Raw genomic sequence first — 68,201 nt, 5'->3', positions numbered from 1 at the left:
CCAGGATTAGGGTGTGAGCATCTTGGGGGAACACTGTTCAGCCCACACGGAGTGGACTTTGTTTTCATAATCATGTAAGGAAAACGCTGCCCTGAGACCACACTTCTTCTACTTCCTCTTCTCATGGTCTGTGTAGTCAGCTCACCCTGCTCCTAGAGACCCTCTCCTTTGCTCCATCAAATCTGAAGCACTGGCTGCTGCTGGGACAAGTGTGGCCATGCTTCTCCTGGCGTCCTGGTCGCTTGCCGCTGTGAATAACCCTGCTGGGACTTCCATGTGTCTCTTCCTTGAGGGAACGGGTGACTTGTGAGGAACCTTCTTCCTGCCTTTTGCTTCTCATTTTGGGGGAGCGGAGAGAGGAGCCTGACCAGAATCACTAACCAGAGGAGGCACCTCTATCCTCTTACAAGGGACCTAAAAGCTCATCTAGCCTCACCACCCTACCCCTGCCCTGCCAGCATCCACCACCCTGCTCCACTAGCCAACACTGACTTTCCACCCAAACTCAGCCTCTCAAGTAAGTCATTACCTTCCCAGCAATGTCTTTCAAGTGAATTCATTAAAGTCCTTTATTTTCAAGGAATAGAAACGAACTTGAATGAACTTATGCAAAAAAAGAAAAAGTGGCCAGAAAACCTCTCCTTGGGAAGATCTGAGCTCTCATTTCTTGGCAACCTGAGGACTCCTTCCCTGGGAAAAGGAAATTTTCCCGGTCCATTTCTGACTCCCAGCACATATTCAGTGATTGTGATACTTCAGTCCATGGCTCCTCCAACACCCATATGTACCTCTCTCCATTCAAGAGATGAAGAATCACAGACCCCGTGATGGCAAAGGGAGGCAGACCCTGGGTGGGAGGGTAAGTCGATAAGAGAGGAGCCTGGCCAGAGTGCTGATGACTGACCAAGACATTTGCTTTCATGTGTTATATTTAATATTGTGTGTGTGTGTCTGTATGTACACATATAGATATACTTAACATTACACAACGTTTGGGCACCTGCTGTGTGTTAGGTATTGTGCTGGTGTTGAGGATACAGAGATAACTTTATTCCTACCTTAAAGTTTTCCCTAAGATACAAGGAACTGCAGGACAGTTTGATAAATGCCATAAGAGATATTAGTGTTGGGTATAAAAATAGCACAGGGAGAGGCACGATTTCCTTTGCTTGGCTGTGTCCAGGACATTTGAAGTGGGTCTTCATAGGAATTCAAAGATAACTAGGTGGGGTGTGTGTGTCTGTGTGTGTCTGTGTGGTGGTAGTGGTGGTGTGCTGGGAATGGAAAAGAATTTTCCAGGAGAAAGGAATTATATGGCCAAAGGCCTTGATGTGAAATGGCACTGAAGTTTAGAAAAGTGCAGGTAGTTCCATATGGCTGTCAGGAGGGGCATTTGGGGTCGGGGGGTATGAGAATGGAAAGTCGAGCACAGGCTGAATATGGAGAGACTTAAGTCTTTTAATTTCATCTTGTAAGTGACCAGGCATCTTGGAAAGAAAGAAAGCAGGGAGTGTGACAAGAGTTGAATTTGAAAAGAAGGAGGACTCTAGCAGTGTGGAGGATGGATGGAGGGAAAGGAGACCAGGGGCAGTGAGATCCTTTAAGAGAAGTAGAGACCAAGACAAAAGTCGACATGCAAGAGAGTCACTGGGGGAAACACCACACCAGTGATGGATAAAGAGGAGGGAGCAGGATAGGTGAGGAGAGCCATCAGGCATAATGCAGGTGTGACACCTGTGAAAGGGGGTGGGGGGAAGGGGAGAAGGTTGAGTAAGAGGAGCCTCAGACCACAGTGCAGCTGTGAGAAAATCTCAGCCAGGTCAGTGGGGTGTCCAATAGCAATGTCCCACGTCAGGCACAAATGGCCTGTGTCTGGCACCCTGCTGTGCTCATCGCTAGCTGGGAGATGCCTGAGGGTGGGGCAGTGTGAACACCTGATGCACCCAGAGGTGCAGCAGCTGGAGGCTACCAGCCAACCAGGCTCCTAGCAGCAGATCTGAGTGTACTTTCCCCAGCACAGAGATGACTGCGGCAGCCCAGTCTGAATTAAGGCAGTTTTGGGGGAATGGAAAAGAGACGTGAAAGAGCGGTTGACCTCTTTAGCACCCCTGGTCTGGGTAGGCTGTTTTCTGCCAGCCTCCTGGAAGGGCTTAGGCTGTTCTCTTCTGTGTGTGTGCTTGCTGCCCCCTCTCCTTTTCCAGTTGGCATTTGAAATCTTCCTCTTCTTCTTGAGCACACCACAGCCTTGGTAGATGTATTAGTCAACTTGAGCTGCCATAACAAATACCACAGAATGGGGGCTTAAAGAACAGAAATGTATTTTCTCAAGTTCTGAAGGGTAGAAGTCCAAGATCAAGGTGTTGGTGGGTGGGTTTCTTCAGAGGCCTCTCTCTTTGGCTTGTGGATAGCTGCCTTATCACTGTGTCCTCACATGGTCTTTCCTCCTTGTGTGTCTGTGTCCTCATCTCCTCTTATAAGAACACCAGTCTCATTGGATTAGGGCCCAGCCTAATGACCTCATTTCAACTTAATCACCTCCTTTAAACACCGTATGTTCAAATATAGTCACATTCTGAAGTACTGGGGGTTAGGACTTCAACATATGGATTTGGGGGGACATAATTCAGCCCATAACACTGAGCTATCTCACTTTTTATTGTGCTGAGACTAAGCACTAAGCACTAAGACTAAACATTTTACCAGAATGTTTCTAGTTTTCTTTCTTTGTCCTCAGGACTTTTCTGCATGCCCAGTTTCTGTTTTTCTTTTCTTTCTCTTTTGCACTGCTTATCAGTTTCTGCTTTTAATTCCATTCTTTTCCATCTACTCGAGGGTCCTGTCCTATCAATTATTCAGCATTTCCCATTCTCCCTTCTGTTTACCAGTGTCCTCAGGGCTACTCCATTATTTAAAAAATTTCTTTCAAGCTTGTTACCTCCCCTCAACTTTCTCCTTCCATTACAGCCTGACTGAGATGTTCATGCTCTTCTCCTCTATTTCCATATCACCTGGTTTATTCTCTGTGCACTTACATTATTTTATATACATATACAAAATATATAGATTTGTTCTTAAGCGTGAATGTGCTTATGCTGAACAGATTGTTTTCCAACTTGTTTGTTCACTTAAAATTGTCTTTGAGATCTTTTTATATCAGGATACACAGATCTATCATACTTTATTTAGTTTGTGCTTGTGGGTTGGAGGTAGATAGGAACATCAGTATTCCTTTCTGGAAAAGCATTAACATCAGGCCTCAGGGACAGCCTGGATGAGCTGGGCCATCACCCCAGAATGGCTGCTTATTTGGGGGAAAGTCAATGGAGGAAAGCTGACTGGCTGGGAGGAGGCCTGCTGGAAATGCCTTGGTTTTAGATAAAAACCTACTTGTTATTAGCTATAGCCACCATGCTGTACACTAGATCCTCAGAACTTACTACTGAAAGATATTAGTTTACTTTTTTAAAAAAAATTAACTAATAACTGTATTGTATACTTGAAGTTTGCTAGAATTAGATCCTAAACATTCTTACAGAAAAAGTTACGAGGTGATAGATGTGTTAATTAATTTGATTGTGGGAATCATTTCACAATGTATAAATATATCAAATCATCACATTGTACACTTTAATATATTACAGTTTTATTTGTCAATTATATCTCAATAAAGCTGGAAAAAAGTTTTAAAAAATTAAAACATTAAAAACCTACTTGTCGGGCTTCTCTGGTGGCACAGTGGTTAAGAATCCGCCTGCCAATGCAGTGGACACGGGTTCGAGCCCTGGTCCGGGAAGATCCCACATGCCATGGAGCAACTAAGCCTGTGTGCCACAACTACTGAAGCCCACGTGCCACAACTAATGAAGCCCGTGTGCCTAGAGCCTGTGCTCAGCAACAAGAGAAGCCACCACAATGAGAAGCCCGCACACCTCAATGAAGAGTAGCCCCCGCTCGCAACAACCAGAGAAAGCCCACGCACAGCAATGAAGACCCAACGCAGCCAAAAATAAATGAATAAATAAATTAATTAATTAAAAAAAAAAAAACTACTTGTTACCAGCTGAACTGTGCACACTCCCCCCAACCCCCATACGTATGTTGACCTCTTAACCCCCAGTATCTCAGAATGTGACCATATTTGGGGATAGAACCTTTTAAGAGGCAATTACATTAAAATGAGGTCATTAGGGTGGGTCCTAATACAACATGACTGATATCCTTAGAAGAAAAGGAAATTTGGACACAGACGTGTACAAAGGGAAGACACAGGAAGAAGAACGCCATCTACAAGCCAAGGAGAGGGGCCTGGAATAGATCCTTCCCTCATAGCCCTCAGAAGGAACCAACCCTGCCGACACCTTGATCTTGGACTTCCAGCCTCCAGAAGTGTGAGACAAGAAGTTCTGATTATATAAGCCACTCAATTTGTGGCACTTTGTTACAGCAGCCCTAGCAAACAAACACACTATAGTAGTAGGTAGGTCCTTTCAGATTGATGGAAAAAGAGAGGCTCAGGCTTAAAGACCTTGAGTGACAGTGATTTATTTTAAGGCTACAAGGACAAGTAAGGAAACTGTCTCAACAGTCTCACAGTCAGGTCTCACAGAAGAGGGGAAATTACTCGACAGCAGCTCTGATTGTCCCCTCAGAAGCCAATGTCTGCTCTAGATATAGCTGTTCTCCTTACTCAGCTTCTCTCTCTCTTCTGTCTTTTCTTCTCCTACTTCTGTTTCTATTACCTCTGCCTTCCCTGGTCTTTTACTGTTTTGTATTCAAAACTCCCCAGAGAGAATCTAATTGAGAAACTTAGCACTCTATGATAAGGAGCTCTCCCATAAACCCACGTGTCTTGCCAGTCCTTGATCCTTGGTCCAGTCAGTTGTGGCCAGGGTATCAGGATCATAAAACTCAAGGCATGGCGAATTTTGGTGGTATATCAAGACAGAAGTGATTTCTTCTGAAGGATGCCATGGATTTGGTAGACACTGATAATATCAAAAACTTCTCTCCAGTCCATCCATTCCAACATGGCCTTGGGAGGGTCTATGAGTTTGTTAGGGCTGCCATAACAAAATACCACAGACTACATGGCTTAAACAACAGAAATTTATTTTCTCACAATTCTGGAGGCTGGAAGTCCAAGATCAAGGTTCCCAAGGTTCCAGCAGAGTTGGTTTCCTCTGAGCCCTGTCTCCTTGGCTTGCAGATGGCTACTCTTGTGCTGCCTCTTCACAGGGTTGTCCCTCTGTGGACGAGCAGCCTTGGGGTTCTAACCTTTTCTTCTTATGAGGACACCAGTCAGACTGGATTAGAGCCCACCCTAACAGCCTCATTTTACTTTAATCACCTCTTTAAAAAAATCCTATCTCTAAATACAGTCACATTCTGAGGTACTAGGGGTTAAGACTTCAACTTATGAATGGGATGGTGGAGAGAGTGGACACAATTTAGCACATAACAGAAGGTAAGCAATATCCCACCTCTGTTACCCTCTCATGCATTAAGAGGCCCTAGTCCTTTGGTGTATGTGTTGCTCCTCCTTCCTGTGATTCCTGCTTCTGCCATCTGACAAGGAAAAGGAGAATCAGATGGGTCCAGGAGACGTGGACACAGACAGTGTTGGAGAAAGACATGAGAAGAGTTGGAGAGTGAGAAGTACACATATTAAATAGGCCTGAGATCTCCAATTAGCTCTTAATCGTCAGGAGACTCTGTTGCCCATCAAAGGAGGGCCTGGCACTTGGGTAATGTGGTTGGGTACCATTCTATCACTAGTCACTTTCAAGAGAGAACAAAGGCAGCCATGGTTGAAAGACCAAGAGGATGAGCAGTACCAAGGCTGGTGGAGAGGTTAGGGATATGACAAATGGGAAGAGGCTGGGAAGAGTGGCCAAAGGAAGAACACTAAGCCACATGAGAAGGTTAGTCTTTCTAAGAGCAGAACCAAAGACTCAGCTCATTGTGGAGAGATGTCTGTGCCCCAGAAGCCCATCCTGGAAGTGTGCCTAGGAATCATGGTTCTAGTGGGTGGTTAAGGATGAGCTCTCAGAAGCAGAAATGGGAAAGAACAGAAGACTCATTGTAAATCGGCTCTAAACTTCCTTTGCCTTGGTCTTGCTCAGAGGTCCTAATCTTCTCTCCCATCTTCATTTTCCACTAACTTCCCATTCCTACCTTATGATTCATCCAGACCTGACCACCTGATATTTCCTAAAATATATTGTGATTTCCCATCTCCGTGCCTTTGTTTATGTCAGTTCCTTCACATACAATTTATTTTACTTATAGCTGCCTCTAAATCCCTTCTCCATGCCTGCTGAGCCCTGCAACTGGGTGGCCTATCTCCCTTCATTGAACTCACCCAGTACTCTGACACTTTGCTTTGTGTCTCCATATGTATTTTGTCCTGCATGGTAGACTGCCTGGGAAAGGGGACAGTTATATGCAATGTTGCATCCCCAGTTTCACCTAGCACAGTGTCCTACATATAGTAGAATGAAATAGATCTTTGTTGAGTTAAATTGAAGTAGAAAAAAATTGCCTTATGTTATTTTCTCTAAATCATTCATGGTAAAGAGTCCCATGAGAGTCTCTTCCAGTCAATAAAATATTTTTTTGGCTACCATACTTTGACGCTTAACTCCTGGCCTTGGAAGCTTAGGTTGATTTAAACCTCTTAGCTTTAAATGCTTAAACTTGCACATTTACCAAAATGAGCTCATAGCTTCATCTCATCCTGCTTACCCAAGGAGATTTACATTTTTTTCCTAAACATTTACAAACACATTAGAACAGTTTTTAAGCAGAGATATGCTGTAGTTTCCTCTTATCTTCCCAGCAGTACTTGCATATTAAAGAAGAACTTGGGGGAAAGTAGTGACAACCGAAAATAAATCAGTGGCGGGGGTGCGGTGGGGGGGGGGCGGCAGAGGGTGAGTCTAAGAGAGTTGTGCTTGAGAAGGGCTTCTCTAAAACAACTCAAACTTTACCACCTAGGTAGTCTTCTACTCCTTCTGATTTGTAAACGGTATTATAACTTCTGCCTACCCACACCAGTTTTGCAAGGTTTTCTACTCATGGCCACACTAAGTGAGACAGAAACTCGGAAAATTGAACACCATCAAATAGAAGTTAAAAGGAAACAATACCAACAGCATTGATGAGATGCATTTAAGGATGTACAGGGCTCATGTAGTGCCTCATGATAAATAAGCATAAGTGAATCCTCTAGCCTTCAAAACGAAAAGCAATCTGTATTTTCACACAGTCATATGAAGTATTTTCTGGGGTCAGCTTGGGAAACGATGGTTTGGAATGGGAGAAGCTCCCCTTCCCATGACAGGAGAGAGCCAGTTACAGCTCAGTTTACAAGGAAATATTGCCTTCTGCGATAGTAACAAAACTCAGAACCTCTGAAGTTGGGCCTGGAACAAGGATTTCCTGGTGAGAGGACCAACTGGGCCACAGATCTGAGGTTCTTTTGGCTTTTGAGGTTCACCTTCTCTTGGGGGCTCTCCTTGGTGACCACTCCCAGTGTCTATCATGCTGGGTTTTGGAGAGCTCTGCTTCCTCTTCAACACACGGCTGAGCTGGGCTGAAACCTTTAGACAGGTATTTACTAAAGGCTAGGGTAAGCAAAAGGGAAACAAAAAAAAAAGTACCAGGAATCTGTCTTGTAAGATATAGTTTAGGCATCTTTATCTGCCTCCCTTCTTAGGTCCTGGTCTGTTTGGATGCCATCCTAGCATCTGTTATCCAGGTGACTACAGTCGTCCATTTACCTCCTTCAAGTTGGATCCAGGCTCCTAAGAGATGAAGAGTCCTTTCCACGTACTGAGACCTACATCATCAGATCTGGTGTCCTGTATGAAGATCCACATTTACTCTCATAACTGACACCAAAGTCAGTTATCCTTTCTAAAGTCCCCACCCCAAGTCTTGTCCTGCCTGCTGCTTCTTAGAGGATGAGGCAGTTGTCATTTAAGTCCCATTTCGCTTCCTTTCCTCATTCCTCCTGAAGCAGGGAGGATGGGGAGTGGGGAGAGGTATGCCATGGGCTGGCTCCGTGGACACCCTAAAGCCATGATGGCCAGATGCTGGGCAGAAATGTTCCTATGAAGCTTCTCAGGAACTATGACCAGTTGGGGGTGGGGAAGCGGTGGGGACTGGCACTTTCCAAATGTGTGTAGGAAGAGGGAGTAAGGGGGCTCACTCATCCTCCTGTATCCACCATTCCCTTGTTGAATCTCTCTTTCCATCAGGAAGTCCTTATTGTTGAATCTAACCCCCATCACTTTTCTCCATTGCAGAGCCCTGTGATGGAAAGTTTGGTGCGTCCTTAGTTTCATGTCCTTGCTGTTTCTGTGTGTATGGCTGTATTCACGTCCCCTTCTGACCACCCAGACTAGAAATGTCTGTCTGAGGGGACAACCGTCCCGCTGAGGTTGCTACAGCCCCTGACTCTAAATCAGTCAGTAAGGCTGGCTTCATGGTGCTGAGCTGGAGCTTATGTGCCCATCTGTGCTGAGCCGTATGCCAGGTCTGAAGGCATGGGAGGTCTCAAGGTCTCTTCCGTCCTGCGAATGGTCTTGAACCCACCCCCTCCTTCCCAGTGCCCAGTGACGAACATCTGTGCCTGGGGACATTCTGCTTTTCTCTCTCAGCCACTTTCTCCCATTCACACCAGGCCTCTCCACCAACTGAGGTCTTAGCCTTGCCTGCAGGAGCTATAAGATGCGTGACTGGCTTTGCTGTGAGCTCAGCATACAGGGCAGAACAAATCTTTCCCATAACTGGAGAGACAGAGCATGATGCCAGCAAAAATCCCTTCTTTTTGTCTCTGAGTGAAGACTGTATCTGCTCACCTTATGTGTCTTCCAGCATTACCTGGGACCTCAACCTGTTACTCCAAGGACTCTGGCCCAACCCTGCTTTGTGTCTCTCCTGTCTTCTGCCACCAACAAGAATGCAAGCCTATGGTCAGCTGTCAGTCTTCTCACTTACTCATCCTGCTCCGCCTAAGCTGCGGTTGCCCAGATTCTTTTTTTTTTTTTTAATGTTTACCTTTCTTAAAAAATTGTTTTCGTATTTATTTATTTATTTATTTGGCCGCGTCAGGTCTTAGTTGCAGCACACAGGATCTTTGTTAGGGGATCGTTCCTTGCAGGGTGCAGGCTCTCTAGTTGTGGTACGCGGGCTCCAGAGTGCGTGGGCTCAGTTGCCCCGCGGCATGTGGGATCTTAGTTCCCCGACCAGGGATTGTACTTGCATCCCCTGCATCGGAAGGCAGATTCTTAACCCCTGGAGCACCAGGGAAATCCCTCACCCAGATTCTCGATTCCAGAGTCTCTCCTTTCCTCCTCCTGATCATCCTCCTTGTGCAATGAGAGACTCAGCCCCTCAGGATCTTCTGCTGCAGGGAGTGGATCCCTACTCAGGTAATTCAGGTAGGAGGGGTTTATGAAAGGATGGAAAACGGGAAATAAAAGTTAGAATCTTGCCCGTGCGCCACAACTACTGAGTCTGCGCTCTAGAGTCCACAAGCCACAACTACTGAGCCCACGTGCCACAACTAGTGAAGCTCACGTGCCTAGAGCCCGTGCTCTGCAACAAGAGAAGCCACCTCAATGAGAAGCCTGCGCACCACAACGAAGAGTGGCCCCCGCTCGCCACAACCAGAGAAAGCCTGCGTGATGAAGACCCAACGCACCCAAAAATAAAAAATAAAAAAGAAAAAAAAAAAAAAAAAAAAGTTAGAATCTTTTGTTTTATCTAGTTTTTTAATTAAAAAAATATATGAATGCTGTAAAAACATTAGAAAATTTTTTAAAGAACAAAGAAGCACATTGTGAAAACTGTTTTTTCCCAGACCTAGCCCATGAGTTACCCGGTCTACCCACTATATGCTAAAAATCTTATATGCATATGCAAGCTTATAGATGTGTGAATATGTACGTGTATACCTTTTTATACACAGTGGAGGTGCACTGTACACGTGGGTTCACGTGTTGCTTTTAATTTTCTTTCACTAACACTTTATCTTCGGGCTCACTCCATTTGGTATTTATGGACATACCTCTTTCTCATGGCTACATTATATTTCATTATATGGCTGGGCCGTAATTATTATTATTATTATTATTTTTTTTTTAATTTTGTGATCTGTGTTTAGTTTCCTCCCTGCCCCACCTTCTGCCCCGTGGATGCTGGTCTGTTTTTTTGTTTTTTTTTTAAATTTATTTATTTATTTATTTATTTATTTTTTAAATTTTTGGCTGTGTTGGGTCTTCGTTTCTGTGCGAGGGCTTTCTCTAGTTGCGGCAAGTGGGGGCCACTCTTCATCGCGGTGCACGGGCCTCTCACTATCGCGGCCTTTCTTGTTGCGGAGCACAGGCTCCAGACGCGCAGGCTCAGTAGTTGTGGCTCACGGGCCTAGTTGCTCCGCGGCATGTGGGATCTTCCCAGACCAGGGCTCGAACCCGTGTCCCCCTGCATGGGCAGGCAGACTCTCAACCACTGCGCCACCAGGGAAGCCCTGGCCCATAATTATTTAACCAGTCCCTTATTAATACACATTTTAGTTGTTTTCACTCTTTTGCTGTTTTATGTATATATATAAATAGTCTTATATATTTATATATATTATATATGTATATGTATCTATAGTCTTCTAGATACTACCTCCTTAGCATCACTCTGCATCCCAGCAGCCGAGGAGGGAGACTCCGGGCTTTACTGGTGCAAGGCAGCACTTGAGGGTGGCTGGGTCCAGAAACAGAGTCCCCAGCTGGAAGTCAGGGTGTGGGGTAAGGGGAGGACGGGAAGACACTCCCCAGGGGCCTGGGCGGTGGGCAGTGGGGCCCCCTGGGAATGTGGGGAGGGGTCCCTAAGGGAGGAGCCTGGGGGGTCCCGCTGACCCTTCCAGCTGTGTGCTGCCCCGGTTCCTGTGTCCTGTCCTCTGCTCACCTTGAGACCCACCAGCCGAGCTGTGGAGCTCCTCCCCTCCGATCCTCGTTCTACCTCAGTGGGGACACCCTGCGGAACCACGTGACTCCCCATGGTGGAGCCGTCTCCTTCCTCTTCCCGGTGACGTCAGAGCAGGATGCTGGGAACTACGCCTGCGAGGCTGAGAACAGTGTCTCCAAAGAGACAAGCAAGCCTGAGACACTCTCCGTGGAGGGTAGGTCTTGTCCCCCAACTGGGCTGTGAGCCCCAGCAAGCTGGCCAGGGTCAGATCTCACTCCTCTGTGTTCCTCCCACCATGCTGGGTACAGAGCATGGGGACCTTGGAGGAGGGAGATGTGTAGAGGGAGAGGAACCTCAGGTCACATGAAAATAAGCAGTTAGATGGGTCCTCTTTTTACAGTCACAGATGTTGTGGACCCTTTAGAGAACCACTTTCCTGGGATCTCACTAAGTCTGAGCCATTTGGATTTTGGCCTCAGACACAGGCAACTTGTCTCCTGTGGATAAGCCATAAGGTGTGTGTTATAGACTGAATGTTTGTGTAAACCCCAAATTCATAAGTTGAAGGTCTAGCCCCCAATATGGTGGTATTTGGAGATGGGGGTTTCTGGAAGGTAATTAGGGTTAGATGAGATCATGAGAGTGGGGCCCTCATGATGTGATAAGTGCCTTTGTAAGAAGAGACACCAAGAGCCTCCTCTCTCTCCCTCTCCCCCATCTCCCTTCCCTTCCCCTCCCCCACCCCTTCTCCCTCCCCTCCTCTCTCTCTCTCTCTCTCTAGGCGTGCAAAAAGAAAAGGTCGTGTGAAGATACATCGAGATGGCAGCCACCTACAAGTGAAGAGAAGAGGCTTCAGGATGAAACCTACCTTGCTGGCACCCTGATCTTGGACTTCTAGCCCCCAGAACTGTGAGAAATTACATTTCTGTTCTTTAAGCCTCCTAGTCTGTGGCATTTTGTTATGGGAGCCCGAGCTGACTAATACAGTGTGTGTTAGAGAGAGCAGAGAGGGGGAGAGCCTGACCGAGGCACACACAGGGACATGAACAGAGAGGCAGGAGCTGGAGTCCCGGGTGCAGATGGGCTCCAGAGACCCACAAAAAGCCCCACAACCTCAGCTTGGCCCCCATTTCTCCCCGGGTCTGCCGATGCCCTCTCCCCAGAGCTGGCTGCATTGCCTTCTCCCCTTGCTGCTGGGGTGGGCAGTCACACGGTCTGCATACCTCTCTGCCGAGGGGACCCTGCGACCACACAGCCTGGAGGTATTTCAGGAACCTGAACTCCCAGGACTCCCCGGAGCACCAGGGGAGAAATAGTAGCTGCTTTGCCCAGGTGCTGGCTGAAGGCTTGTGAGAGTGGCTCTGAGGCTCTGGACCCTGAGTGCCAACTATGACCTTGACTCAGCATCCTTCCCAAACAGCTCTGCAAAGCTGCCAGGACCCCCGCCCTTCTACTGCACGCATGCCCATCTTAGCCTACTCCGCCTGGAATCCCTTCCCTAGTAACGTGAGAAGATGGCACAAGTCTGAATCCACCTCAGTCTCATCAGTATCTCCTTGCCTTCCCTGGCCTCAGAGGGCACTGTCTCTCCTCCCCTCACTCAGGGCAGAGCAGCACCCCTGGCTCCCTTTTCCAACCCTTGGCACCACAAGAAGCACAACAGAGGGGCTCAGGCTGTGGGCTAGAGTCCCTGCTGAGGTCCCTCACCTATTGTCAATAGGGGACTGTAGTCAGGTGTCTGGTCGTGACTGGATTGATTCGATTTGACTGGTTGGTTTATTCCTTCTTTCCTTCTCCCCTTGCTTGGAAAATGAATTTAACACATTGTGTCGTGAAGAATTAACTTTCCCAAAGAGAGGTCTGGCTTTTGCCATTGGCTACTGGAAGTGATCTTTAGACCTTTGGAATATCAGGTCTGATAAGCGTGTCTTCGTTTGCATGGGGACCTTGGCCACCAGACGGTCTAACAATGTGATGTATGATGAGGGCTTTGGGCCATGCAGTATCATTTCTCCCCGCAACCTTTGGAAGGCTAGAGGCTAAAGATCAGTCATGAGGGCCGTATGTCATCAAGCCCCAACAAAACCAGCACCAAGGCTTGGGCGAGATTCTCTGTGTGTGCACAGAGATGCCAGGAGCGTAACACTGTCCTAGGATTCCATGGAGAGAGGACATGTTTGGTACTTTTCCTGGGCCTCTGCACTTCCTCCCTAGGCTGATTTTTAACCTGTGAGAATAAAAGCTTTCAGTGTGTTCTATGAATCCCTTTAGCAAATCTTTGAAACTGAGGGTGGTTTGGGGGAACCCCTGAAACTTGCAATTGGTGTCAGAAGTGAGGGTGGTCTTCTAGTCTCTCTAACTGTATGCTTGGCTAAACTCACACGTGTTTCACAAAATGCATACAATGTGGCAAGATAAGGCACCAGTCAGGAAAATGAGATTAGAAGAAAGCCGGGTAGGAAGATAAGCCAGTGCAAGGAACACCGTCATATCCGAATTGCATGCTTCAGAGTTCTATCCTGGCCATGGGAGGCCACCCACATGGCTCTCTACTCGACAGCAGCAACTCTGAGGGGGTAGTAACATCAGCTATACGGTCACAAGACTGCTCAGGAAAACAGCCCTGGGCCCTGCAGTTTCCGGCACTGTTGGACTTCCTAAATGTTTGTAGGATGAGTGGCTACTTTTATATATCAGTTGATGACAGCTCTGATAAGATGAGGCAGCCTCCCAGATTCTGATCAACTCTGGGACATTGATGAGCTGGAGTTTTGAGCCAATGGTGGTGTGGAGAGCTGGAACCTGATCAGTGTTGAATTTGCTGAGAAAAGTATCATTCTGTGCAGAGCTGTCTGGGCAGCCAGCTGGCTTCCCTCAGGCCACCCCACTTTATTCCCCTTGGGCTCTCTTTGAGCGCCTCCAGTCTCAAATAGAAATTAACAATAAGGAATGAATACAAATACAAATTAATAATGACACCAGCAATACTAACATTTACTGAGGATTTTCTATGTTGGGACATCACAGATAGAGTGTGTTACATCCCAAATTTGTTTCATCAAGTAAAGTCCTGCCACCGAGGTACCAGAGGACCTGGGTTTTGGCAACTGCGTGGCATCGGAGAAGTCCCTCCACCCCATGGACCTCTGGTTTTTATTTTTGTTTTTTGTGTTTTTTTGTAAAATAAGGGGTTGGACAAGATTAGTAGGTTCTGAACTTTTTTTCTTTCCTATTTTTAAACAAGTTCTGCATCAGCACCCCGCATGTCAAGGAATAAATGCAGGCGCACGTCTCGGGTTGAAGCTCTGGCCCGGACCTGCTTCCCTTGGCAGTCCTGGACACAGTGCTTCCCAATTCCCAGGGGGACTCCCAGGAGGACAGATCCAAAGCTCCCAGAGTCCGTCTCATGTTCTAGGAAGCCCAGCCCAAGAAGGCAGCGTTTCACAGCTCTACTCACTGGGAAAGAAACATTTTGTGATTAGAGACAAAGGCAGCTCAGGCTGGGGAACTTTCTCTCTGCTTCAGCAATACAGAAGAACTGGCAGCGTGGGACATTCTCAAACATTAGCGTACAGCGGAATCCCCTGGGGACCTGGATAAGCAGGTGGATTCACAGCCACCACCAGGTCCCGCCCCCGTCGTGATTCCCTGGGTCTGGAGAGGAGCCCAAGGAATCAGCATTGTAACAAGCCCTCTGTGGGATTCTGATGCAGAAGATACAAAATCTGCACTGTGAGAACGATAAGCAGAGCCTATGGCGGGGAGTCGATTTGAGCAAAGAAGGGCAGACACATCATACTTAAAAGGAAGTTTGAGGGAAGGGTGTGGGTATAGGAACCACTCTGGGATTTGGATGCCCAAGAGATAAGGAATGAGTCGTCAGGCAGTGTGTTTTAAAGGGGCTCAAGGAATTCCCCAGTGGTCCAGTGGTTAGGGCTCTGCGCTTCCACTGCAAGGGGCAAGGGTTCAATCCCTGGTCGGGGAGATGAGATCCCACAAGCTGCCGCATGGCCAAAAAATAAAATAAAATAAAATAAGGCTCAGCCCAGCGTGCTGCGTCTCTGCGTACATAAAGGGCTGATCTGGTGAGCAGGCAGGTGGCGTGGAAAGCACCGAGCTGGGCTGAACCTGCCGGCAGCAAAGCCCTCTGTGTCCTCAGATCAGGGGCTGATTGGTGCTGCCAGAGAACAGTCTCAAATCAGCCTATTCATGTATCATCTGTTAGAGACTTCTTCCCTATTCTCTTCAATAGCCATAGACCCTGGCCAAGTACGAAGGCGTCCCAGGTCTTCACACTCCCCAAGCCCACCATCTTGACACTTAACCAACCTTCAGTAACAACCACAACTCACACTCTTTGAGCCCTGGCTCTGTGCCGCTCTATGCTAAGTACTTTACGGGCATCATCTCACTTCATTTTCACAACCACCCTACAAAGCTGGTGTTGTGAGGATCCCATTCTGCAGACGAAGGTTCCAAACCAAGCAGTTTGGTTCCAGATCTGTCATCATTTCCCCCGCCCACCCCACTACCTTTCTCCAGATCTTTAGGGCAATTTGTTGACCAGAAAAGCTAAGGGTGACCTTGAATTCTTAAAGCTTAGCTATTTCACTGTGATTCCTTTTCTAAGATTTTGCTCCTGTTTTAGGGTAATCACATAATTTACCCTACAAACCAGGATACTTTCTAAGAGTGAAAAGGAGCATGATTAATAATTAGGCCAGGACAACAGACTTAAGCTGGGACTGTCCCAAGAAACCTGGACCCAGACTCACCTTCATCTGTTTCAGACTTTGTCCATTCTCCTGAAATACCTGCCTTTGACACACCCACCTAAACCTTCAGTTTCAGCAGATAACTTTGCCTCCACTTTACAGAGAAAATTGAAACCACATGACAGGACACCCCTTAACTTCCTGCCACAGACAAAGAAGATGCTACCTGCATCTCTGATCATCTTTTCTTCTTATAATGAAGGGCCATCTTGCAATCTAAGACTGGTTCTTCTTCCTGGGCTCTGAATCCCAGCTCCCTCCCAACTTCTGGGGGTGTTGGGGGAGGGATTGCTCCACTGACCATCTCCTTTCTTTCCTGCAGCTCCACTCCCCACTTGCTTCTTCTCTTCTCAGCATTTAAATATGTTCAAATCTCTCCCATTAAAAAAAAAAAAAAACCAACAGCATAAACAACAAGGTCCTACTGTATAGCACAGGGAACTATATTCAATATCCTATGGTAAACCATAATGAAAAAGAATATAAAAAAGAATGTATATATGTATAACTGAATCATTTGGCTTTACAGCAGCAATTAACACAACATTGTAAATCAACCATACTTCAATAAAATTTCAAAAAGTCAGCAACAATAAAACTTTCCCTCTACCCTGTTTTCCCTTCACCTCCAGCCTTTATTTCTCCTGCCTGTCAAAGTAAACTTCTTGAGAGACTATGACTTCTAAGCTCTTGAGCAGGTCTCAAGGCTTTAAGTTGAGCTGTCTCCAGGGCACCTCTGCTGCCCCCTCTCTGATCTTCGCCACCTCACTCTTGCCCAACTTGGTCAGGATGCCATCTGTGCCTCCGTGTGCTCTGCTCTCTCCCACCCCGGGGGTCCTGCCCAGGCTGGTCCCTCACAAGGGACACTCCTTTCTCCTCTGTTTCACAAAGGCTCCTCTGGGTGCCCTTCAGCAATTTGCGGGCTGTTTCGGTTCTCACCAGCCACCTTCATAGTTCAACTGAATAATCACTGTTTTAACCCTGACATTTAAAAAAGAAAAAGAAAGGAAGAAGGTAAACCATGTATCAGGCGCAGCCCCTTTGATGGAACAGAAGACATGTGCAGGTCTCAATGTGCTTTGCTGTGGGAGGGAGGTGACTGATTTGGAACTTATCTGCTAATGGCTCTGCTGTGTGGGTCCCGGTTCCTGACGAGAAGCTGAAGAGAAAATCTGATCAAAGGTTTGACCCTTTATTATCCCCCCATCCTTTCATCAGAACAAGACCAGATTTTCACTGGCCCCTGTTTCCCAAGGCTGTTACCTCAGGAGAATTGGGGTGGGAATTGGCTGCACAGTGTGGCATGCAGGATCTTAGTTCCCCGACCAGGGATCGAACCCGTGTCCCCTGCATTGGGAGCATGGAGTCTTAACCACTGGACCGCCAGGGAAGTCCCGAGACTTATTTCTCATTAACTTATTTGCCCCCTAAAGATCCAGGCAGAGGAGACAAGGCATCTAACTTTGACTGGCTCAACTACTTTATCATATATAATAGTATCTTAATCTAGGTTCCTGCCAAAGCAGGACCTTTGACAAGAACTTGGGTAGAGGTAGCATTTTCTGGGAGATGATCCAGGAAGCCAACATAAAAGAATGAGGAACATGAGATGGGGAAGGGAGAAAAGCCCGTAAAAGATGTGGACAACCGGGCTCAATCTGCTGAAGAACCCTGGAGAACAAGCCTCAGAATTATCCCATGGAACAGCAAGGAGGCTGGGGCATTTATCCACCAGCGCAGCACTCCATTGTCTCCAGGGGTTGCCTCTGGGGTCTGTACACTCCCTACACTTTCCAGCTACACTGCAACTGGGCTGATGCCCTTCCACTGCTGCAGAGAGAGCCCTGAAGCAGAAAAGCAGAGGTGCAAACTTCAGGGTGGAGGGGCACAGTCATGAAACTGTCCACCACAGCACTGCAGAAATCAACTGGGTCAAAGGCTGTGGTAAGGGGACCCTATGTGTTAACTGGAACTCTCCCTGCCGTGGTTCCACTGAGGTGTCCATGGGACAGGAATGGAGAGATCAAAGGCAGCGTGAGGAAGACCTCCCTCTGTGAAATTTTCAACCAGAATGAAGACCTCCCTCTGTGAAATTTTCAACCAGAAATTTCACCGCTCTTGGAATCCCCTCATCCACGGATGGAGAGTTGAGAGAGGGAGGTTGGAAAGAGATTTCTTTTCTCCTTTTTTTTTTTTTTTGCCGCACCACGCGGCTTGTGGGATCTTAGTTCCCTGACCAGGGATCGAACCCATGCCCCCTGCAGTGGAAGCACAGGGTCCTAACCACTGGACCACCACGGAATTCCGGAAAGAGAGTTCTTTAGAAATAACCGTTATTTTATTGTCAGTCCCCACCTCATCCCTCAAAGGATAGATGATTTTATGTCTGATGGGACTTCAGAGAGAGGACGTGTGCCTGCAGGTGAGAGTAAGGGGACCGGAGCCTAAGTCAGGGCTCAGAGAATTAAAAACAACTGTGGACTGAGATGGGACTTCCGCGAGGCGGCCAGGAGTGTGGCGATGTGCTGTAGATCTCGGAATCTGTCAGGGGCCAGGAATGTTTTTGGAGGGCAACCGAGGACCACCTATGAGGCACAGCCTGTTTGTTTGGTTGGCCTGGGTACCATACAGTGGGGACAGTTGGAGGGGTGAGGGGTGGAGACGAGATGTGCAGCCAGGTGTCCAGGAGCTGAGGAAGGACTTTCAAAGGACCACCCAGAAGAGAGATGCATCCTTCCTGGGTCAAGAGTAGGAGAGAAAGAACCAGCAGAAACCTGTAAAAACCCACGAAACTGCTCCTCAGAAGAGTTCGTCTTAACCATCTGCCAGACCCACAGAGCGCAAAGCCACTCCGCCAGATAAGAACAATTCTACCACCTCCCCTCCCTGCCCACCCTCCTGGAGAGGGGGAACATGAATTGGGGAGGCAAGTTGAGGGGAGCAGGAGGAAGGGGGAAGCTGAGCAGAGAGCAGGACCTCTCCCACTGCCCTGCTGTAACCTTCCAGCCTGAAATAGACGCAAGCCAGGGCAAGGGGAGATGGCTTGATTCTATTTAAGTTTGGAATTTTGTATATTATTGGGTTGGCCAAAAATTTCGGGTTTTTTTTTTTTTTCCATTAGATGGCTCTAGTAGCGCTTAGTTGTCTTTAACTTCATTTGAAACAATTTTGTTAGATTCAGTTGTGACAGCTGTCATTTCAGCGTGCATTTAAAAAAATCTTATCAATATTTGTGAATTTTTGTGTAGCCATTTTAATATTGAAGATGGAAGAAAAAAGCAACATTTTCGGTATATTATCCTTTATTTTTTCAAGAAAGGTAGAAACGCAAAAAAAGATTTGTGCAGTGCATGGGGAAGGTGCTGTGACTGATCGAAAATGTAAAAAGTGGTTTTCGAAGTTTCATGCTGGAGGTTTCTTGCTGGACGATGCTCAGGTAGACTAGTTGAAGTTGATAGCGATCAAATCAAGACATTGATTGAGAACAGTCAACGTTATACCATGTGGGAGATAGCCGACATACTCAAAATATCCAAATCAAGCACTGAAAATCATTTGCACCAGCTTGGTTATGTTCATCGCTTTGATGTTTGGGTTCCACATAAGTTAAGTGAAAAAAACCTTCTTGACCATATTTCCACATGTGATCTCTACTGAAAAGCAAAAAAAAGTCCCATTTCTAAAACAGATTGTGACAGACGATGAAAAGTGGATCCTGTACAAGAATGTGGAACAGAAGAGATCATGGGGCAAGTGAAGTGAACCACCACCAACCACACCAAAGGCCGGTCTTCATCCAAAGTAGGTGATGTTGTGTATATATAGTGGGATTGGAAGGGAGTCCTCTATTATGAGCTCGTTCCGGAAAACCAAACGATTAATTCCAAAAAGTACTGCTCCTGATTAGACCAACTGAAAGAAGCACCTGATGAAAGCATCTGGAATTAGTCAACAGAAAACCCATAAACTTCCATCAGGATAACGCAAGACTGCATGTTTCATGATGACCAGGCAATAACCGTTACAGCTTGGCTGGGAAGTTCTGATTCATCCACCATATTCACCAGACATTGCAACTTCGGATTTCCATTTATTTTGGTCTTTACAAAATTCTTTTCATGGAAAAAATTTCAATTCCCCAGAAGACTGTAAAAGTCACCTGGAACAGTTCTTTGCTCAAAAAGATAAAAAAGTTTTGGGAAGATGGAATTATGAAGTTGCCTGAAAAATGGCAGAAGGCAGTGGAACAAACGTGAATATGTTGTTCAATAAAGTTCTTGGTGAAAATGAAAAATATGTCTTTTATTTTTAGTTAAAAACTGAAGGAACTTTTTGGCCAACCCAATACATGGGAGAGAAGTTCTCATTTCTGAACTGAGAGCAGAAACCTCAGGGAAAGACCACCCCACTGAATAAGATTGAAGAGGCAGTGAGAGACGGAAATGGAGTTGCATTTGGGTCGCAATCCATGAGCCAGAATAAAAAATCAGATTTCCAGAGCACTTGAAAATCATGTTCGGAGAAGGGCTTTCTCCACACTGGACTGAAAAGGGCTTAGTGAGAGTGGGGTAGGGGCTGGGGAGGGAGTGATGGTAATTATTTCCCTCTGCTCAATAAGTATAATGTGCTGTTTATGGAGACAAGTTTAATCAATCTGCACAGTCACCTTTTGAATGATCAGCATATTCACTGCAGCAGCCATGAAGGTGCCCCTGGACCTCTTTTCAAGAGAGAACCTGTCTTCAGCTGCGAGGGATGCAGTTAACTGACAGCCTCCAGCTGCAGCACCTGCAGGACCCATGCACTTCCTGGGCAGCCCCAGCCAATGACTGCTCACAGTGAGGGTGCGGGAGCTCCGCTGCAGAGCTCCCTGCTGAATTAGCGGAGACTTTCTGCTCAGCATCATGGTCCCAGGCTCTCCTTGCTCATTTCTGCTTCCTTTTCCTTTTAGCTTTTACAGGCTTTACCCCCCACACTCCCTCCCACACACACATTAAACCTCTTTCTTTTTTTTTTTTTTAAATAATTAATTTATTTATTTTTGGCTGCGTTGGGTCTTTGTTGCTGCTCACGGGCTTTCTCTACTTGCAGTGAGCGGGGGCTACTCTTCGTTGCGGTGCGCGGGCTTCTCATTGTGGTGACTTCTCTTTGTTGTGGAGCACAGGGTCTAGGCACACGGGCTTCAGTAGTTGTGGCTCGCAGGCTCAGTAGTTGTGGCGCACGGGCTTAGTTGCTCCGCAGCACGTGGGATCTTCCCAGACCAGGGCTCGAACCCGTGTCCCCTGCATTAGCAGGCGGATTCTTAACCACTGCACCACCAAGGAAGTCCTAAACCTCTTTCACTCCTAACTCCAGTATCTGACTCTCAGAGAACCTAAATCATGTGCTCAAATCTTCAACTGAATTTTTTCTTCCTTGCTTTAATATTATTTTTTAAATGATTTTATGTTAAAAAGTTTTCATACTCAGACTGAGACCTGATGTACCTTTTCAAAAAACCCAGCCCCTGAGGTTTGATAATTGTATAAATTGAAGTTTAAGAACTATCATCTCCTTCATTCTCTTCTTCACTTAGCAGACCTTACTCATCCTTGAGGTCTCAGCTTAAATATCATTTCTCCATGGGGACCAGCATACGTAGGACATACAGAGATGTCCCAAAAGATGGAGTCTGCCTGGGGAGATAAAGATGTTTATATGGTCATATGATCACAGCAACATAGGAACTGCTAAGGGAGACCCGAGGCAGAGTATCCTGAAAGCCAAATGATAGGGCTGGATAGAAAGTGTTCAAAGAACTTGGGGAAAGTGGTATTTCTGGCAAGTCTGAGAGTACAGAGAGTAGGATCTAGGAAGGCTTCATTTAGGAAGTGGGATTTCAGCTGAGTTTGAGGGACAGCAAACATGAGTCAGTGGGTAATGAGACAGACTGCCAGCTCCAGGACAGGAGTATCTCTTTCCCCCTCTGTTCTCCTGCTGGGTCTTGGGCTAGCAAGTCACCACCTTTGGGACCAAATGCTTCAGCTCTTCTGGAGTAAAGAGGACTGGGGTGTGGCTTCAGTGCAGGACCAAGAGATGAGGAAACCTGGGGATATGGAAGGGGAAGCAGCCCCATATCCCTCCTGGGGATACGGAAGGACAGCAAATGGAGAAGAGAAAATTTGGAGGGTGAGGCACAGATGGAAGCCAAGCCCTGGTAGGTGCTCAAGTCAGGTGCAGCAAAAAGCTAGAGCCAGAAGAGGCAACTGGAGGACAAGGTTGAGTGTGGGTCATAGAAAATACTCAACTGAGATTGAGACCACAGCCCTGCTGCCAGTCTCAGCAGCCTAGAGACACCAGCTGTGTTGTTTCCATATTTTCTTTCTTTATCTGCAGCCAAAGGGGACTCTGGAGATGGTGTGGATCCCGAGGAAGTGGTTGTGGTCCTTCAGGAGTCCATCAGCCTCCCCCGGAAATACCATTGGATGAAGAGGTTGAGGGTTTCTCTGGTGGCACAGTGGTTGGGAGTCCACCTGCCAGTGCAGGGGACACGGGTTCAAGCCCTGGTCTGGGAAGATCCCACATGCCGCGGAGCAGCTAGGCCCGTGAGCCATAACTACTGAGCCCGTGCGCCCTAGAGCCCGTGCTCCGCAATAGGAGAGGCCACTGCAATGAGACGCCTGCACACCACAGCCAAGGGTAGCCCCCGCTCGCCACAACTAGAGAAAGCCCTTGCACAGCAACGAAGACCCAATGCAACCAAAAATAAATAAATAAAATAAATAACTTAAAAAAAAAAGAGGGACTTCCCCGGTGGCGCAGTGGTTAAGAAGCCGCCTGCCAATGCAGGGGACACGGGTTCGAGCCCTGGTTCGGGAAGATCCCACATGCCGCGGAGCAACTAAGCCCGTGCGCCACAACTACTGAGCCTGCGGTCTAGAGCCCGCGAGCCACAGTTACTGAGCCCATGCATCGCAACTACTCAGCCCACGCACCACAACTACTGAAGCCCACGCGCCTAGAGCCTGTGTTCTGCAACAAGAGAAGGCACCACAATGAGAAACCCGTGCACCGCAACAAAGAGTAGCCCCCACTCGCCGCAACTAGAGAAAGCCTGCGCGCAGCAACGAAGACACACGCAGCCACAAATAAAAAAAATAAATAAAATAAATTTAAAAAAAAAAAAAAAAAAGAGGTTGAGAACATCATCTGGTCCTCCCACATAAGGCTTGCCACTGTGATGCCAGGGGGAAAGGGACATCCGGCTACCATCATGGTGACCAACCCTCGCTATGAGGGCTGAGTGAGCTTCCTGGAGCCCACCTACTCCCTGCACATCAGCAATCTGAGCTGGGAGGATTCGGGGCCTTACCAAGCTCAAGTCAACCTGAGGAAGTCCCAGATCTCCACCATGCAGCACTACAATCTTCATGTGTACCGTGAGTTTACTGGGAACCATAAACCTGCTTTTTCTGGCTCTCCTGAGCTTCTCACACAAAGGATCAGGGGTCTTAGGACTCGGGGTTATGGCTTGAGGTTCTGGGATGGGAAGGCAGTCTGCCTCCAGTGTGTCTGACCCCAGTATCTGCACTGCGGGTAAAGTGACCGGGAGTAGCAAGGCCCTGGACTGACGCTGTTCCTGTGGATGTGCCCAACGCAGTGAGACGGGTCAGGGGTTTCGTTTACAGACGTCTAGGGAGCCTTTCTCTCCCAGTGAGATTCTGCATCCTGGACATGAATGCCACCTCCATTCTTGAGCCTTTTGTCCTCCTGTGTGATTTGAGGGCTACTAATCAGGGTCTCCTCTCTACTTGAGCCCAAATTTCCTCTTAGTGCCTGTGACATTGACTGATTTTCTTTTTCTTTTTTCATTAATTAATTAATTTATTTTTGGCTGCGTTGGGTCTTCATTGCTGCGTGTGGGCTTTCTCTAGTTGCAGGGAGTGGGGGCTTCTTTTGCTGCGGAGCTCAGGCTCTAGGTGTGCAGGCTTCAGTAGTTGTGGCGCACGAGCTCAGTAGTTGTGGCTCCCGGGCTTAGTTGCTCCGCGGCATGTGGGATCTTCCCAGACCAGGGATTGAACCTGTGTCCCCTGCATTGGCAGGTGGATTCTTAACCACCGTGCCACCAGGGAAGTCCACTGACTGATTTTCTACCTTGAATCTTGCAGAGGCACTGATTAAACTATAAATGCCCCTGGGAGGGGTGATAATATTTTCTAAGATCAAGGAGGCAGGACAGAGTTTGAAAGAAGGTGGGGTGCAAAGGTAAGAGAGAGAAGGCAAGTCATAAAGAGGAGGTAGAAGATGCCAAAGGCAGCTCTGTCTGCTTGGCAGCTGCCCTGGGGACCCTGGAACAACAGGTTTGATGGTGGTTAGGTGCTGTTAGTTTGGCTTGTTTGTTAAGTGAAGCAGGTCTCAGTAGGCAGCACCCATACCCCAGTGTTGAAGAGCTCAGGAAAACAGACCCAACCCCTGATTACTTAGAGGGTCTTTGTGTTTCTCCTTCATCTAGGATGGCTGTCACAGCCTCACATGACTGTGAACTTTGAGATCTCTGGGGAAGAAGGTACTGTAATATGTCCTTGACATGATCCGTAGGGAAGGCAGGCCTGGATGTGACCTACTGCTGGATATCCTGGGAGGACGGCACTGACACGGCCCACGAAGGCTCTGTCCTCAGCACGTCCTGGAGGCCCGGGGACAAGGCCGTCTCCTACACATGCCGGGCAAACAGCCCCATCAGCGACATCAGTTCCTGTCTCATCCCTGCTGGGCCCTTCTGTGCAGGTACCAGGGCCCCAGAGACAGCCCCTGAGCGACCACAGGGCCTCAAGTCTACTGCCTCCCTCCCTCCCTCCCTTCTCCCCAGGAGAGTACATGGAATCTAGAACCTAACTACTCCCATGGAGACTTGACCCCTGGATTGGGGAGGGGCCCCCCACTTTCCCTGTGCTCCTTCCTAGTCCTCCCAGCTTCCAAAGGTCCCTTCTAGTCTCTTACTCAGGTTGAGATTACTCCTCAGACCCCAGCCCCTGAAATTCTGTGAATAGAATATACATTTCCTGAGATACTTGCCAAGGAACATCAACTGACTGTGAACTTGAGACGCCCTTTGTGGAATTTGGGGTAGGTGTCTGCCCCCTAATCCAGACCTTCCCTCTGGTGAGCTCCTCTCTCCTTGCCTTCTTCTGTCCCAGATCTTGGCTACCCTTCGGAGAAGTCCTCCACTTCCTTCTGTCTCCTGGCCAAGGCATTGCTCATCCTCTTGCTTTTTGTAATTCTTGCTGTGGGGCTCTGGCTCATCCGAGTCCAGACAAGATGCAAAATGCCAAGAATGAAGAAACTCAGGAGAAACAGAATGAGACTGAGAAAGAAAGGGAAGCCTGGCCCCAGCCTGGTCTGATGGCCCCCTGGGGACCCCTGTCCTGAGCATTGTTTCTTCCCAGCCCCAAGGGAGACCTTCTTCTCCTTCCCAGACTCATCGCTTCCCAGGGGGCCAAGGGGTGGGTGTCCCAAGGGCCATGCTCCCCGAGGGAAGATTGTCTGGCAGTAAAGTCAAATTAGGTGACCTGACTTGGGAGGAGCTATTTGGTCCTTCACTGGGTGACTCTGGCAAAACCTGCTTTCCTGCCTTTTCTTCCATTCCAGTTGCACTCTTCCAACCCCACGTGCTTCCCACACCTGCCTTTGGGAAGGAAAGTGAGTCTAAAAGACCCGCTCACGGGCTTCCCTGGTGGCGCAGTGGTTGAGAATCTGCCTGCCAATGCAGGGGACACAGGTTCAAGCCCTGGTCTGGGAAGATCCCACATGCCACGGAGCAACTAGGCCCGTGAGCCACAACTACTGAGCCTGCGCGTCTGGAGCCTGTGCTCCGCAACAAGAGAGGCCGCGACAGTGAGAGGCCCACGCACCGTGATGAAGAGTGGCCCCCACTCGCCGCAACTGGAGAAAGCCCTCGCACAGAAACGAAGACCCAACACACCCAAAAATAAATAAATAAATAAATAAATTTATAAAAGACCCGCTCACAATGAAGTGTTGGTATGTTATTATTCATGCCTAACCCATTCCCCACCAACACACATAACATTTACACTTCAGTAAGAAAAGTGAGAGATTCCTTTTAACCTAACTGAAGCTGTGACTCCTGCATGGGAGATTTCAGGCAATGAGAACGCTACATAAGAGTGGTGTTATTCCTGCCGGTCTTTCTGCTCTCACACCCTCCTTCCGTCCTGGCAGATGAGTTTACTTAGTTACTCCCACCCACCCCACCCCACCCCAATCTAGAGGCTGTCCGGCACGGGCGCTCTGAAGCACCCCAGTGCAGTCCTACTCTGGGTCTGACCTTTCTACTCTGACCTTTCGGTCATCTCCCTGGTGCCAGCTTCTCTGGGGCTCTCGTGCCTGCCCCACAGAGATGGCAACTGAGCCGGATTAATAGCGGAGGTCTGGACCCTTGACCTCTGTTTGTGGTTGGTGTTACTGTCCTGTCTGTCCCTTCTCCATAGATTTCCAGGTGTCACACCTTCTCTCTGGACTCTTGTCCTGGGTTAATGCCCACCCCCTACATATACATTACCCGTCCCCCCAACAAAGGCCTTTAAGTGTATATGTTCTTTCTCTTTCCCAAGCCCAGTGATCAGTCTGAATTCCTCACCCTCTGCTTAAGTCTTGGTCATTCTCCCCACATCAGATCTTGTAGATGTTACTTAATGTGACTGCTGTGGCAGGGTGGGGAGGGGGGTGAATTGGGGAGGGAATGGAAAACCACTCAAGTCACAGGACATGCCTAGGGAGTGAGTGACCTGGAGGAGGGTGGTGTGTAGGATACGGTAGGGAGATCGCTGGGTGAGATCTCAGGAGATCTGGGCTGTGCTCTGCCACTGGTCTCTGGCTTGGGACACTTTGTCCAGCAGATGTTCATGGAGGCACCGTCCCTTTCCACCAGGAACATGAGCTTTGAAGGAGAGGCGTGCACAGGTGCAGCTGACTGGCGCTCTTACAGAGACAGGGCTAAATGAGCGCCTTGGCTCCCACCGGGGCAGGAGGGGCCGGTAACCCCGGGGGATTTTAGAAGAGGGTCTGAGGGGTAGAGACAGAGCCATGTGGCAGAAGCCATGCCAGACATCTCTCTGCCTCTGGCTTTCCCCTCTCAGTGAGGAGAAGGATGCTGACCTCCAAAGTGTTTCCCAAGAAAAGAAACACTGAGGCCGTGAAGGCGCAGTGGGACGCACTGGGGAACCACGGGGACCAAGGACGGCTTTAGGGAAAACAGGACACATGGACCAGGCACTGGGACACTCCAGGAGGGGGCTCCAATAGTAGCCAGGGGTATGGTGGAAACCAAGAGTCAGGGTCTCCAGGGCTGGAAAGGAAGCAGGGCCAGGAGGTAAGCAGGGGCTTTCTGTCTAGGTTTTTGGGCAGGAGATGGAACCCTGTAGGGCTTGGGAAGGAGATGATGAGGTTGGGAAACCGGTCCCCAAAGAGCTCCTAAGAATAGCAACCGACGCACTCTACTCCCTGAAGGCCTGAGTCCTTGTCCTGCTGGAAGGCAGTCCCTGGCCTGAGGCTGGTTCTCTGTGCCTCCCTTTGGGCTGAGGAGTCCCACCTCCAAAAACGCACGAAGTTCTAGGACCCAGCCTGCAGCACCCAACTCCCCCGATTCCTTTAATACCTTTGTGGAGGCTGAGTGGAAAAGGCCAACAGCCATCCTGCACACACGGGGGCAGGTCTTTTCTCGTATATTTCAGAGTCTGGCACGGGAAGTCAATAAGGGAATGAACGTCCCTGTATGGCTGGCCCAGGGCCCTCCCTGGAATTTGGCAAAATACCTTCTCACACCCAGTCTCTGCACAGAGAAAGGCTGAGGTCCCCGACCAGTCCAGAGCACCTGGAAGAGGACGGCTCAGACCCTCAAGAAGGTGGAATATAAGCTCAGAGAGACCCAGACCTCTTCCTCTGCAGGAAGCCAGGATAATAATCACCTGACAGCACTTTGCCTTATGCAAAGTTTGCTGTTTTGAAATAGGTGAAAAGCAAACTGAGGGGAGGAGGATAATATTTGAGCATTGAAGTGTCAGGCATTGGGCTGGCCCTGGAGAGGCGGAAAAGACACTGCCCTCAAGGAACTCTTTGTGGGGTGTGTAAGATATAATTACAACGAGGTGTGACAAGGGCTGTGGGTGAAGGTGAGGGCGTGGTGGGAGGAGTCATTGATGGTGTCTTGGAGGGAAGGGGTAAACAGAATTTTGACCTGTGATTAGCAGTGAGTTCAGGGAAGGGAGAGAAGGACATTCTAGCCAGACAGAAGATAAGTGGGAAGCCACTGATAAGTGAACAAGCACCATGAATTCTAGGGACTACGAGGCCACATGCTGCTGCCCTGTGATGAAGGGGTAAGTGATAAATGAGTCTGGAGAGGTAGGCAGGGCCCCTCTGATAAGGCTAAGGGCTGGGGAGGAATTCAAGGATGAACAAGACCAACTCCACACACTCATGTGGAGCTAGAGTCTCGTTGGGTCAGCAGATAAGCACGCCAACAGCCAAAGGACAATCGATGAGGAACCATACCTCTTTTCTGATCAGGTGACAGGACCAGTGCTCATAGCATGTGGTCAGCAAAGTCCCTGTAATTGACAACATTGTCTGGTCTTCTTGTCAACAAGTTGAAAATACGTGGGCTGGCTGAAACTTTGGTAGAATGATGCTAGGTAGAATCCTAGCAGATTGAATACACTATCCCAGAGGGTGATGATTACGGATCCAGGACAACCCAGAAGAAAATCTTTAGTTTTGAGCCTCAGGGACTAATTTTACCGACTTTCACTCCTGGCGTGGTGAGCGAACAAGTTAGGGTTAGGTTCCTTTTCTTACCAAAAAGCCAACAAGATGCATCTGAATCAGAGCAAAATGACAGTAATAATAAAACACAAAATAAACTTCCAGAAAAAAAAAATGACCATATCATAAACTTTAAAAAATTGAAAATCATTTTAAATCCCAATTTTACAAAAAGTTATTTTAATGTCCAAAAGAGTTTAACTTATCTTCAAGAAAACACTGGAGACAGCAGAAATGAAACCTTTGAACCAGAGATGGAGCTGATCCTAACATGGGGAAGGGAGATCCTTCCCACTAGTTGGTGAGGGGCCAAGATGTAAAAGAGGTTGCGCTCTTCGACCCTCTTTCCTAGGCATTTTGCCTGGCCTTGCTTTCATGCTGTGTCCACTGACGTGTTTTCATTAGAGTCTCAGCACTGTTAGGTCAATCTGTTACATTGTAACATTGGAAGCAGCCACTTCAGGAAAATTTGCTGGAGCGATAGTGGGAGAGATCAGGCCACTGCTCCGGCCTCCTCCCTCACTCCCCCTCCCCACCGCCCGGCCCCATTTTCATCTCAGGCTGTGGCAAAAAGCACCCAGATGTTTACACCTGGAAGAACTTTCCAGCAGTCGAAGTCCCTGAAGATGGGGCTTCCCTGGTGGCGCAGTGGTTAAGAATCCGCCTGCCAATGCAGGGGACACGGGTTCGAGCCCTGGTCTGGTAAGATCCCATGTGCTGCGGAGCAACTAAGCCCGTGCGCCACAGCTACTGAGCCTGTGCTCTAGAGTCCGTGAGCCACAACTACTGAGCCTGCGTGCCGCAACTACTGAAGCCCGCATGCCTAGAGCCCGTGCTCTGCAACAAGAGAAGACACCGCAATGAGAAGGCCGCGCACCACACGGAAGAGTAGCCCCTGCTCGCCGCAACTAGAGAAAGCCCGCGCAGCAACGAAGACCCAGTGCAGCCAAAAAAAAAAAAAAAAAAGTCCCTGAAGATGGAATGAGTCACTATAAGGGTGGTGAGCTTCCTGGCCCAGAATGTATGGGGCTGGATGACCACCTGGAAGGGAGGATGTGGCAGGGATACTGGTCTTGAGATAGGAGATAGATGGGCACTTGGGCTGGACAGCTGGTGTTTGTCGCGTGGAGTAAAACTAAAGCTTTGTTCTCACCCAGACACTCCAAGGACAAAGTTAGTGGCGGAAGCTGAGCTCTGCTGAAGTAAAGAGATAAGGGTCCCACTCCTGAGGTCAAGGGAAACTTCCCTGTCTGCACATGCGCAGGAAGGCTCCTTGGGGGTCAAAAATGGAGGGGTCACCACCCCATAATAAGTGTGGATGTGCACACACAGGCCTCTGCGGTGAGATCCATCTTAGCAAAAAGTTGTGCACACATGTTGGGGAGGGTCCTAGGACTGGTCAGGTATGCAAAACGAAACAATAGGCCAAAGGTAAACAAAGGGTCCTAGGACTGGTCAGGTGTGCAAAATGAAACAATAGGCCAAAGGTAAACAAAGACACAGAAGGACTGTCCTGTGTAAGTGATTTAAATCACCTCTTTACTGTGCTTCTCCACATTAGAGAGGACGCCCATACCCTTTCTCTCCAGGTGTATATTTCTACTTTGCTTCAGTCTTAAATAAACTGTTTTTCTGTGTGCTCTCCCACTTGTGCTGTGTCTCTAATAATAAACTTCGTACGTGTTTTTACAGTTTTTGCCTCCTTGAAACATTCTTACTTTCAATGGAGGTAAGAGCCAGGGAACTTTGTCTCTAGCCCCTAGCCCCTGGTGGTCTGGTGGTTAGGATTCCTGATTTTCATCCAGGCTTCGCAGGGTCAATTCCTGGGCAGAGAACTAAGATATCTCTTCAGGACCACTCACTGCTGTGCCTCCGAGTTCAGTGTGAGCCGTGGTTAGACCCATCCTGTTGGGTCTCTCCTGGTGTTGAGGCCATGATTGGGAATGGTGCGCTCTGAGTGGCAGGAGTTCAGCCTGGGGTGAGATCAGAGTGCTGCTTTTAGGGAAGGCTTCCAGGGGAGCACCCGGGCAGACTTAAGACTGCTTAAGCCTGGTGGAGAAGGTGTCATGACCCTGCCTCCCCAAGGCGGCACCAAGGGGAGGAGGTAGAAAGCTCTATGGGGCAGACATGCAAGATGTATTTTTGCCTGCTGTTGAAGTTTCCAAGGGGGTGGGTGTGATGGAGCCCCAGCTGGGTCTGATTCCAGCTCTGCCCTGTGCTGGACAGGAAGTCTTGGGCAGGTGACTACACCTCGTGGAACCTCAGTTAGTCAAACGGAGCCACACCTACTTCTGAGGGTTTCTGTACAGGTTCCATAAGAGTCATGAAGCATGTAGTCCAGGATCTGGCTCCCTGTAGGGGTTCAGTAAATGATCACTTATTTCATTCCTCCTCTCTCAGTCTCCCGTGCCAGGATGTCTCTCCCCTCTGGGCCCGTTTCTCTGGCTGGCTGGTGCTGGTAGCTAACTTGGCAACCTCAGGCTGGGAGCGCCACCTTCCCCTCTGTACACTGTGGGCGGCGCCTGGGCGAGATTTGGGAGCTCGCCAGTGCAGACAGGTATTTCCAGTCCAGCCAGAGAAGAAATGTGTGGAGGTGGGAATGGGGATGGGGGAGGAGATCAGAGGAGCGGGGTGGGTCCCCTGGGAGGAGGGCGGGGAGTCCTGCTCCCCGCTTGGTGCTCCTGCCCCCAGGCTCAGATTTCGACCCTAGCTGCCACTTCTGCGGTTAAGCCCGTTAGGGGAGGGGAGAGGGTCCAAGGTGGCTTACACAGGAGGGAAGGTGTGCAAGGAGCCAGCTGAGGGCCGGCTCCTGCGACCCCGGGAGCCCGGGCCCTGACCGGCGTAGCCCCTCAAGCTTGCGGCGGGAAGCGGCCAACCGGCCTTTCCACCCTTCGTTGTATCGAGCTCCACCAGGGGGCGACCCGGGCCCACGTGCCGGCCAGTCCTGCTCTCTTGAAACTACAACTCCCAGGCCGCTCGGGGGTCGCGCCCGCCTTGCCTCGCCTTCTGCTCGCTCCAATTGGCCGCCGCGGGAGGGGGATTGGCGGTCTCCAGGGCGACGGGAGGCGCTCTGGGCATCCGAGGCTAGGAGGCGGGTCCGCCCCCTATTGTGTAGCTGGAAGAGTGGAGCGGAGCGGTGCGGAGCAGGTGAGGGCGGGAGCGCCCTGGGGGCAATGGAACGGGGTGCCGGCGGGGGGATGGAGAACAGTGCGGGAGTTATGGGGGGCAGGAAAAAGCGGGGAACTTGTGGAGAGAAGTGGAATTCTTTGGGGAGCTGAACTAGGGGAGTTCTGGGGAGTGAAGTGGAATTCTGCGTGGGTGGATGGGCGGGTGCTCCCGGAGAAGTGGAGGAGTTCTGGAGGTAATGAGTGTCCCTGGGGGTGGGGGGATGGGGGGGTGGTTCTTGGTGGGTTCCAAAAGCAGGGAGAAGTTCCAGGGGTCCGGAGAAGGCGAAGGAGAAGGGAATTGGGGGCGGGGTACCAGAAGTGTACTGTGGGCTGAGGCAAGAGAATTCGAGGGAGGGAAATTCCAGGGAAGAGAGGATAGGAGAAGTGGCTGAGTGGCGATTCGGGAGGAGACAGGGAGTTCCTTGAAGCGGAGAGGACCTGGTGCAATTGGAGATCAGGTGCGAAAAATAGGAATTTGGGGGGTGGGAGTTGTGAGAAGTGGGGATAACTGGGATGGGGGAATGAGAGAGTACTGGGTGGGGAGACTATTAGGTGAGGACATAGTGGCGACAGAAGAGTTGGAAGGATCTTAGGAAAAGCAGAGGAATTCTGGGCAAACCTGGATACTGAGGTTTTCAGAAAACTGAGCCAGGAGGGAACTGGGGGTTCCTATGCATTTGGAAAAAGATATGCCCACGAGGTATGGGAGAGGTGGCTGGGGACAGTGGCAAGCAAGGGGGATGGATGTTTGCTGGTGAGTTATCAGGAGTTAGACATGCAGGGCCATTCAGTACAGGCAGGGGTCAGGCTGAGGGACATGGAGGATGTTTTATAGCCCGTCCTGAACTGTGAGGCCAAGAGTGGGGTGGAGGCCCGCAGAGCAGAGCCCACTTGGATCTGCCAGGCCCAAGGCAGCACCCCACCCCACCCCACCCCCACCCCCACCCCCACCCCCACCCCCAGCCCGCTGTGACTTCCCTAGATGCTCAGGGGCTGGGGCTGTCAAGAGTTCCTCCCCTCCATGCCCCAGGGCTCACTTTGTACACCCCAGGAACTCGTTGACTTTTTAGCTTCTCATGCACCATGCCCCTGGGGTTAGTGAAGGGAGAGCCTAGCAAACCTTAGGCCCCGAAGATATTGGAGGGAGACTAAGTGGGAGGAATTGGGTTAAGGCACTTGGGTCATGGTGTCTGGCAGAGGGAGGGCTGCCTGGCAGCATCAAGAAGAGGAAGTGGCGCCAGCCGCCAGCCCCAGGACCTGCCCAGACCTGGAGGATGCTGCCTGGGCCCCCCATACCAGCAGATGGGGAGGCAGTCTTCCTCTCCCAAGTGTCTGACTCATTCACGGCTAAAGCAGTATTGGGAGGCTGATGGAGAAAGAGGTACAGGGCCTCCAGCTTGCAGGGTTCACAGAGGCTGGAGAAATGAGGCAAGGATTGTGCTCTGGGGGCCATTTTCTCTGGGTTTTCATCCAGGCTTTGCCCTTAACTGGCTCTGTGCGCCTGAGCAAGGCTCTGAGATACCCAAGGTCTTTATTTGTCACCGTAGGGTGGAGGCGATAATACTGGTTCTACCTTGCTATCTGCTCCCTTGTTATCAGCATCAGGACTAAGGAAAGAAGAGGGAGAAGAGGCTGGGCTATGGGGGCTCTTCATCTCCCATACTTTCCTGAGAAGTCCTTTTCCAAGTGTATGGGAACCCAATTTCCCTCCTGGCTCAGCTTTCCAAGAGCCTTAGTAACCTGGGTATCCCCAGAATTCCTCTGCTTTTTCTAAGATCTTTCCAACTCCTCTGCTCCCCACATGTCCTCATCTGTCTGGCCTCCCCACCTGGCACCCCCTCACCCCAGCCCTTCCCCCACTCATCTGCTCTCCTCTCTCCTTTTTCTGCCTTTGCTCACCTCCAGCTTTTCTCTAACTCGGGGTTTCTTCTGGTTTCCAACATTGGCCCACTCTGCATGTTGCCTTGCATTTTGCATCTAGATCTGGTGGTGCTCCAGAAGACGGCTTCATCAGGTGTTACATGAGCCAAGCCCTAACTGTCCAGAAGAGTGAGAGCTGACCCCCGTTACCCAATCAGAAGGATTGACAGGGCTTGCTGGGCTGTGCAGGTCCCTGGGCCCCTCCGTCTGGGCCCCTGTGGATAGGAGGGGCCGGGCGAGCAGGCAGCTGGGCTATGGTTTGGTGCCTCAGCCTGGCCATCCTCAGCCTGATCATCAGCCAGGGGGCTGACGGTGAGCTGGACTCCCTGGGCTCCGGAACTCCCTGTTGGCCTTGGGGTGGGTGGTGGTCCCCTGGGGTTCTCTGGGAGCCGGTCAGTGGAGGGGAGGAACAGCACTGGTTCTGCAGAAGTCGAGGATTCCCTCGACCACTTCCCAAAGGCCTGGGGAGCCCACAAAGATCAAGAGGGTATCTCCCCTCCCAGCCCTGGTTCTGGTCCTCTGCTGTGTCCTCATGCCACCTGCCCTGCAGGTCGAGGGAAGCCTGAGGCGGTGTCGGGCCGGGCCGGGGAGAGCGCTGTGCTGGGCTGTGACCTGCTGCCCCCGGCTGGCCGGCCCCCTCTGCACGTCATCGAGTGGCTGCGCTTTGGATTCCTGCTTCCCATCTTCATTCAGTTCGGCCTCTACTCTCCCCGCATCGACCCTGCTTACGTGGGTAAGGCTTATCCTCCGGTGGGAGGTCGGGAGGTGTCCCCAACAAAGGTGGACTGGGTAGAGTGGGAACAAGACCTCTTCTTAACAACTCTGTCCCTGCCCCAACCTCATCTCCAGCTCCACTGCCTGAACTCTGCTTAACAAGCGTGGCTCTGCTCCCAAGCAGTGTCCATTCATTGAAGGATTCATTCATTTACACACACACACACACACACACACACAGACACACATGTGGTCTCTTTAAAACTCCACATGGTCTGTTCCAAAGGAGATCCTGCAGCCCTATTCCAAGTGTCCGTCCTAATTCTCTAATCGCTCTTTCTGGAGCTCATCATGAAACCTCCCAGACCGTCCTGATCCTTCCCCCTACGTGGCCCTCTCCTGGTCCCTGGCTCCGCTATCTTCTCACTGCCCTGCCCTCCTCCTCCCCTACTTTCTTAAATGCTAGTTTGGGTGTTCTAGGCTTCTAGGGAGTGGGCTGATGGGGCAGCAGGGTGGGTGGGTCTACGACCTATCTGCTTCTCCACTGCTTCTCATTCTGGGTACAGCAGAGTTCGTGCACGGGCAGGGTGGGCTGGGGATGGACCAGGCTCCCCTAAAGATCAGCAAGTGGATGGAGCTGGGCTGGGCTCCTGCTTCAGCTGGCTTCTGTATGGACTTAAAATAGCGTATAGGCCTCCTTAGGGGCCTTCTCCTGTGCCCCAGCTGGCTCCCTCGAAAGGCTCAGCTTCCTCCTAATCCCCGATGGAGCCTTAATCTGAGCGGTTTAGTGCAGGTCTCGGAGGGCAGTGTGTGGGAGAGCCTAGGGCTGGGGCTGCGGCCGCTGGGGAGAGAGTCTGGCTGCCTCCTCTTCAGAGGGGAAGCCCAGGAAAGGCCACCTGGGAGGACGTCGATGGGGGCAGGGGGACCCCCTCCCTTTTCCCTCTTTAGTTTGAATCCTGGGAGAAGCCACAGGATTGGCTGAGCTGTCGCCGCGGGGCAGGCTGAGCAGAGAGGGGAGGAGGCTCAGGCAGGTGCTGCAGAAGGGAAGAGTTTATTTTCAAACTGGGGGCAGTTGTTGGCAAACAGCCTGGTGGGAGCGTATGTGTCTGCACAAGCCCCCGGAGAACTGATGAAAGCGGGGCCCCAATTAGGACAAGTGGAGAGACAACGGCCGTGCCCACCAGCCCTCCCTGCCTCTGCCCGCCGGGCTGGGAGGGGCTGAGCTGCCAGGCTGAGGCTCCCGCAGATGCAGAGCGCTGCCCGACTGACGGCAGGGCAGGGGGAGGTGGAGGACGGGGGAGAGAAGGGCTTTTCCTGGGCTTCCCCCAGGGAGATGTGCAACTCTCCTCCCCGCACCCCCACCCGCTGCCCTCTGTCCTGTCTTGAGGTCCCTCAGGCAGACAAACCACTGGACGGTAGCAACTTTGCTACCTGTGGGTTTTCTTTCTGTCTCTGTGATGTTCCTCTGAGCTGCAAGTCTTTCTTCCTACCCCTGCCCTTCATGCCCACCCCTGCCCCAACTCTGGAGCTCCTGGTCGGGCAGGGCTAGTCTGGGGAGTCAGGGCCCTGGGGAGAGGCCCCTGCACCCATTAACCCTTTTACTGCCTCCCAGTGTGGAAGGGGCCTCTCAGCCTTTGTGTAGGGGACTCTGAACTGCAGTTGCTAGGCAACGGGAGGTGGAGGTTGCTAAGGACAATGCTGTCCTGTCATAAACCCTCTGGGCAAGCGAAGGGGAGATGGCCTGGGACTGTGTGTGTGAGGCCCGTGGCCTAGAATGTGGGAGGGACCATGAGAGAGACTGTTTGGAGCTTCAGGGATTACGCTGAAGAGAAGGCTTCCAATCTTTGAGGACTCTAGAATCCATCTAGCAGAGGAGACTGGATTTATAGACTAGTACAAAAGTAGTAAAAAGCAGTATAAAACAAGCCAGGACTAAATCCTAGGATGAAGTTAGCTGCTGTACGTAAAGAACCCAGCACGGAGGCTGTACAGAGTGCCTGCATGGTGTGAAACCGTGACTAGGCATGCAGAGGAAAGAGGGTCCACTTCCTCTACACCAGCTTTCCTGGGGTGGATCTTAGATCAGCTCTTCTAATTCATAGGACCAGCTTTTGGTCTTTGACTTTTGTGCTATATTTCTTGGGAGTTTCAAGATACCCCATGTGGCAGAAGGGACATGAATTTTCCCTCTGTCCTGAGTCATTTGATAAAAATCAGTTATCTTATCCTCCATTTAGAACAACCTGGCTCCCTCTGATCATCTCCCCTCACTACCTTTTAGCCTTGCAATACCCTCTGCAGAGTCACCTCTTCCTGGAAGCCTTCCATACTCCTCTTGCTTCTTAGCCTCTTGGAATATTTTTTAAACTTCTGTGTGTATGTGAACTTGCACATGTCCATGAGTGTGGATTCCCTGCCTTCCTAGAACCTGCAAGAATGGGGACTGTGTCTCCTTCCTCTATACTCCCCTGCATGTGGGGAGGTCCAAAGACACTCAGGCTCTGGCCCTGCGGGTGGAGGGGGGCCCAGGACTCAGGAGGATACAGGACTGCCTGCCCCTGGCCAGCTTCCTGTTCTTCTGTGACACTACAGGTCTAGCCATTCATACCTCACAGAAAAGTTAGGACATACTCTATGCTTTATTGGATGTTCTGATCAACAGACATTTGGAGCTGTTACCCATTGGCTACCAACATCCCCTGAGTGAGAATACACTGACTATGCTCAGTGATAAGCGCCCTGAGTGTCACTTGATCCTCTCACCAGTGTGCAATGGAGAGTACGCTGCATCATGAGAAAGAAGACCTGGCTGTATCCCTGAGTAGCTTATTGGAAAGAAGCTTAACATCAGTTCCTTCCTCTATAATGGAATTCTTGGAAGGATTAAGTATGGTGACAATGCCTAATATTACATGGCCCATATCCCAAACTCTATTTCCCTTCCCTCTTCTTCCTTCTTTGTAGCGACTGAAGATCACCATAATGAAAAGTTACCATCACACGGGACGTAGTAGAGTTCACAGGGAGTTCCCCGGTGGCCTAGTGGTTAGGATTCCGGGCTTTCACTGCCATGGCCGGGGTTCAATCCCTGGTTGGGGAGCAAGCCGCATGGCGCAGACAAAAAAAAGAAAAGAGAAAAAAGAAGAGGTCGCAGTGGGGTCTGTGGGGGTCCCGTGGCCAGGCAGTTTAGGGTTACTGAGGAATCCCACTGGTGGGAGGAAGGGTGTGATCATATTCAATATTTACCTGCACGACCCAGGCTTATCTTCTAGGTGGGGATTTAAACACCTAGCCCTTTAAGCAGCTCCACCCTTTCTAGAGAATCTGCACCCTTGGACCTCATTCTTGGAAGAAAAAAGTCACTTGCCTATGAGCACAGCGCCGGCCTCAGCCTGATCTTCTCCTCTTTTTTCCTGATGGCTTCAGGGCCCCCACAGGTTTTGATTCTATTTCAGAAAGATGGCCCTAGAGGTAGAATGCAAGCAGATCGGAGGGCCGAGTGCGTGAGCAGCTTCAGATTGCCCAGTCTTAGAAAGGGCTAAGTAGGGGCATAGTCTGGTTGCCTTTGTTTGGCATAACCCACAAGAATTAGAAAATGTCAGTTGTCCCTATCAAAGATCAAGGCGGGGTGGGTAGCTGATGAATGTGGAGGGCGGGAGGCTGGAGGCAGCGGGACCTCTTCGTGGACTGTTGGCTTGGCGTAACCCAGGTGAGAGATGCTATGGGACTAAACTAAAGAGAAGGTGGTAGAGAGGGAAACAGCATCTAGGAGGTAGAATTGAAAGGCTTACTGAACAAGCAGATGTGGGGGTAATGGAGAGAACAGTCTAGGTGACACCAGGTATCTGGTAGGGTGACGTGTGTTGGCACTGTTCACTGATACAGGGGAGAAGAGGGAGAAGGTGTGTCGTCAGGTGAGGGATGCAGCCAAGGTTGAATGCAGGCTGCTGAGTTCAAATCATGAGCTCATTCATTTGTTCAACCATTTTTATTTAAGCACCCGCTGATGCCAGGCACCATGCTGCCTGCCTTCCATCCACCCTACCTGGATTTTTTTCTCTCTCATTTTATAGATGAAGAAGTTGATGTTGAGAGAGAAGTTAAGGGATTTGGCCAGAGAAGTAAATGGCAGAGCTGGAGGCTAGGTCTCTGCGGCTCCCAAGTGTGTGCCTTGCTGGCTAGGCTGCACTGCCAGGGACCCACGAAGCTGTCTGGGGTGCAGGGCTCCGTCAGGGTGGGAGGGCGCTGTCTGCTTGCGCTGGGGCTGGGTGCTTTGTGGAGCTCTATGTAGTCTGTCAGCCGGGGCTTGGATGCCCTGGAGCGTGAGGGGATGGGGTGAGGAGGCTGCTGACCTCGCTGCCTGGCTGGTTTGGACTCTGGCCACCCTAAGGCGCTTAGGCCGCTGATAATAGCCCTGGCGGATTAGGGGCTTTGGTAGGCGAGGTATGGACCCCTGCTCAGGCCCCAGACACAGCTGTGGTTTCTGGGGACAGAGTCCTCTGGCAGGAGTACTCCCGGGACTCTCCTTACAAAAAGAGCTCAGGGATGGGCAGATTCTCTACGAATCCAGAGGAGACTAAGTGTCGGCTCTTCGAGCCCCTTCCCCCTACAGTCCTGGAAGCTGGGCGGAGTTCAGTGTCCACCTGCTGCTGCTTCTCTGGTTTCTCTTTGTCTAAGCTGGGTCCCAGCTGCTGAAAGGCAGGAGCCATCAGAGGGGCTGAAGGGAGAGACCTGCCCTCAGTGACCCCAACCCCATCTGCGCCTCTCTGGACCCCACTCTATCAGGGTAACTGGGAGACGCTGAGCCTGTTCTTGACGTCTGAGAATGACCAGTGTGACCAGGGGCCTGGGGCTCCCAGGGGGTCCCTTCAGCACCCTTGATCCAGGGCTCCTCCCCCAGGGCGTGTCCGGCTTCAGAAGGGGGCATCTCTCCAGATCGAGGGGCTCCGGGCTGAGGACCAGGGCTGGTACGAGTGCCGCGTGCTCTTCCTGGACCAGCACAGACCTGAGGACGACTCTGCTAACGGCTCCTGGGTGCACCTCACAGTCAATTGTATGAAGCTGGGAGCAGGCAGGCGGTGGAGGAGGGAGGGGAGAGGAAGGAGGAGGAAGGGGAGGGGAAGGAGGAGGGCGGGGAGGGGAAGGAGGAGGGTGGGGAGGGGAAGGAGGAGGGTGGGGAGGGGAAGGAGGAGGGAGGGGTGGGGTAGGAGGAGGGCGGGGAGGGGAAGGAGGGGGGAGGGGAGGAGGGCAGTCCCGATGCCCCACCCTTGCTGACACCCCTTGTTTTCTGGCTCTCTGTTTGCATCTTACCCCTGCCACCCCCACTCCTGCCCTTTCAGTTCCTCAAACCTAAATCCAATCAGCCTTCTCGGCTCTTTGCCAGGAACTTCCTCTTCCTCTCTCTTCCCTGCTCCTGCCTCCCTGGCCAGGAGAGGGTAATGGGTAGGAGGGGATAAGGGGTTTTTGAGCCCTGAGTGACACATCACTCACACATATACAACATTTTGTTTTTTCAAAACACCTTTTAACGCAGTACCTCATGAATTCTGTCTCAACCCTAAGAAGCAAGGAGGTCATAATTAGTCCCATTTCATAGATGGGGCATGGGGAGACTGGGTCATGCCACTGATTAGTGGCAGAGCAGTGTAGAACTCAGGTCTCCTGACTCCCAGGACAGTGCTTTTCTAGAGGGCACCTAGCTCTCTCCCAGCTCTGAACACCCAGCCTGGTGCTCAGCTCCCTCACCAACTCTGCAGGCCAGTAGGGGGACGGGCTGGTGTGTCCTCACTGGGTCCTGGGTGCAGCAGACAGGGTGGCCCTGGGTGCAGCAGACAGGGTGGCCCTGGGTGCAGCAGACAGGGTGGCCCTGGGTGCAGCAGACAGGGGGGCCCTGGGTGCAGCAGACGGGGCCCTGGGTTGGGGATTCCTATGAAGCTGGTGGGCTGATGGGCTGAAGGCTGAGGCCCTGATCTGTCTCTCTGGTTCTTGGACGCTGCTCTTTGGGCTGATGGCCCCTCTGGCAATCCCTGATGCCTCTCTCCTTGCAGCGCCCCCTCAATTCCTGGAGACACCTCCCCAGGTGCTGGAAGTGCGGGAACTGGAGCCTGTGACCCTGCGTTGTGCGGCCCGCGGCAGCCCCCAACCTCGTGTGACTTGGAAGCTCCGAGGACAGGACCTCGGCCAGGGCCAGAGTCAGGTGCAAGTGAGTCCCAGGGCTGGACAGGGTGGGCCAGATAGAGTGTGAGGCAGGCAGTGGCCTGGGAGCGGGGCTGGAGGCCAGGAGGCTGGGAGACGGGCTGGAGGAGGGACTTGGCATTGGCTTCCCTGAGCCCAGCACATTGCCTCCCTCTGCTGGCCAGCCTCGGAAGTGCGGGGTCTGAGGCCCGCCGTCGGCAGGGGAGACACAAGGGTCCGTTCTCACCCACTCTGACTCTAGGTGCAGAACGGGACGTTGCGGATCCGGAGGGCGGAGCGAGGCAGCTCCGGGGTCTACACCTGCCAAGCCTCCAGCACTGAGGGCAGCGCCACCCACGCCACCCAGCTGCTGGTGCTAGGTGCTGTCTCGGGGGAGGGCGGGGAAACAGGACACACACGTGAGAGGACTGACCTGTGGCTGGAGGTGCACACAGCCAGCAGCCGGGGGGGAGGCTTGTGCCTGAGGGCAGGGGCCCTTGGAGAGGGAGGGAGCTCCCAATGCAGGCTCTTCCTCTAAAACCAGCATCTTGCCTGTAAAAGGATCAGAGAACGGAGATAGACATTTAGTGCCAGCAATGTGGTATAGTGAGAAGGGCATGGGTGCTGGTGTTAGACCATGAGCCATGGAACCCCCTTGACCTCCAGTTTCCTCATCTATACAAAGAGGTTCCTATGTTCCTCGCAGGATTGTTACAAGAATTAGGTTCAGACGAGCACAATGATCATAGTAATTCCTGGCCAAGCCCTTCCCCTTAGAAAGAAAGCTGAGAAGTAGACCCTGCCTTCATGGAGCCTCTTATCCACAAGGGGAGATAAGACGCAGTGGCGAAGTGCTGCTCTCCTGGGTACTGTGGGAGAGGCAGTGCTGGGCAGTGGTGCAGGGTGAAGTCTGGTGTTGAGAAGGCCTGAGTATGAATTTGCCTTCCCCGCTGATCTCGGGCAAGTCACCTCACAGTCTCTCTGCCTCTGAGCCTTCGTTTCTTCACCTATGAAGTGGAGACAATAATTTCTACCACAAAAGGCTCTTGGGAGGATTAAATGAGGATAGTGCAGGTAAGGTGCTCAGCCATGCCCGGCATGCCTGTAAGTGCTCTATACACCAACTCGTATCATTACCACTTATTACTGACCACTCACACAGTAGGAGCCCAGAGAAGGGAAACAGCAGTGCAGCTGCAGACGCTAGAGACGGTTTGGCAGGGGCTCTGTGGCCTGGCCAGGCTCTCAGGGAAGAGCATTCTAGACTGCGGGTTCAGAGAGCAAAGGCATGGAGATGGGAGTGAGTCTGGCATAGGCACAGTGAGCTGCCCATACGGACCTGAAAGAGTTCACAAAGACTTGACATATGAAAAGATAGTTGGCCAGGCAGGGGTTACAAGGGCCCACAGGGCTGGGTCAAGAAGTTTGAGCTTAATGTGCTAGGAGCCAGGAGCTGTTGTGGGTTCTTGACTAGAAGTGTTCTACGGCCAAAGGTGGGGGGGGACATTTCTGCATGAATGGCCATCAGAGTGGCAGTGATGGCGGAGCCTGGAGTCAGGGATTGCTGCAGCATCCTGGGGTAAGGTACTGGGTACCCGGATTAGGGTAGGAGACAGAGGTGATTTCAGATGTGACAGATGAGGGATGGAAAGGGTAGTGGGTGTAAAGGTGTAAAGGGTGATCAGAGGGGTAAAACTGATTCCCCCTCCTCAACACACACACACACACACACACACACACACACACACACACACACACGGGAAACTGGGTGAATGGAGGTGATGGGAAGGGGAGCTGGCTGGGGCAGAGGAAGAACCTGTGTTAAATAAAAGGGTTAGGACCTGTTTCCATTCCCAAGGCTTTGTAGCAACCAGCCCTGTATTCCAGAGAGCGGAGCTGGGAAGAACTGTAGAAGTGACCCTCAGGGTTCCTGGAAGACTGGGCTGAGGCCTCCCCTTCCCCGTGTGCTCCCCCCGACAGGACCCCCAATCATCGTGGTGCCCCCCAAGAACAGCACGGTCAATGCCTCCCAGGATGTTTCCCTGGCCTGCCAGGCTGAGGCGTACCCCGCTAACCTCACCTACAGCTGGTTCCAGGACAGCACCAATGTCTTCCACATTAGGTGGGGCATGGGGTGGGGTGGGCGTGGGGTGGGTGTGGGGAACTGATGGGCAGTCTGAGTCCAGCAAGGCCTGGACCCCCCTGCCCACATGCCACACTGCAGCCGCCTGCAGCCCCGAGTGCGGATCCTGGTGGATGGCAGCTTGAGGCTGCAGGCCGCCCAGCCTGATGATGCGGGCCGCTACACCTGTGTACCCAGCAACGGCCTTCCGCGCCCACCCTCGGCCTCTGCCTACCTCACTGTTCTCTGTAAGCCTGACCCCAGCTCCCTCCCCAGACTGCTCTCCTCCCCTGGGCCAGGCCAAGCTCCTCCCCGACAACTTGCCACTGCTTCCCCCCAGACCCCGCCCAGGTGACTGCCATGCCTCCTGAGACACCCCTGCCCGTGGGCATGCGGGGGGTGATCCGGTGCCCGGTTCGTGCCAACCCCCCACTGCTCTTTGTCAGCTGGACCAAGGATGGGCAGGCCCTGCAGCTGGACAAGGTACAGGCTTGGGGCAGGGGAGAGAGGGCTTAGCTTGGTGGTATTCTAGTCAGGACAGCTGGGGTGGCATTAGATCAGTTCAGTGACTGGGAAACATGCACTTCGTATCAGGTGCTGTGAAGGTTGTTGCATGGGGAACAGGAGCAGAGACACCCTGCCTAGAGGGGGCAGCACAGCCGCGCAGACACTCTGCTAGAAGGCCAGGAGGCGGCGGGCACCTTCCTCTTAGGGCTGGTTGAGGATAGATCAGCAACAGCTTCTGGGACTCTGGTGATGGGCCTTGAAGGGTGGAGAGACATTCCGTGCAGAAACCAGGGCCCAGAGGCAGGAAACAGTGTAGTGCATTTACGGCATAATGAGTCTACCAGCTGGGGGGGAGCTACAGTGCCTATGGGGACGTGACTGGTGCAGAGAAATCTGGAAAGACTGGTTGGGACCAAAAGGAAGAACTATGGATGCCAAGTTAATATTACCTCATTCCAAGGTGACTGAGATCTTTTGTTTGTCGGCAAAGACCACAAATTCTTTCTGGGCTAGTATTTCATCTTTTAATCCTAGTCTCCCCAGGGCTACTGCAACTGTAGTGGTGCTCAATAAATTTTTGTCTAAGGTTTAAAAAAAAAGTCCAAAGGCATTCGGAGGCAGTGAAGTTGCTTGGGCAACCGTGTGATAGGAATGGAGAGGAAGAGACTGGACAGACAGAGGGGGTGCAGAGGCTATTGAAATGAGAGTGTGGGTGAGAGGTTACGAGGCCTGAGTTAGAAAGGAGGACATGAAGATAGATGGGACAAAAGGCCTTCCCAGGAGGACAGACGTGGAGTGTGAGACAGAGTGAGGAGTCAGATGTTAGCCTTTAACACAGAACTAGGGAAGCCAGGAAGAAGAACCAATTTGGGGTGGAAGATGCAGAAAGTAATCCCGGAGTGCTGGGAAGACAGCAGGCCGGGAGCCCCACACCGCTCAAGCTCAACCCCAGGGTGTGCCATGCACACTGGATTCCCTGTGAGTGGCTCTCCTGGAGTCTGCAGTCCCAGTCTTCACCCCCATTGGTAGTGGCCCCTCTGTAGGAAAGAGAAAGGAAGGATGGAATTCACAGAGAGGTCTGGCCTAGGGGTAGGGTTGTGGCATCCTCTGCATAGATGTGGGTCCCTCCCGCGCATTGCCTCTCTCCATCTCTGGTCTGGCGTCCGCTGAGTTTCTCTCTCTGGTTGTCATCTCCTCATGCCTCCAGTTCCCTGGCTGGTCCCAGGGCCCAGAAGGCTCCCTGATCATTGCCCTGGGGAATGAGGATGTGCTGGGAGAATACTCCTGCACCCCCTACAACCGTCTTGGCACTGCAGGGCCCTCCCCGGTGACCCGCGTGCTGCTCAAGGTGAGGCTCGGGGGGCCAGTGGCAGTGGGTCAGGTGACCGAAGATGCCAGCCTAGTGCTGACACCGTGCTGACAGGCGGGTGGGACAGACATATGTGGGGAGGGAGTGGGGCTTCCCAGTCTGTGGCCATGGCAGCAGCTATCAGATGCCATCACAGAGGTTTTTGCAGAGATGGTGCTGGGGAGTTGGGGCGTCGGTCACCTCCACACAGTAAGATATCCTGCCTGCCCCGACCCTTTAACTTGGACCAGGCTGCCTTTCGCTCTAGAGAGGAGAGTGGGAAGCAGAGGGCAGGGTGAAGGGTGTTCTGCAGAGGTTTGTACATCTCCAGAGAGGCCCTGTCTCTCCAGCAATGTCCCTCCAGCCCCCCTGCTGGGGAACAGAGAAAGCTAGAGAGACACTGAGAGATGGAGACAGACGCAGCGTGACGGGGGCCCCGCAGAGGGGAAGTAACGACCCTCACGCAGCAGTGTGAGCGAGCCCCCTCCCAATGCCAGATGTGGCTTACAGGCTCCCCCAGCTTTTCTAGAACGGCCCAAGGAAGAATATTTCCAAGAAGTAGGGCGGGAGCTACTCATCCCCTGCTCTGCCCGAGGAGACCCTTTGCCTACTATCTCTTGGGCTAAGGTAAGGCTCCTGACCCCCACTCCTCCCATATTCACGCCTGCTACGCCCCTGCCTCTCCATGCCCCTGGCTGTTCTGTGGGAGGGAGGAGGTGGGGAGGAGACGGCTGTCAGAGGCAGGGCGGGGAGGAAGCTGGAGCTGCCCAGAGAGATGAGCGGCGCCCTTGGTGAGGGGCGGCTGCGTGTGGCCTCAGGGCTGACCAGTGGCTCTGTAGGTGGGCCGGGGGCTGCAGGGCCAGGCCCAGGTGGAGAGCAACAGTAGCCTTATCCTGCGACCATTGACCAAGGAGGCCCACGGGCGCTGGGAGTGCACGGCCAGCAATGCTGTGGCCCGAGTGGCCACCTCCACCAACGTCTACGTGCTGGGTTAGTGGGGGCAGAGCCAGCTGGAGGCAGCCATGTGGGAAGGAGACGGGAATAAATCATTTTGGGGGGCCCAGATGGGGGATGTTGGGTGGGGAGCCCCTGGGATGATGGGTGGAGGGCCGAATCCCTGGTCTCCCCCTGGCTCTTTGCTGTCCCTCAGGACCCTGACCATCATCCCTCTGTTCCCCCCACCCAGGCACCAGCCCCCACGTTGTCACCAATGTGTCCGTCGTGCCTTTGCCCAAGGGTGCCAATGTCTCCTGGGAGCCTGGCTTTGATGGTGGCTATCTGCAGAGATTCAGCGTCTGGTACACCCCATTGTGAGTGACCTGCCCCTTCCATCCCTCTCCCTCAACACCCTGATTCTCTCTGGCCCTCTGCCCTTTCTCCCACCCCTCTATCCCAGCCCTGCCCTAACTCTGCTGCCCGAGTTCCAGAGAATCTCAGGGATTCATGGCCCAGGTCCTGAGACCCTGGATGGTGGAAGGGAGGGGAGAGGTCAGCTCTCTGGACTCCAACCTTCCTGTTCTTCCTAGTTCGTGAAGTGCCCCCCATTTCCTCCTGTCCTCCAGGGCAAAGCGTCCTGACCGAGCCCACTACGACTGGGTGTCCTTGGCGGTGCCCGTGGGGGCTGCTCACCTCCTAGTGCCAGGCCTGCAGCCCCACACCCAGTACCAGTTCAGCGTCCTCGCTCAGAACAAGCTGGGGAGCGGGCCCTTCAGCGAGATCGTCTTGTCTGCCCCTGAAGGTGAGAGACCTCTTACCCAGAGCAGCAGGCAAGGACAGGCAAGGGCTGTAGGGACCTGGGTGGGAGGGGGCAGAGGTGCTGGGCAGCTTGGGGGCCAGAGGGCTTTGTGGAAGATGATCCAGGCTTGTCTTTAGGGGCTCTGGGAGAGCAGCTGGGCACCCGGGGATGTCGAAGGCCAGAGGAGCAGGGGACGAGCCCTGGAAATCTGATCTTTACAAGTCTCTCTGTCCCATTCAGGGCTTCCTACCACACCAGCTGCCCCCAGTCCTCCCCCAACAGAGATGCTGCCTCCCCTGCCCCCTCCGAGAGGTCTGGTGGCAGTGAGGACACCCCGGGGGGTGCTCCTGCATTGGGATCCCCCGGAACTGGTCCCTAAGGGACTGGATGGCTACGTCCTGGAGGCACGGCAAGGCTCCCAGGGGTGGGAGGTGCTGGATCGGGCCGTGGCAGGCAGTGAAATGCAGTTGTTGGTGCCAGGACTTATCAAGGTAGGTGTGGGAGGCGGGCACAGGGAGGGTCCTCCCAGCAGCCCTCCAGCCCTCTGCTCCACTCCCCAAACCTGGTCTCACCCTGATTTGACTATCCTCGCCTCCGGCTGTCCACTTCACCCGTACCTTCCAACTGCAAAGTCTTTCCGAACGGGGTTGGGGGTGGGCAGTGCTGAGCCCTGACCCCCTTCCTGGACCCCAACCCCCAGGACGTTCTCTACGAGTTCCGCCTGGTGGCCTTCGCCGGTAGCTATGTCAGTGATCCCAGCAACACGGCCAACGTCTCCACTTCTGGTGAGAATCTGGCAGGAGGGCAGAGCCCTGGGGATGGGGGGGCCTCGAAGCCCACTAAGTCGTGGACACCGACCCTCCCCCGTGGCCCTTTGCCCAGGCCTGGAGGTCTACCCCTCGCGCACACAGCTGCCGGGCCTCCTGCCCCAGCCAGTGCTGGCCGGCGTGGTGGGCGGGGTCTGCTTCCTGGGCGTGGCTGTCCTCGTGAGTATCCTGGCCGCTTGCCTTATGAACCGGCGCAGAGCCGCGCGTCGCCACCGCAAACGCCTCCGCCAAGGTAGGCCACCTGGGGCCCGGCCAAAGAAGGGCCCCGCCCCTCCATAAGCACCTCCTGCCTGGAGGAGAAATCCCTCCCTCCTGCGTGGGCCAGGTGTGTTCTCACAACCCGTGGTCCTGCTTCCCCACTGGCCTCCACTTTTCCCAGGCAGATGGGATTGGGCGCCTGGTGTTGGGTGAGAGGGTCTTGGGCCCTGGTGGGGCTTGGTTTTGCCTGTGTCACCTTTGGTTCTCCTGTCCTTACAGATCCACCTCTTATCTTCTCTCCGGCCGGGAAGTCAGCTCCCCAGTAAGTCCCTCCACTTCCTTGGCTTTCTTCTGCCTTCTGTGAGCACCAGGGTTTTCTGCTTCCTTTTCTGCACCTTGGGGAGGGGTAGGAGAGGTGGAACAGAAGTGAGAGGGAGGTAAGGATGGAAGTGCAGAGGCCCCAGCCTGGGGGCTGGTCCAGTGTTGCCTGTGCCTTCCCTCCACTGCTCCACCCTTCCACCATGTGGGTCCTTTTCTCCCTTGCTCTCCCTAGCTCTGCTCTGTTCTGCATCAAACCTCTCAAGGCCTGACGCTGGTTCCTGGGAGGGGGACTGGCCCCCTACCACAGACCCTGATCTCCTGTCCTTCCCCAGCTCTGCTTCGGGCTCGGGCAGTCCTGACAGCGTGGCGAAGCTGAAGCTCCAGGGCTCCCCAGTCCCCAGCCTGCGCCAGAGTCTGCTCTGGGGGGAACCCGCTGGACCCCCCAGCCCCCCTCCGGATCCTCCACCTAGCCGAGGGCCCTTACCCCTGGAGCCCATTTGCCGGGGACCAGATGGGCGATTTGTGATGGGACTCAAGGTGGGGACCTCCCAAGAAAAGTCAGGCCCTGAGCAGGCTGAGCCTCGGACCCCAGCTCAGCGTCAGGCCAGGTCCTATGATGGCAGCAGCAGCCCCAGTGGGATGCCCCAGCCCCTCTGCATTGCAGACATCAGCCCTGTGAGGCCCCCTCCAGCAGCGCCTCCCAGTTCCCTGCCAGGTCCAGGACCCCTGCTCCAGTACCTGAGCCTGCCCTTCTTCAGGGAGATGAATGTCGATGGGGACTGGCCCCCCTTGGAGGAGCCTGCCCCTCCCCCAGATTACATGGATACCCGGCCCCGCCCCACCTCATCTCTCCTCCACCCCCTGGACTCCCGCTCTGAGTTCCCCAGGGCAGCGCTTCCTGGGGCCGTGCTTGGGGTTGGGGCCTCCCCAGAACCCCCGTACACAGCACTGACTGACTGGACGCTGAGGGAGCGGCTGCTGCCAAGCCTTCTGCCTGCCGCGCCTCGGGGCAGCCTCACGAGCCAGAGCAGTGGGCGGGGCAGCGCCTCCTTCCTTCGGCCCCCCTCCACGGCCCCCTCTGCAGGAGGCAGCTACCTCAGCCCCGCTCCAGGAGACACCAGCAGCTGGGCCAGTGGCCCTGAGAGGTGGCCCCGAAGGGAGCATGTGGTGACAGTCAGCACGAGGTGAGGGCAGTCCCTGCCCAGCCCTGCCCTATCCAGATTCTCCCCACCCCTCTCCTATACCGTCTGCCTTCTCTGCTCCATTCCCACCCTGGGACCAGGAGAGCTGAGGTCCTTTTGCTGAGGTCCAGGGATCTTCAGAGGAAACCCATGGCCCACCCTCAGCTTGGGGTCCCCGGGTTCAGGCTTTTCTGGCTACCCTCCATTGCTCCACCCATACCAAACGTCTGTCACTTTTAACAGGAGGAACACATCTGTGGATGAGAACTATGAATGGGACTCAGAATTCCCAGGGGACATGGAATTGCTGGAGACTCTGCACCTGGGCTTGACTGGCCCTCGATCCCGACTTGAAGCTGAGCCAGAGCTAGGTGTGGGAGCCCTCCAGAAAGGCAGGCACCCCTGGCCTTGCTGTCCTGCACCCACACCCTTAGGACCCAGTTAGTTCCCAGCTGGGCCCTGTGCCCCAGGCCCTCTCCTCTTGCTGTCTTTGCTTCTCTGCATTGGCAGGCCCTAGAGAGCTTCATGGTGCCGGTGAACCACAAGACTTCACCCAGGGAACCTTAAGACTTCTTCCTTCCATTATTCTGCCCTCTTGCAGGTGCGAAGACTCCAGAGGAGGGCTGCCTCCTGAGTACTGCCCACGCTCCTGGCCCCGAGGCCCGCTGTGCTGCCCTTCGGGAGGAATTCCTGGCCTTCCGCCGCCGTCGAGATGCTGCTAGGTTCCGGCTACCGGCCTATCGACAGCCAGTCTCCCACCCTGAACAGGCCACTCTGCTGTGAATGCCCTAATGTGAGGCAGGGTGAAGGCACACGGACCCTGCAAAGAAGGCCCCCAGCAAGACCTAGCTCCAGCTTGGGACACTGCCCCTCCTCCTTTGGTGCTCAGGCACAGACCCTGACAGCGGGCTTGGTGTGGGATGTATGTGCTGAGCCTCTAGAGTCTGGGGACTGGAACAGGGATCTTAGGTCTGCCCGTGTGTGTGTGAGTGTGTGTGTGTGCACGTGCGTGTGTGTGGTGTTTGTGGTGTGGGTGAGGTTTTTTTACAGGTGAATAAAGAAAGTCTGAAAAATCTTTCTGTGTGTCATCTGCTTTGAATCTGAGAGGGAGGTTGGAAAATCCCTGAACCCTAAAAAAGGAGGGTACTCTTCCTGAATGAATGGACGTACGTTCAATATCCATTCAAAAAGCGTTTATTGAGTGCCTACTGAGGTCAGCTATTGAATGCCTACTGAGACCAGCCATTGAGCTAGATGCAGAGGAAGTACAAAGTTCACAAGACATGTCTGCTCTTGGGGAGTTCTTTCTGGTCGGTGAAGCAGGCAAGTAAAGAAATAGTTACAGTATGATGTGATAAGTTCTGTGATAAACTATGTGTTGGTTATTAAGGTAGCACGAAGGAAGGACTCAGCAAACAGTGAATGCTTACAGCTTGCGCTGGGATAAATTGGGACGATTGCAGGCATCATCACAGGAAGTGAGAACAATGATAATAGCCAGCAGCTGAGCACTCACTATGTGCCAGGCACTGCTGTAAGCTCTTTACATGTATCATTTAATTCTCTACCACTCTGAGGTAGGTAGTACTATTAGCTCTGTTTTATAGACTAGGGAACTGAGGTGTACAGTGCTTTGGTAAGTTGCCCAAAAGTCACAAAGTCGGTGATGGATAGAGCAGGTGAGAAGTCAGTCAAGGGAGGAAACGCATCCCAGGCAGAGGAACAGCCTGTGTAAAGGCACAGAGGATTCCTTGGCCTACCAGGGAATCACTGGAATATAGGGGTAGGGAGGATCGGGCAAGAGAGAATGGAAAAGTGGGAAGGCCCTGTTTTTTTTTTTTTTTTAATTATTATTATTTTTTAAATTTATTTTTGCCTGCATTGGGTCTTCATTGCTGCGCGCGGGCTGTCTCTAGTTGCGTGGAGCCGGGGCTACTCTTTGTTGTGGTGCGCGGGCTTCTCATTGCGGTGGCTTCTCTTGTTGCGGAGCACGGGCTCTAGGCGCACGGGCTTCAGTAGTTGTGGCACGTGGGCTCAGTAGTTGCGGCACACGGGCTTAGTTGCTCTGTGGCATGTGGGATCTTCCCGGACCAGGGACCAAACCCGTGTCCCCTGCATTGGCAGGCGGATTCTTAACCACTGCACCACCAGGGAAGTCCGGCACTGGTTGGTGATGCACTTGAAAACCAGGCTCAACTGGGTCTTCTATCATCTATGAAGAACTCCACTGATGGATGTAAGCAGGGACTCCACCCCAGAGGGACTGCTCAACTGAAGCCTGAAAACAGGGAGGGGGGAGCCCTCCTTCAACCCCCAAACGAGGCTCTCCTCCACCCTCAGAGACAGAAGAACTGCCAGCCTCCTCCTCCACTGAGGGTTCTTTTGATTCCTCCAGGATTAAGAAGAGGTGCCAGGTCATAGAGGAGGAAATGAAGGGGAAAGAAGTCAAGTCTGGGGACTTCCTTGGTGGCGCAGTGGTTGAGAATCCACCTGCCAATGCAGGGGACACGGGTTTGAGCCCTGGTCCGGGAAGATCTCACATGCCGTGGAGCAACTAAGCCCGTGCACCACAACTACTGAGCCTGCGCTCTAGAGCCCGCGAACGACAACTACTGAGCTCATGTGCCACAACTACTGAAGCCCACACACCTAGAGCCTGTGCTCCACAACAAGAGAAGCCACCGCAGCGAGAAGCCTGCGCACCGCAACAAAGACCTAACACAGCCCCAAAATAAGTAAATAAATTATAAAATGAAAAAATAAAATTGTTTAAAAAAAAAAAGAAGTCAAGTCTGAACCCTGGGCCCCAACGCTGATCATGCCTCTTGGGCCCTGGGCACGGAATGACCTCACTGCTAGTCTGGGGCTTGAAGAAGGTGGGGAGCAAGACCACCAAGACCAGGAGTTGTCCTGACCCGCTAGCCCCAGTCCTGCCACACCCTAGACAGCTGTGTGTGTGTGTGTGGAGGCGGGGGGACGGGGGGGGGGGGGATGCGGTGAGCGTCTTCCTGTGCCTCCATTTACCTAACCACCCTTTTTAAACCAAGAGGTTTCTTCCCGCATAAAAACGCCCACAGTCTTGAGCTAACCTAGGCAGAAAGTTTCCCACTGGGGCACAAGTTTAAGGACTCTGGGGTAGGGGTAGAGGTTCTCAAGAGTGTAGGCTACTGCCTCCAGGTCCTTTAACTCAGGTTCTTGTCCACCGCCCCTCTCTTTTAAGCACTGCCCTCAGCTTCTGGACTGCGGCGCCTTTAAACCCTCTCGGCCCTTGCCCCGCCCCTGGTCCGCCCCGTCCGAGGCGGGAGCAGGCTGAAAACCTCCGGCCGGGCCCGGCCCGGGCGCCTCACTCGCGCTGCAGATCCCGCCTTGAGTGCGCAACTTTCCGGCCCGCGTGAAAGGTGAGCTGGAGGGAGGGGTCTCTAGAAAGCTAGAAGCCAGAGCTTGCGACTTGCTCCAGTGAGCTTGGTGATCAAGGGCTGGCAGGCAAGGGTCCGTTGACTGCTCTGCCCCTCCCCGGGCTGTCAGGTCTGTCCCCAGGCTCTGACCCCGCATTGTTGAGCAATGAGGTCAGCCGCTGTTGCGAGTGCATAGACGGGGCCGTCCGTCCGGATCAGGGACTCGGGGACTGCGTCCCGCCCGCCGGCTCCAGCCCCGGGTCTTCGCTGGGGTGGGGAAAGGGGGTCGTCAGGGATTAGCTGGCTGGCCCCGAGTGATGGAGCGTACAGGGTCCCGGCGCCCACCCTGGCCAGCTTGGCGCCGCCGGTGTTTCCGAAGCGACACTTCACTTCCTAGTTCCAGGAGCACGTGTGGGTGCTGCCTGCCCTCTGCGTCCCCGAAGCCGACCTTTCTGTTCATTCTCCTGCAGCTCGTTTTTCTGGGGATTCGGAGTCGCGGGTTGGGGTGAGGGGGCTCCGTGCGCGGGTCCCGCAGTGGCCTCGCCTTCCCGGGTTCGGGCGGGGAGTTGAAGCTCCAATCGCCTCCAGGAGGGTCCCCCCGACCTGAAACATCTGGGAGGCTGCAGCCCTGACTGCGCCCCAGCGTGCCCTGCCTGTTGGAGGTGGTGTTGAGGGAGGATGGATGCTTTCCAGGCCTCCAGCCCCTACGGGAGCCGATGCCCCCACCCCTTGCCCCCTGCTGCTGGGAAAGTCGGTGGTGGCCGCGGGCGGGCGGGCGGGCGGGCTGCCCAGACCACTGCGTCACCCCAGCGGCGGGCGGTGGGTGATTCATCCCAGTAACGGCCCAGGGTGTGGCGAGGGGGGGCGGCTGTGGAGGTCGGACCAGCAGGACCGGAAATGGACGGCCACCTCCCCCCCCCCCCGACCCCCGCTCCCTCTGCAGGCCTCCTGGAGTCTCCTGGAGCCGGTATCTGTGAAGTTCTGGGGCACCTTGGTATCTGTGAGCAGAAAGAAGCGGGGTAGAAGTGAGGATGGACTGGTGTGGGGATCCGGTGTAGGAGGAGACCTGTGGCTCTCCTAGTTTTCTGACTCCAGAGCACCAGACAGAGGGACAGCTCCCCGTCTTTAACCCCACTCCCAGTTTCTCCTTCCTAGTCCACAGGGAAGACTGCCGAGGAGGCCAAGGTAGGGTGGGGCCAGAAGGGCCCTACCCTTCCAGAATCAACAAATAAGTCTTTGTCCAAGTGCAGTTCTCCCCCCACCCCCCCCACTCCACAGCCTGGGTCCCTCTTTTGCTCTCTGGGGATTGGCCTCTAATCCCTTCTCCCCACCCCCCATCCCTTCTCCCCCACCCCACCCCCCATCCCTTCTCCCCCACCCCACCCCCCATCCCTTCTCCCCCACCCCACCCCCCATCCCTTCTCCCCCACCCCACCCCCATCCCTTCTCCCCCACCCCACCCCCCCATCCCTTCTCCCCCACCCCCCCCCCCATCCTTCTCCCCCCCCCCCCCCCCCATCCCTTCTCCCCCACCCCCACCCCCCATCCCTTCTCCCCCACCCCACCCCCCATCCCTTCTCCCCCACCCCACCCCCCATCCCTTCTCCCCCACCCCCATCCCCATCCCTTCTCCCGCCCAGGATTTTCAGTTATGGGGCTCTCTAGCTCAGAATGTACCTTCTGTTCCCAGGACATTTCTTCTACTCCTGAACTATTTCCTTAAATCTATTTCTCTACCCCAAAACTTGTAATCTCCCTTCTCCGCCCTCCGAACCCTCCACAGCTGCTTCCTTGAGGAATCCCTTGCACCTGTCTGTACCTGTAAAGCGGCCCCTTTCCCAAGGATCCCACTTCTGCTCCCGCCCTCGCCCCGCCCCCGCCCCGCCCCCACTCGGAGCCTCCCCGCCACTCCTGCGCCGAGTGGATGTTTCTGCCTGGTGCCCCCACCCTGCCCCATTCCTGTGTTTGGTACACAGAAGCCATGGCAACGGCCCCCACCATACCCCTCCTCCTGCGCAAGCTTTGTGGCTTCCTGTTTGTATAGCTTCAGCTTTCTCTTCTGCCCGCTGACTCTTGATACCAAGGGGGCTGCCCCAAGGTGGCCCCTCAGTCATAGGTCTCCCATCACCCCCGCTCCCTGTGGCACTTCACTTTGGGGGCAAGTATCCCTGTTTCGCCTTTTCAAAATAGTCTTAATGCCAATTCTGGATTGGGAAGTTCCCCTGTGTCCTCTCTGTACAATGAATGGAGAGTCCCTTTGTCTTTCCAGTTCAACACCCCAGCCAGGAGCCCTGGAATCCTACTCCCACCCCATGTCCGCTTTTTCTTTGGCGTCGGCGGTGGGGTGAGGTAAGCTTCCAGCCCAGGGTCTGGGTGGGGCTGAGGGCTGGAGTGCCTTTTGTGGCCCCTCCCCCTTTCCCAACTGTTGTAACCTTGTGGGTGGGAGTGAGGGCTGTTCCCACCGCTGTAGGCAGCTCTGGAGTTTAGGTTACTCACTGCCAATCCACCCCCCAAGCTGTGCAGCTGTTGTTTTCCCTTTGGACCCCCAGCTCTGGGCGTCTCCCACACAGCCTTTCCCCACCCCAGTAGGCAACTGGCTACCTTCCCTCCTTTAAGGGAGAGCCAAGGTAGGTTCCCCGAGTGTCACTAGCGCGGGCCACTCCAGCTCCAGCGGCCGCAGCCCCTCAGCGTGTGCCTGCTCGCGGGGGTGGGGAGAGCAGCCGTGGGCAGGCTGGGCCCGTCTGGCCTGCCTCCTCCCAGAGCTCTGCTTTATGGCTCTGGCACCTCGGGATCTAGGGCAATGGCCCCAGAGTGGAGCCGAGACACTGCAGCTGGAGTCTGTGACCTTGCCAGATGTGCCCAGGTGCCAGAGTTTAGGAGGGCCCCCAACACCCACCCAGAGGTGGGTCTGGGAGGCCGAGTCTGTCCTGCCCGTCCATACCATAGGTGACACTGGAGGGGTCACTCTTCGGTCCTGCGCTCCCCTCCTAACCCTGGTGTCTGGGTTAATCATTCTCCTGTCCTTTCTTTCCCTGGGCCATAGTGATCCCTGGGCCTCAGGCCACTTGGATCCACGGAGACACAGCCCTGAGGCCCGGGTGACCACAGTGAAGCTGCTCCCACAAGTGAGGTCTGAACATTGGGCTGGGAAAAGGGCGCTTACTGGTGGCAGCAGCCTCTGGCCCCCCTCTCCTTCCTTCTGAGCCTCCCAGCCGTGGCCCTGTGCGTCAGGGGTCACAGGCTTAGGGAGACCGAGTGGCTCTCGGCTGGGCAGCTGGGGCTGGGCTGAGGGGAGGGAATCTTGTCTCCCTCTCTCCACTCGGCCCGGCCTGCCCTCCCCATGCTGAGTCCGTGTATGGGGCTGGTGGTGTGGGTCAAGGCCCAGACTGACATTTATCTGGCCGGGCTTCCGGGCTGGGTGAAGCGGGGCTGGGTTGTCTTAATGAGGTTTAACATTATGGGGAGGATCGCTGCCGGAAATGTGCAGCCCAATAGGCTGCAGTCGGAAGGAGCAGCCATGTTGGAGTGGGGGGAGGGGACTGGCCCGAGCCGCACCTCCGCCGGGGCTGAGAGGTGGGAGGGCGTTTGAGGCAGCTGCTGTCCCTGTGGCCTGCCCCGAGGCCCAGGGAGGGGGTGCTGGGATGGCTCAACCTGCTGTGCAGGGGACCCAGGGAGCCAGAGTGACTCCTCTGGGCTGGGGCCTGAGGTGGGGAGAGGGAGTGTTTCCCTTCCCTGTCCTTGAACAGAGGTGCCTGGCCTGGGGCATCCCCTTTTACATACGGTCAGCCAGCTCTATCTCAGAGCAGAAAGAAGAGCCCATGGGGAGGGGATGGGGGCAGGAAGTGGGGTCCTGGCTCCCCCTTGGCATGGGTAGCATTCCTAGGACAGGGCTCTGGGTACGGGACCTAGGCAGGGAGGTGGCAGGTGGGGACAGACTGCCCACTGCGAGGTGCTGTCAACCCAGGCCCGTGGTCAGGAAACCACCCAGTTCTTCCTAACTGAGGTCCTCAAACTAAGTTAAAGAAACCCTGCTGTGTATTTCCCCATCCCTCCCTCTCTTCCCGGGTTTCCCTAAAAATGCCACCCAAGGCTCCTGGATTAGTGCCCTATTCCTGCTGTAACAAATTATCGCAAACTGAGTGACTTAAAGCAACACACATGTAATATCTTGTAGAGCTAGGTTTCACTGGCTAAAATCAAGGTGTTGGCAGGACTTGCATTCCTTCCGGGGGACTTAGGGGAGATTCCATTCCTTGCCTTTCCCAGCTTCTGGAGGCCATCTGCATTGCTTGGTTCATGACCCTGCGTCACTCCAACCTTGGCTTCCTTCTCACTTCTCCCACTCTGACTCATCTGCCTTCCTCTTTCACTCATAAGGACCCTTGTCGTGAGTACATTGGGCCCCCCTGGAGACCCAGGGTACTCTCCCTATCTCAAGAGCTGTAATTCAATCACATCTGCAAAGTTCCTTTTGCCATATCAGGTAACATTCCCAGGTTCTGGGAATTAGGACATAGACACCTTTGGGGGGCCATTATTCTGCCTACCACTGCTTCTAGAAAGGAAAGTAGAATTAGGTATTACCTGGTTTCTCATGGGAAGCCCCTTTGCCTGGTGAAATCTGTTAAGGACCTACTCAGACCTACCTCTTCCAGGAAGCCCTCCAGGCTGCTTCTGCCAATACTCCTCTCTCAATTCCTACAACATATGGTCTGACTGTGTAGTTTAATATTCATCATGTACAACTCTTGCCCTTTCGTATGTGCTCACTTTGTCTCTCTGATGGCACTGTGGGCAACTTTAGGACCAAGGACTTCTGTGTCTTCCACAATCCCCAGCACAAATGGTGTTCAATTAAAACCCAGTGGCTAATTAAGGGTAGATCTGTCCAGTCCCCTAGCTCCTGACATAGGTTTCTCCAGCCACTCCATATTCTTTCCAGATCATTCTCTTGCCCAGAACTGGAAAAGGCAGGGTTGGGGTTAGAATGACCAGTTTGCGTTTGCTAAAGCTGACCACCCCAAATGAGGGGCTGAACCCCCAATCCTGGCCTCATTTACCCTATTTTCTATTCCAGTGGGTTTTATACTTCATTGTAGCAGTGGAACCATTCAAATGAAATCTAATGGGAAGCCTCAGTAGAGTAGACAGGCTACCTGTCACAGGGGTGGAAGAACCCGGAGGTGCCTTAACACCTCCTAGAGTTCTGAGCACTGAGACTCTAGCCCACGTCCAGGGGTTAAGGTGAGACTTCCCTCATTTGGTGGCTGTTCTCACCACCAGGGCCCACCCTGGGGATATGGTGTGTGTCAGAATCCCCCACCCCACAGGCTGCAGAGCGCTGACCACAGGCCTGGATGTGTCCTCTCCCCAGCTTCCCCCAGACACCACCACCCTTTGGAATGGCCAACAGGGGACCTTCCTACGGCCTGAGCCGGGAGGTGCAGCAGAAGATTGAGAAACAATATGATACGGACCTGGAGCAGATCCTGATCCAATGGATCACCACCCAGTGCCGCAAGGATGTGGGCCGGCCCCAGCCTGGGCGCGAGAACTTCCAGAACTGGCTCAAGGACGGCACGGTGAGAGCTGGGCGCCTCTGACCAGGAGTGCCAGGAGAGCAGGGCTGGGTCTGAGGGACCGGGGATTGTCTCAGCTGAAGAACGGAGGGCAGCCCCCTCCCAGCTTTTCTTGAGCCGGGATACCTTCATCGTGCAGAGGCCCCCGGCTTCCCTCCCTCCCGCCAGGGAAGCGGGAGGGTGGACGTGCCTCCCTGCGGTGGAAGCCGTGTGTTGTGTGACGGAAGGAAGAGGAGCTCTAAGGGGAGAGCTGGGGGAGGTGTGCTCTAGTTGGTAATCCTGGAATAGCGCGGTTTACACTCTGGGCTCAGAGGCAGGCGGCTGGGCAGGAAGGGCCTGATGCTCACTCCAGGTAGAGTCAGAGCTGTCTTCGGGTAGGAGAGGCACCTCTGCGGTTCACTGTCTCTAGCGCCGAGGGTGGTACATTCTGATCTGTGGTAGGCAGGGCCTCACTTCTGCACACCTACTGTCCTCACCCAGGTGCTGTGTGAGCTCATTAATGGGCTGTACCCCGAGGGGCAGGCCCCAGTGAGGAAGATCCAGGCCTCCACCATGGCCTTCAAGCAGATGGAGCAGATCTCCCAGTTCCTGCAAGCAGCCGAGCGCTACGGCATCAACACCACTGACATCTTCCAGACTGTGGACCTCTGGGAAGGTGGGTCAGGGCCAGGGCACTGTCATCCAGAAGACCAGAGGAGAAGGGGCAGGTTTCTGACACCTGAGGACAAAGAGTGGGTGTGTGTGTGTGTGTGTGTGTGTGTGTGTGTGTGTGTTTATGGAGGAGTTAGCCATATTGGGGGTTGGGTTGGAGAAGGGTAGGGAGACCAAGAGTAAAAGAATTAGGAAACTGGGCCTGCTGACTTAGTGATAGAGGTGGAAGCCTGCCATGCAGGACCCCAGACCCACTGAGGCCAACACACCCCCTCCACCTTCCCAGGAAAGAACATGGCCTGTGTGCAGCGGACACTGATGAACCTGGGTGGGCTGGCGGTAGCCCAGAACAATGGGCTCTTCTCTGGAGATCCCAACTGGTTTCCCAAGTGAGTACTGCTGGGACAGCCCAGGCCCCGGGCCGGCGTGGTGACCTGCCCACTCCTGTCCCTAGGAAATGCCCTTCGCAGAGCACTTTCCCATTCCTCGTCTCACTTAATCCTCACGCGTCTCCCGGGATGGCAAGGGACAGTCCCTTTTGAGAGATGAGGGGGTGGCTTCAGAGAGCTCAAGGCTCTCCAGGGCAGAGCTGGCACCAGCACTTAAGCCAAAGAAAGCCTGTGCTCTGTCCGCGGAGGACATTTACTGGGGCAGCCTCCACCCTCCTAACCAATGCTCCCTTTCCACCCAGGAAATCCAAGGAGAACCCTCGGAACTTCTCAGACAACCAGCTGCAGGAGGGCAAGAATGTGATTGGGTTACAGATGGGGACCAACCGCGGCGCATCTCAGGCAGGCATGACCGGCTACGGGATGCCACGCCAGATCCTCTGATCCCACCCACAGCCCTGCCCCTGCCTGCCGTGAATGGTTAATATATATATATATGTATATATATATATATATATATATATATATATATACACATATATATATATATTTTAGCAGTGACATTCCCTGAGAGCCCCTGGAGCTCTCACGCTCCCCTCTGCCAGGGTGGGGGCCTGGCCTGTCTCCTCTGGGGGTGCCTGACGGTGGCCTCCCCACTGTGCTTACTAACACATTCCCTTCTTCAAATCCACCAAAACTGGACCAACTGGCCTCTCTTCCCCGGGACCAAAATTAGGTGGGCATCACCCCCTCTCCCCACCAAACCTCTTCTGTTTCTCTCTGGCCTCTCTTCCCCTGAGCCCTGTGCCCTAATCCATTCCTCGGCTGGGAGTCAGGGATGCTGCCTAATGGCCTTCTCCCCCCAAGTACGCCTCGCCCACAGCTGTGGCTGCAGGGACTTAATTTATAGGGAGGGGCCTGTGGCGGCTGCCCGCCCAGCCCCAGCTGGACTGCGCTCACCACACTTCTGAGGCAGCCTGCCCTGGCAGAGGCCTTCAGGCTTCTCATTTTCCGTTCCCCGCTCTGTGGCTAAGGGGTGGGGGTGAGGGGACCGGGGAGGGAAGGCTGCCCACCATGGGCTGGGGCTTGAAGAATCTGAGTTTGCTGATTTAAATAAAGAATCTCTGTCTTTTTTTGGATGGACTCTGGCTGTGTCTGGGGCCACTGAGTCCGCTGTTGGGAAGGGAGGAGTGTGGGGGAAGGGCTGTGACTGGCTCCAGGGAAGAGGGCTTTGAAATGAAAGGTTACACACATCTCCCCATCATCGATTTCCTTCCCATTCTTTTTCTCACTTGGTTTAGGGGTGGGGTTGAGAAGGGACAGGCCCTCCCAGCTGCCCTCGGGCTAGAAGCCATGATGGCAGCATACGTGGGCAGGGTCCACAGGGAGGGGGGCCGGCACCTACCCAGGTGCTCCTGGCTGGGCCCCTCCCACAGCCAGAACAGTTCTCAGCCACTGCAGGAAGGTGCCCTGAGTCCTGGCAAGTGTCTGGGTGGGAGGCCCTCAGGCAGGCTTGATGCAAGGTGGCCTCTGGTGGCCAGACCAGTCTGGGGGCCACGGGTAGGGGTTGCGGTGGTGAGGATCTGGCGAGCTGGGGGATGAGTGAGCAGGAAGGAGTTGGTGGTCCTGGCTGGAGGCAGGAAGCCTTGTTGATCACCTCAGGCACTTGTGAGCTGCCTGTTGGTGAGAGCCTAGCAGCATTCCTTCTGGATGGGTGACCTTGGACCACAATAATCAATTTTGGGGTCAGGTTGTCCTGAGCTCCTAGCCCTGACCCAGGCATGAATGTTCCACCTGTAGTTTCCAACCCCACGGCCTTCCCATCCGACCCTGCGTCTCCCTAGAGGCCCTGGGCCAGTCCCCCACTTCAGCTCCCGCAAGCATCAGCCAGCCTGGCCTCCACTGTCCCTCTCCCCATGTCTACTTCAGTGTATCTCTATTTCCCGAGGATGGGAAAGCCACAACATTGTGCCTGAAGGTGACAAATTGTGCAGTGGTGGATAACAAGGGAGCTCCCATTCTCCTTTCTCCCACCCCACTGTGGTTCCCTCTGCCAAGAAGCACCTACTGTGTGCCAGGCCCCATGCCACTGCTGTACATAAGGCATCAGCTCAGGGCCTCTCCACCTTATCCGAGCCCCAGCCATGGGCGAGATGGTATTTGCTTGCCTGCTGTATTCCCTTGGGCTGTGGCACAGATAAGATAGGGTGCAGCCTATTTGCAAATTCCCAGGGGATTAGCTGTCACTCCACCCCGTTATCTCCCATTCGGGAAGCCTTCATGGAATGCCAGTGAGGAAGAGTGATGTCATTGCAGAGACAACATTGAATTCATTGATACTTAAACTAAAAAAACAAGCCATTTGCACCCTTCTCTGATTTAACTATAGCTATGAATTATTGGCCACAGGCCTCACGACTTTCTGGGACCGGCACACCACAGAGCCAAGACTGAGAAGCACTGTCTTCTTCCAGCAGATTCCCACGTTAGTCCGCGAGGTGGATATTACTGTATTATTTCCCTCATTTTGTTCCCAGATGAGCATACTGGGTCTCAGGATAAGAAACTCACCCAAAGCCACGTAAGGATTTAGTGGACGGACAGGGGTTTTGAACCCAGGTCACCCTGGCTGGGAGCTGGCTGAGACTGTGCTGCTTCAGCCGGACTAGATTTGAGAGGTGCTCAGCCACGGGACTCACCTCCCTCCTTGCTGGAACCACCACCCACCAGCAAGCTCTGGGAGGCCCCTCCACGTCTCCCCTTAATCCACTTCGCTCCAGGTTCAGCGCCTTCCTTCTGGAAATGGCCTCCACTGACACCTCAACATTTTGTTTTGTTTTCTGTTTGCTTTACAGCATTTTGTTCCATCTGAGATCACAGTTTCATCCCTAATTTGGCCCCTCTCATCTCTCCTGGCACTCCATCGGGCCCTGGAGCCCAGAATGGGTCCCAATCCTGGGAATAGAAGGAAAAGCTTCTCTGAGTGGCACCCTCTTTTCCTGCCATCTCCTAGCAACTCATTCCCCGTGGCTTTCCACACTGGTGTTCCCTAACACCCTGCGCCTGCAGGACGGTTCCTGCTGCCCCGAACAATCTCCCCTTCCAGGTGTCACTGTGGCTACTTTCTCTCCTTCAGGTCTTTGTTCAAATGTCACCTTCCAGTTCAAACATACTGCCTTCCCTGGCCACCGTGTTTAAAATTGCACACTCCACTCTCAGCCTGCACCCCATCCTCCTTCCCTCCTTTCTCCTATCACTACGTGATACTCAATGTATTTTACTTATTTATTTTCTGTCTCCACCCACAGGATGTACACTCTGTAAGGGCAGGTTTGTGTTGGTTTTGTTGATGCAGAGTAGTGCCTGGCATGTTGTAGGTGCTGGATAAATATTTGTTGAATGAACGAATGAATGAGTGAATATCACACTGCCCTCATGCTCCTGAATCGCCTGGTCTGGTGCCCAGCCAGCCCAGGGTCCCAGCGACCCAGCCTGTCATTGGATCTGAAATGAAACCAGTTTCCATTTCAGTTTCCAATGCTTCCTCATTTCCTGTCAGTTTCCAATGATTCCTCATTGTTCATTTCCCAAAAGTAAAAACCTGAGAAGCCGGTTCTCCCTATAGCCTGAGGAGTGGAGGTTGGGAAGGGGATGGAGGGTGGTTTGTGTGCTCCGGGCAAATGGAAGGTGGTTGAGGATTTGGGAGAAAAAAAATGGGAAGAGGGCAGGAGGAAGAGGTAGGAGCCAGCATTGGTTCATTTACTCCTTGCCTTCAGCCTTGCAGTGGAAAATCACTGTGGAGGTAAAGGAAAGTAGGCTTGGCCCATGGTGGCTGATGGGAAGGAGAGCTGGAGAAGGAAGGCAGGGAGGAGGAAGAGGAGGGGGAGGGGGAGGGGGAGGGGGAGGGGAGGAGGGGGAGGAGGAAGAGGGGTTCCCAGTGTGGCTGACCTGTTGGGGAAAAGTATAGTTCTGTGCGGTCTGTTCATGTGCACTGAGTGTGCGTCCAGGTGTGTGAGAATTCACAGGGCCAGGGCTCAGGGGGTGCGGGTGGGAGGAGATGAAACTGTGACCATGTGTGGAGGCTGCCTGTGAGTATGTGTTTACCAAGGACTGGGGACTGGGGGTGCAGAGAGGTGTGTGTCGGGTGTGTGTAGGCAGAGCGTAAGCGTCTGAGCGTTTGTACATGGCTCCGTGGAGAACAATATGTCCATTCCTGCCTGTGCAGCCCAGAGAGGCCTTTGAGAGCTTGGCAAAAAGCCCAAGGACCAGTGGAACAGGGAAAGGGCTGGACAGTAGGGCCCCAGGGAGGGAGCAATAAAGGGCCTGGGATTACATTTGTTGAAGAGAAGGCTAAAAGTAAATTAGTAACGGTCTCCTTGTGAAGAAAGGAGTTTTAGTCCCAGTGGCTAGGGAGGTAGATTAAAAGACAATGCACTGAAGTTGCACCTAGAGACATTTAGGTTAAACAAGGAAAAAAGATCCTCTTGACTCTGAGGTGTTATTCGCCTCTAGATTCTCTTAAGGGTCAGGAGGAAGGTCTTCAATAATAGGACAAATCTCATCTTCTTAAGGTGGAAAATGAGCAATTCTGCTGGGAACACTCATATATACACCCATTTTTTCATTCATGTATTCATTTGTTCAACAATTATTGGGGTTCTACCCTATGCCAGGCCTTATGGGGGATATGAAGATTATTAATACATGATCTCTTTGCTCAAAAAGTACCTAGTCCTGTAGGGGAGGTAAAACATGGATAGGAGCCATGATAATTCAGAAAGCCAGTGATATGTGCTTTTAGAGAAATGCAAATAGGGCTCTTTGGGAGGATCACTTGCCAGCCTCCCGCAGCCCTGGATCATTTCTGGGGTGGAGGATGGTGGTGATGTCATGGTGAGCTGAGGCTACGTGTCTCAGGGATCCTCTCCCCTGATCTGCTGGGGGGAGTGGGGCTGCTGGTTGGTGGGGGTGGGATTGCTCCTCCGGAAGAAGGAGTAGTCACTGGCTCTGTGGTCAGAGGTCAAGTTTCAGTGGGGAGGTGAAGGGGCTGTTCCTCTTCTGCCTGGAGTGGGGGTGGGCAAAGAAGTCTGAGTCAGGGTGAGAACCAGGGATTGGGTGGGGACAGATCAACATCACTGGGGGAGGGTAGGTGGGGAGTGGGTCATACAAGCATCTCCCCAAACACTGGGGCTGCCACACCATTTCGCCCCGCTGTGGACAGGGCCTGAACTTTGAGTTGTGTCTCCATGAGAGAAATGTAGCTCGGTGCGGGGCTGAACCATCACGGTGATGATGACGACGATGATTCACCATTTATCTGTTAGTCACTCTGCTGAGAGCTTTACCTGTATATTGTATTTGTTCTTCCATTATTTCAAAAAATATTTATTGAGAACCTATTCAGGGCAAGGCATCTACTGGGTGTTGGAGGATACAGAAGTCAACAAAACAAGTACAGTCTGTGCCCTCCTGGGAGGAGCTAGAAGAGCAGAGGGCCAATTATAATGTGATTTGTGGCGTGCTAAGGGGAGTCTAGGTGAGAACCCAGAGGAGGGGACTTAACCCAGCCTCACGGGGAGGGGCATCAGTGAAGATTTCTGGAAGGTCTGAACGGAGGATTTAAGGATAATTAGAAGCATAAGGGAGAGGCCAGTAGTGTTGAAGAGGACAGCAGTCTCCGGGTCTCCGCCGCAGATCTGCAGCATGGGTGTGGGCTGGAGGTGGGAATGTGCAGGGCTGGACAGTAGAATGGGTGTGTTTAGAGGCCGGAGGGGTGGGTGCTGAGAAATGCACATCATCAGAGGGCCTTCAATGTCAATGAATAATTTTGGACCTTTCATTAAGTGCAGGGGAAGACATATTGAAGGATTTTAAGCAGGGGGATGAGGAGATGAGAGTTGGGTTTTAATTTAGCTGATTTCCTTAGGCTGCAGGGTAGAGAATGGCCTAGGGTTAGAGAAGACTGGTGAGTGAGGCAGGCCAACTCCAGGAGGTTACTGCAGCAGTCACAGCAGAAGCAAGAGCGGCCTGGGGAAGGAGGGCCAGTGGGGATGGAAAGAAGAGACTGGATTTCAATATTGTTTAGTACTCTGACTGTGCAGAGTTGAAGAAGGGGGCGAGGGATCCAGAAAGAGGGGCTTCAGGATTCAGCCACTAAGCAAATGGTGTCTGTGGCTAGGATGGGAAATCCAGGAGAAGGGGCTTGACCACCACCACAGAATATTATTCTCTCTTATTTTACAGATGAGGAAACTGAGGCTAAGAGAGCAAAAGTAACTTGTAGAACCTACCTAGCAGGTGGCTGAACTGGGACTTAAAACTTGTGGCAGAAGAAGTCCAAGCTAATTGCTCACCCCATCGTGGAGCTCCCTGGCTTGGTGGCTGACCCTGGGGAAGGGTTCGGCTTGCAGCCAGCATGAACTGTGGTTTTTCTGTAGGTGGAGGCCAGGGCCACAGTGAGGAAGGGAGGGGTCTGGCTTAGGAAGAAGTGCAGGAAGTTCAGCTCTGCACCAGCCACCTCTCCAAGGCAAACGGAGATCTGGCAGCCACAGAAAGGAACTGAGAGACCCTGAGGCCCAGCCCCTGATCTTGCAACTTGGGGTTTCTGTCCTGAAGGCCCCCTGACTTTTTGGAGCCCTCTGACAGCCTACCATTTCCCTCCAGCCATAAAAACTACCACAGCCCCCAGGACGGTATCTGAGAGCTGTATTTTCAAGGCACTTCCATATCTATTAATTCCAGGGAGACTTGTCACCTCTTGGGAAGGCTTGAATATTTTTATACCCTTTGGGGAGAAGAGAGAAACTGAGACCGAGAGACTGAAAGTGATGGGCCATGGTCCCAGGGATCTTGAGAGTAGAAAGCACACCCTATGTGTCTTTAGATGGCTCATGGTTCTCAGAACATTAGTAGCAGGCCCAAGAGGAGCTCAGCCCAAGTTCATGGTTTTGAATTGGTTCTGCATGTACTAGAATCCAGGTCTCTGGACTCCTGGTCAGTCGCCGGGTGTTGAAAATACCCATGGCAAGCATCCCTGGGGATGGGCTGACTGTAGGCCCCATCCTGTATTTTCCCCCAACCCAGCTACCCTCTAAGACTTTGAGCATTGGAATCCCCTGGGGTACTGGTTAGAAATGCAGATTCTAGTTAGTCCTATTAGACCTATTAGGCCGGGAATCTGTGGTGGAGGTGATGGGGGTGGTGTCTTGAATTTGCATTTCAAACTGGCTTCCCCCATAATTCTTAGGCAGCAACACTGTCCTAGGGGATTTGGAGAAAGAAGTTTCTCCAACAAGAAAACTGAGGTCTGAGCCAGCCCTGGCTGTGCCTTGAACGGGAGTTGTCCCCACCCCCCCACGCTGTACTGTTTGGCGACTGTGGCTGGGTTGCCGGGGGAACCAGGCTGTGTAACTTCCTGGCTTGGGTGGTTTTCCCCTCCTTGGCCTTATCTCAGCATCCGCCACCCAGTCCAGGGCCGTGCTGGTCACGTAGGAGGGGAAGCTGGTGCCAGGTGTGTGGAGACGTGTGCAGGGCACCAGGGCGACACTGGCCCAAGGACCTGGGGCGGTCAGGAGGGTGATGAGATTTTGAAGAAGAAGTAGGGGAGGCTGCAGATTTGTGGATGACTTTCTCCTTGGCCTGAGGGTTATCTGCCCAGTGGGAATGTGGCCAGGTAGGGAGGTTGAGGAAATGCGGATGTATGACCAGCATGGGGCTCTCTCTGTCACGGCTCTGGAGGTTCATCTCCTCATGCACGCCTCCTCCCGTGGGTGGGGGCACCAGTATCAGAGGGTGATGTTGCCCTTCTGGCCTGTGCCCTCTCGTCTTTCCCTCCTTCCCCCATCTAGACGCAGGGCCTCCGGCCAGACACAAGCCTCACCCTGTAGTCCCCACTTCCACTCCCACCCTAACCATCTTCCTCCCCCGGTTCCACTCCACCCCAACTCTTTCCCTCGTGCTCACAATCTTTCTCCTTGGCCCCAGATTTCTTCTTGTTCCTCGAACTCTCTTCCCCATCCCTGTCCCTTGCTTAGTCTCTCAGGTTGTAGCAGGAAGGCTCTACAGTTTTGAAGAATGGGAAAGAGAAAGAGAGTTTGGAAGAAAGCAGGAAGGCAGCAAATTCCTGGAGGAAAATAATTCATGCATTTAAGTATTTATTTATGTTTTAAGCCATACTTTGTTTTAGAGAGACTTGAGGCAATTTTGATAGTTCAAGTATTCCAGGAAGAAGGGGGGTGTGAAACAGTCTCTCAGGCATCCTTTGCAACTTAGAGGATTTACAGTCTGATTCCTGGTCGTGTTTATACGACACTGAGGACAAAAGACATTCTTCCCCCCCCCCCCCCCCCCCAGTATCTCCCTGCTCTGTGGGAAGGAACAGGGAAGAAAACCACCAGGCACTATGCAAACTGATTTTCCAGCCTGGTCTGCTCTTCCCAGTGCCTCTCTTTTGGGCTATTACCCACCGACACAGATGAGGAAACAAGGCCCAGGTGGTTAGGCGGTTCACCTAAGGTCTCTCAGCTATAAGTAACGGCGCCAGGGGTCAAAGTCTGTTGGTCTGGCTCCAAAATCAGTCACTACTTTCCTTCTTCACTGCGCTGCCCCAGGAGCACAAGTCCTGCGAGAGCACCTTCCAGGCTGCCTTAGATAGAATTGTGGGCTCTGAACAGTCTAGGAAACGATGATTTACTGAGACCTGACGGGCATCCTAGAGTTCCCATCATGGGCAGGTGTCACCCCTAAGATGGGAGTAGAAGCTGCCCAAGGAGGTGGGTCCAGAGGAAGGAGCTGGGGCCTCTATCCTGGAGAACTGCCAGGATGTGTATATACAGCAAAGGGGTTCAGAGAAAACAGGAGTGCAGTAGACCACCACTAACCCACAGATCCATGCACTTAACACAAAGTCTTCTATGGGAATGTGGAAGCCCCATCTTTTTGCCCATTGTCCATGTGGGGCCCTGCTCCCCCCATGCCACATCCAGACTCCACAACTCTGATCCCTGTTCCTAAATGCATATCAGAGAGAGAGGGAGAGAGAGAGAGAAAGGGAATCAGAGTCTCCTTTCTCATGCTCTTAGGAGACATGCTCTAGTGAGAGGCCAGAGTTTTCACTTTAACCAAATGGCTCCTCTGGGTCCTGTCTCCCAGGCTCCTCCCATTTAAATGTGCTTGTTCATCACAGAGTCAAAATTCCTATCCCTCCTGCCTCAGCCAATGTGGGGAGCATCTCAGGAGAACAGCAGGGTGAGGCCTGCCTGACACAGCGCCCCAAGGCCCGGTAGGGTGAGGAGGAGCTGCGGGACCCAGCCCAGCCCCTGGGCTCTGCTCCAGCTCCCAGGCACCCAGCAACTCTCCGGGATCTGGGCTCCTGGCTCCTGGCCCAGCAATCCTGGGTTTACTCTGAGACTT

General features: G+C 53.0%; 4 protein-coding genes across 11 annotated transcripts; all 4 read left to right on the top strand.

The window, feature by feature from the left end:
• The first annotated feature begins 7,721 nt into the window (after window positions 1–7,721).
• LOC118903148 (Fc receptor-like protein 6) lies at window positions 7,722–22,274 on the top strand. Its single transcript, XM_036867892.1, has 6 exons — window positions 7,722–7,759; window positions 8,881–8,967; window positions 9,344–9,437; window positions 10,925–11,179; window positions 11,747–11,874; window positions 22,116–22,274. Exons 3-5 carry the CDS (start codon window positions 9,383–9,385, stop codon window positions 11,770–11,772), a joined length of 336 nt encoding a protein of 111 aa, XP_036723787.1. The 5' UTR covers window positions 7,722–7,759; window positions 8,881–8,967; window positions 9,344–9,382; the 3' UTR covers window positions 11,773–11,874; window positions 22,116–22,274.
• Window positions 18,130–25,424, top strand: SLAMF9 (SLAM family member 9). Its single transcript, XM_036870882.1, is given in 5 exon segments — window positions 18,130–18,162; window positions 22,915–23,158; window positions 24,232–24,287; window positions 24,290–24,506; window positions 24,917–25,424. Coding segments are annotated over 5 exon segments (756 nt in total). The 3' UTR covers window positions 25,123–25,424.
• A 5,982-nt stretch (window positions 25,425–31,406) lies between these two features.
• Window positions 31,407–51,933, top strand: IGSF9 (immunoglobulin superfamily member 9). Of its 7 annotated transcripts, XR_005020555.1 has the most exons (22): window positions 31,415–31,709; window positions 33,711–33,961; window positions 34,200–34,382; window positions 39,264–39,416; window positions 40,411–40,565; window positions 40,800–40,917; window positions 42,518–42,659; window positions 42,762–42,907; window positions 43,000–43,142; window positions 44,374–44,514; window positions 45,025–45,141; window positions 45,354–45,504; window positions 45,701–45,824; window positions 46,077–46,252; window positions 46,490–46,740; window positions 46,950–47,034; window positions 47,132–47,308; window positions 47,554–47,596; window positions 47,928–48,779; window positions 49,020–49,147; window positions 49,378–49,775; window positions 51,725–51,933. XR_005020555.1 is itself a non-coding variant. In XM_036857250.1 (21 exons), the coding sequence occupies exons 2-21, from the start codon at window positions 33,904–33,906 to the stop codon at window positions 49,557–49,559; spliced, it is 3,525 nt and encodes a 1,174-aa protein (XP_036713145.1). In that variant the 5' UTR covers window positions 31,415–31,709; window positions 33,711–33,903; the 3' UTR covers window positions 49,560–49,853. The 7 variants fall into 7 exon arrangements, 6 of the variants coding, with proteins under 6 accessions (XP_036713198.1, XP_036713187.1, XP_036713145.1 ...); XM_036857250.1 differs by lacking the exon at window positions 51,725–51,933 and having other exon boundaries at window positions 49,378–49,853; XM_036857258.1 differs by lacking the exon at window positions 51,725–51,933 and having other exon boundaries at window positions 31,688–31,709; window positions 33,635–33,961; window positions 49,378–49,853.
• A 123-nt stretch (window positions 51,934–52,056) lies between these two features.
• On the top strand, window positions 52,057–59,929 carry TAGLN2 (transgelin 2). 2 transcript variants are annotated; one of them, XM_036857328.1, is made up of 5 exons: window positions 52,057–52,174; window positions 57,546–57,753; window positions 58,231–58,405; window positions 58,688–58,790; window positions 59,093–59,929. In XM_036857328.1, the coding sequence occupies exons 2-5, from the start codon at window positions 57,574–57,576 to the stop codon at window positions 59,232–59,234; spliced, it is 600 nt and encodes a 199-aa protein (XP_036713223.1). In that variant the 5' UTR covers window positions 52,057–52,174; window positions 57,546–57,573; the 3' UTR covers window positions 59,235–59,929. The 2 variants fall into 2 exon arrangements, with proteins under 2 accessions (XP_036713223.1, XP_036713213.1); XM_036857318.1 differs by lacking the exon at window positions 52,057–52,174 and having other exon boundaries at window positions 57,529–57,753.
• Window positions 59,930–68,201: the final 8,272 nt, after the last annotated feature.

The sequence above is a fragment of the Balaenoptera musculus genome, chromosome 1 (genome assembly GCF_009873245.2).
Source record: "Balaenoptera musculus isolate JJ_BM4_2016_0621 chromosome 1, mBalMus1.pri.v3, whole genome shotgun sequence".
Lineage (NCBI taxonomy): Eukaryota > Metazoa > Chordata > Mammalia > Artiodactyla > Balaenopteridae > Balaenoptera > Balaenoptera musculus.
The sequence above is the reverse complement of the archived record's forward strand: the minus strand, read 5'-3'. Positions and strand labels throughout refer to the sequence as shown.

Excerpts from the sequence above, each read along its gene's own strand:
- TAGLN2 (XM_036857318.1), top strand. The coding sequence starts at position 57,529 with ATGTGTCCTCTCCCCAGCTTCCCCCAGACACCACCACCCTTTGGAATG. Across the intron at positions 57,754-58,230 it reads ACTGGCTCAAGGACGGCACG|GTGCTGTGTGAGCTCATTAA; the intron begins GTGAGAGCTGGG and ends GTCCTCACCCAG. Across the intron at positions 58,406-58,687 it reads GACTGTGGACCTCTGGGAAG|GAAAGAACATGGCCTGTGTG; the intron begins GTGGGTCAGGGC and ends CCACCTTCCCAG.
- LOC118903148 (XM_036867892.1), top strand. The coding sequence starts at position 9,383 with ATGAGAGACTCAGCCCCTCAGGATCTTCTGCTGCAGGGAGTGGATCCC. Across the intron at positions 9,438-10,924 it reads GGGAGTGGATCCCTACTCAG|CTGTGTGCTGCCCCGGTTCC; the intron begins GTAATTCAGGTA and ends TGACCCTTCCAG. Across the intron at positions 11,180-11,746 it reads TGAGACACTCTCCGTGGAGG|GCGTGCAAAAAGAAAAGGTC; the intron begins GTAGGTCTTGTC and ends CTCTCTCTCTAG.
- IGSF9 (XM_036857250.1), top strand. The coding sequence starts at position 33,904 with ATGGTTTGGTGCCTCAGCCTGGCCATCCTCAGCCTGATCATCAGCCAG. Across the intron at positions 42,908-42,999 it reads TGCCTACCTCACTGTTCTCT|ACCCCGCCCAGGTGACTGCC; the intron begins GTAAGCCTGACC and ends GCTTCCCCCCAG. Across the intron at positions 45,825-46,076 it reads AGCGTCTGGTACACCCCATT|GGCAAAGCGTCCTGACCGAG; the intron begins GTGAGTGACCTG and ends CCTGTCCTCCAG.